We start from the raw sequence: 72089 nt of genomic DNA, 5'->3' as shown, positions 1-72089 counted from the left end.
GTCTCCATGAATAGGTTCAAATTTTTATAACAATCCACATATCTTCTAGCCAAGAAGTTGTTCACCAACAGTCGACATCAGAGTTCAAAGTAGCACGAAAATGTTCACAACTTCATTGAGCATCAATAAGTCTGAATACAGCAACCCGCATTCTGGAATATGGAACCTCATAATCGTAAATCAAACGAGTGAAGTAACTGATATCCAACTTCTGAAACCTGACTTGGCTCTAACTTGGCTCTACGGCACACGATGGAGAATATCAACAAAAAGATCTATTACGAAAGCTCTAGAAAGTCCTACCACATAAGCATTTGACGTCATAAGACATTAGGAGGAAACAACAAGGAGATATCTTCTACTACCCTACACAACAAACAAGAAAAAAACGCAATGGATGAAATCGGCGCTATTAAAATGTGAGAACATATTACTATACAGTTACCCAGAAAACTGCTACAATCTATTACAAATGTAGTTCTATGACTAATCCAAACTAAATGATACACCTACACTTTGTATAAGCTTTGTTTTGTGAAGATTTTTAAAAATTGTTTTCTTGTTTGTATAATTGTAATGTTAAGGCATTGACCGGTCACTTCATCCCTGGTCACTTCATCACCGGTCAGTTTATCCCTGGTCACTTCATCACCGGTCACTTCATCCCTGGTCACTTCATCACCGGTCATTTTATCCCTGGTCACTTCATCACCGGTCAGTTTATCCCTGGTCACTTCATAGCCGGTTATTTCCATCCCATTCATTTTATCCCATTTTAAATATATTTTCCTAGTCATTGTGCGTGTGGGAATATATCAATTTGTTTGTTTAGAATGCTTTATGATATGTTTGGCCTTTTAGTAGACTGTTTATAATTTTCACCATCCTTTCTGTAATATACTGTAATGAATCTCCCCATTCAGGCTCTCTACAACTGCACCACACGACAACATCAACTTGAAGAACTTGACAACTCTTAAATAACGTAATAGTTTAATGTGGAATAAATCACAGCCAATACTGTACAATTGGCAGCACGTAACACAAGACTGTACAAATATCTCTCCGTATCAACTCTTGCACTGGTCTCTACGTCTCGTCCCAGACTTGTACTGAGCCGTCGTACTGAACCGTAGATAGGGCAGTTGTGACAGACTCGACTCTGATACCTTCGCTCTTTATATAGGGTCCCTGCTGGTCTTCTAGAACAGGACGGAATATCGCTCGACCATTCTGGTGATCACATGACTACATCTCCCGTGATGCCTCTTCTACTCACAACACAGATCCTTCCAGAACAGTCTTGGCAAACCGTCGCAGTCACCGCTCGTCTAGCGCTGGGCTGGGGCGATTTGGGTCTTCTGACTACACACACCACTACCCCTACCTGTGCCACCACCAGATTTATTACAATACGTAAATAAGTAGATGTGGGGTTTGAACTTCGTAATATTGTGTCTATATGACATAAGATGTAAATATTATCATGAGCTAATTGCATGACGTAATGATTAAAGGCTATGGTAGTGTAGAAATAGTGGACATCTTTTGATAGATGAGAATGATTATAATACTTAGGATCATGTCACAAATAACGTATCTTTTGAAGGTCATCTTTCACTTTAATTTTATTTGATAATCTTTCTTTCTTGAATTTGGGAGCATCTTTTTAAATCTAATAAACGCTGACTTTAAACCTCTCCTGGAGCTTCATATCTAGTCATGTCAGTTCGAGTCAATAGTTGCCGTGTCGTGCCGATGGTTCCTAGTTAGAATCTAGCCAATTGCCATCTCTTGCCTCAGTGGCGTAGCTAGGGTGGGGGAGGCTGGGTGATAATTTAAACATCCTCTCGGGCCTCAACTTGAAGGGGATTTCAAATTAGTGATTTTTTTCATTTAATGTTAAATATTTTGCAAAATGAAGGGGCCCCCAAAGAGGTCAAGTTCCCAGGGCTCCCAAAATGATGGAAAATTTCTAGCTACGTCCCTGCTTGCCTTCCAGCTGGCGGTCTGAGATATGATGTAATAATCTTCAATATTGAAGGAAGATCCAAAACATGTCAAACAAACCAGCAAAATATTGCTTGACTTATAAGATATTATAACTGTCCTAAACATTAATTCTTAGTATTCTTACATATTGGGATGTGTGGCCGAGATGCTAAGCACCCTTGGGCTTGGCTACCTAGCGACACCTGACTCGAGCAGACTTGTGTTTACTGAGCGCATGAAGGTACAGAAGACCTTCTCTCAGACACGACTGGTCTAAAAATGAGATTGAACCATAGCGCTCTGAGAATGCTTTAAGCATGAAAGTTGCGCTATATAAAAGCTATTCCATAAACAAAACAAAAAAAAACAACACTTTCCTTTCATTTTATGAAAACTCAATAAAAATGGCTCTAAAAATCAAAGTAAACTTATGTAGCAATATAAAAAAAATATAAACAAAATGTACTTAACTCCATATCAAAAACATGGCGTCACTAGATATAGGTCATGTGGAACTCAACTAATAGTTCACATAAGAGATATTTCAAAAGGCTTATTTTATACAGATGCCATTTTATCAGACAAAGTAAATATGGATATGGACCAAACAAAAACAAAATTTAATAAAATACTCTGAAAGACACAAAGATAAAGGCACATTCCTCATCCCATATGCTAGGACTAATTTGTACACATACTCCTTTTTCCCTAGTGCTATTAGAACATGGAATGGGTTGACTCCTTATATAAATACTGGTACACATTTCCATTTACTTTATAATAGCTCAATAACATTTCTAACTGGCTGTTCTCTAACTATATCAGGTGACTCTATAAAGTGCTTAGTACCAACTCCCTGTATCAAGTAACTGTCTATAGTGACTATCACCAACTAAATGTCGTTAATTCTGGTTAACTCCAGGTTAAAATTGTTGACCTTATCGCAACTTAGGATGGCTGCCTGGTCGTGCGGTTTGTGCGCTGGACTGTCGTTCGGATTTATCGACCGTCGAGGGTTCAAACCCTGCCCGCTCCCATCCCCCGTCGTCCTGCGGGAGGTTTGGACTAGGAAGTAAACTATCTTCAACTCTGAAGGAACATCCGAAACATGTAAAACATTTTACTTAAACAAACTTGAGTTATGATTAGTACTCACAACATTAAAAATGGGTATCTGCACTATGCCACCAACTTTGAAGTGGTGACATAAGTGTATCCCTATTAAAGCAATAATTTTTACTCTACGACAATGCAAGGTCTGCCAACATAAGGCCCGCGGGGCACATGCGGCCCGCCGACACCTACAAAAATCAGGTGTGCCCACAGTATAAAGATATAAAAATGCAAATATTTTTTTTTTAATATCTATATAAAATATTGAAACTGTCTCATTATAAACAGTTTTGGCGAAACGAAGATTATGCTTATTGTCTATACATTAATGCACTCAATTAAAGACACAATGTCTGAGTTTTAGGTAGGCTTGAAACAAGATGGCAAGTGTAACAACTGATGGAGCTTGATCTTTGACTGAGAACCATAAATTTGAAGCTGGAAAGTTTGCACAAAGCTGCATACTATTTGAACATTAAATTAAGAGAGTATAATGATAATGAAACTCACTAGAGCTAGGATAGTTAACCACGGATAGTTATGATTTATGAATAAATAATTTAGAAATGCCTGTAATACATATCGGGAACCATACCCTCTTAGTGGTGCAGGAATCTACCTACTTGGGCTCAACAATTGTCAGTAACCTAAACTTAGACATTGTGCTGACAAAAAGAATATATATATATATTTATATGCCAAACAGAGTAGGTGCGAGCACACATCCCTGCTTGACACCACTTCTAACCTCATTTTTTCCTAATGAAAGCACTCAATAAACTTCAGTAGTTTGGGAGGGCAACCTATTTTCCTTAGGAATTTGAAAAGACCACTTCTGCAGACCATATTCTTACATCTGTTCATAAGTTCCCTTTTAACTAAACGTTGAATTTCAAAAGAGAAAAAATTTGTGGAGTTTACAATAGAAATGAATACATATATATCAGCCCTTCTTATAGATACAGTCTTCCTTTATCAATTCATTTTGTTGTATTACCTCCCTTTAAATAGTTGCACTACTAATGTCAATGTTTAAAGAAAGAGTGCGTTAACTCGCATTATATAAAGTGCCTCAAGAACGAAATGACTTTAGATTCACAGCTCAGCTTAAATAGCTCTCGAATGTCTCATCTGTATCTTGACTTTTGTCGAGTAACCTGATTCCAGCTGTCCATGAGTATATCAAGAGAGAGGTCGGTCCATGCTTAAATTTCCTATTGTCTGTCCTGCTTTTCTTTGGACGACCCTTTCTTCGTGCTCTCACTACTCTAATGACTACCAGAGGTCATTTTAATCACCAACATGTTCCCAGACGGAAAATGATGCAACAATAAGTTCTACTGACCATATGAGAAAAGAAAATTACCTACTCAGGTCTAATGGCCACCAAAGTAAAGTTTACCACCTTGATCTGATGTGTACCAAAGTAAAGTGTATTCATCACCCAGATTTGATAAGTTTGTAGAATGTTTGACATGTTTCGGATGTTCCTTGAGAGTTGAAGATCGTTTACTTCCTAGTCCAAACCTCCCGCAGGACGACCGGGGGGGGGGAACGGACAGAAAAGACGCAAAATAGAGCCGTGAGATTAATCTTAAATGAATATTCAAATATAACTAAAAACCAGAGTAACATTTTCGTTAAAGTTGTTAAAATTATATTAAGAAAAAATATAATAAATAATACATTATACGTGAAATTCTAATTTAATTTATATACAACAATTAACCTTAAAAAATTACTCAGAAAGAAAACGAAATAAAAGTAAATCACTTTTCCATATTCAAATGTAAATTATATTATACCAGAAGTGCTCTTATTAAAAAAAAAAGCCTATATTAACTCTGTCAGTGTCTGTCTGGTAACAATTTTAAACACGTTATTTCTACAACACCCATTCTCGGCTCAAGTTGAAACTTTACACAATTATAGAATTAGTTGGTTAAATATTGGTAAAAATAAAGTTCCCCTTTTAGATCTGTGATGCATAGGGCAGATTATGTAAAAGTCATCTGTTTATGTAGCTTACGGTTAACGAGGGTGTCATGTGGCCAGCACAACTACTCTTCGCCAACTAAAGTCAGGTACTCATTAGAGCTTGATGGACTCAAAGGCGCCTAAAGATCCCGAAATTTAAAAATTCCGGGACTCTCGGTTCGGAAGCCAAGCGCTTTACCGCTCAGCCACCGCAGATTTAATATTGGTATTTAACTAATTTGTGTGATATCTTATCTTATATAATACAGACGTTAATTTAAAAAAAAATGAAGATGATTACGTCCTACGCGTCATGCATTTAGTCATGCATTTTTACCAATAACCTAAACTCCACCAAGTCACTGGTTTTCCTGGCTAGCTCAGGCAACTCATTACATGCTTAAATAGCGCTAGGGAAGAAAGAGCTTTTGTATAAATTTGTCCTAGCATATGGATCGAGGAATGTGCCTTTATCTTTGTGTCTTTCTGAGTATTTCATTACATTTCGAACAATGGAAATAAAGTCTACGCTATTGAGAGTTATAGTTGTGATTGTGAAGCTCTTCCCTTTTGATAGCCATTTTTTTCATTATGTTTATTTTATTTTGCATGTTTTCCCAATGCTATTGGAGTATGGAACGAGTCGCCTGAAGTAGCTTATGAACTCCAATGACTTTGAAGAAGTTAAGTCTCTGATTCAAAAGTACGACTAGATGGACACAATAGACGAAACAAACTTAAGAATTATACTTGAAAGAAAAAGTTTTAGAGAGTTTGAGTTATTACAAAAACTCAGTCGCGGCCCCCATCGAATTCACCAATGGACCAGAAATATTTAAGCCATGTTTTTTTTGTTTCAGTCGCTTAAAGTACTACAATTTCAAAAATTATTTGGCGTTATTTTTTCACGTAAAAGAAAACAGGTCAACACTTCTAGGCATATTTGGGTATATATCTAGAAATTTTAATATAATTATCTTTTCCAATGTGTCTGCTTTTGCAAAGATATACTTTTCAAGACGTGAAGTGTGTACATAGCAACCTGTAAGTCACGCCATCTGGCGGAGAAGCAAAAGAAAACAGAAAAGAGGATACAAGAAAAAGAATAAGAAGACTTTGATAAATGGTAAAAGATTGGAATTTCCAAATTCTGCAATGGAAAAAAGTCATAAATTCAGAAAATGTAATGTTTCTAAAATGTTTTACATGTTCCTTCAGAGTTAAAGATAATTATATCCTAGTCCAAACCTCCCGCAGGATGACGGTGGATGGGAGCAGGCAGGGTTTGAACCCGGGACCACCGATAAATCTGAACGACAGTCCAGCGCTCAAACTACAAGACCAGGGAGCCATGCTATAATGAACGGTGTTTTAAAGAATAACATAGACCTAAATGCTAGGAATCCAAATAATTATCGTGCACTTTTCAACCATTTCACGAGAAATAGTTAGACCTTTCAGCAAATGAAAATGACAAACTGGTTTTCTCTTGCTCGCCTGGAGAAATGAGAAAGTTTTGTTTGAAAATATTTAGAATGCACATGTATTTCATGTACAAACAATCCACTGTAATAATGTTGAAGGAAAACATTAGAAATATTACTAACAAAGTAACAGGAACAAAACAATTTCTTCATTGAGATCTCAAGTTATTCTTATTATCTTAAACATGTTCAGTTATTCTCATTATCTTGAACATGTTCAGTTATTCTTATTATATTGGACATGTTAAGTTATTCTCATTATATTGGACATGTTCAGTTATTCTTATTATATTGGACATGTTAAGTTATTCTCATTATATTGGACACGTTAAGTTATTCTCATTATATTGGACATGTTAAGTTATTCTCATTATATTGGACATGTTCAGTTATTCTTATTATATTGGACATGTTAAGTTATTCTCATTATATTGGACATGTTAAGTTATTCTCATTATATTAGACATGTTCAGTTATTCTTATTATATTGGACATGTTAAGTTAATCTCATTATATTGGACATGTTAAGTTATTCTCATTATATTGGACATGTTAAGTTATTCTCATTATATTGGACATGTTCAGTTATTCTTATTATATTGGACATGTTAAGTTATTCTCATCATCTTGAACATGCTAAGCCAGCGGACAATGCTGTACTACTGAACATCGGAATGTTATGTTTCCACATTTCCAAATACATCTCGGTACTGCCGGTGGGTAAGACCCCTTGCTCTTCTCAGCTTGATCACTTATGTAATTGGGTCAATAAGATGTTTAATATTCAATGAACCTTTTTGTCAAACTTTCCCGTGCAGAGGTAAAAGTTAATGGTAGTGATAGTGCCTAGAAATCATTATAAAAAGAGCATCAAAAATCACACGCACAACATTACCAGAATTAAATTAACTTTATAAACAGAAAGACCTTAAAGAAAAACGCCAAATGCTTGGTAGGCAACAGCCACCCGCTCCATCAAAACTATGTCAAGTGGTCGCGAAGTGGGCGACTGCTGTCAATCAAGACAAGAACAGAGCGGTACAAAAAACTCCTTCCTACCTTATTCGGTCAGACTATATGAACCCCAGCCGTCGAAACATGAAAAGGACCAAGATACCTGTGTGTAATGGCTGCCTGATCGTGCGGTTTGCGCACTGGACTGTCTTTTAGATTTATGGATGGTCTAGGGTTCAAACCCTGCCCGCTCCTATCCCCCGTCGTTCTGCGGAAGGTTTTTACTAGGAGGTAATTATCCTCAACTCTGAAGGAACATCTGAAACATGTAAAACATTTTACAAAACATTTTACAAAACAATGAACTCTTTATGTTGTGTCTGTTCTATATATGTGTATGTTTCTGTTGATGCACAGCCCCAGCTTTGGAGACCTGGGTGGATTGATCCGTCTCCAACCACCCTAGCTACGTCACTGACATTTGTTAAACCCAGGACCATCTAGACCATCAAACGACAGTCCAGAGCGCATACTACACAACCAGACAGCCTACAATACTTGAAAATATTAATTTAAGTAAAGTTCAGACCTTGTGATCTACGAGCAGTAGAATTAAATGTCATCAGTTTCTGTGGCCCACGGTTAACGAGAGTGTCATTTGGCCAGCACAACAACCAATTGCCTTTATATTTACCCAACTAATGTCAGGTACCCATTAGAGCTGGGTGGACTCAGAAGCGCCCTTAATCTCCAAGCCCAGGTTCCCATATTTTCTTTGTTTTTCTATCTCAGTTTTTCTTAAATTATGAGACAGTGGTACGGCGATATCGATAATATTATTATTATAGCTTTTATATAGCACTACTTTCATGCTTATAGCGCTGTTGGTCCAATCTCATTTGTGAACCAATGGGGGGAGGGGGTATCTAGGAGTTGGTTTTCCGTGCTGCCTTAAGGCGCTCAGTAAACATAACTCTGCCCGAGTCGGGTGTCGAACCTCAAGCCCCATTCACTTGGCCTCTTGACCACGCTTCCCACATATAAGATAAGAAGATAGTTGTTAATACAGTTGTTACTTTAGTTGTTACTTCAATTAGTTTCGTTTATGTTATTTGTTCTTGTTTTTTAAAATAGCTAATGAATGTTAAATTTCTTTTACATCTTTGTATGTAGTGTTTGCTAATACACTGATACACAATTCTAAGTTGATTAAAATGTAATCGTCTCAAATTCAGTCCAAAGAAATAGAATACAACTCGATGAACTAAATCTTAATAATAAACACAGAAATAGAAACTGTAAGAAGTAGTAATGGGAGCAGACGACTCTGTCACAGCAAGAGATTTCACACTGGGCAAAAGATAGGAAGGAATGGATAAAGACGATCAACAGATCATATGTGGTGCCCCAGTGGTTCAAAAGACTACGGGATAGGTGAATGGGATAAGTCAGTGTAACTTTACAAACTTCGGGGCGTCAATTTTTCTATGACAAAATTTTAACAACATTAAACATGTGTACGTTCATTAAATGTAGAATCTAGCAGGAAACATGAAGAGATCTTTTTTTTTCTTCTGTGGAACATGATGATAAAGCAGTATATTTGATTTCTAAAGAAAGTGTGACTGTTTTAAAAACAAACAATATAAAAACGGCATTATAAAACAAATATGACGGCATTCCTGATTTGAGCCGCAAATAAAAGATTGTTAAACAACGTCTATAGATTGGAGGATTGATGGGAATATTCTCCTAAAAGAGACAAGAAAATGAGTCGGTGGTAAAGCTAGCTAGATACACTGGTTTCAAATTATAAGTAGAGAAAGAATATTTTTTCTGACGCTTACAAGAAGATTAGGTCAAAGTGACCCGTGACATTAATGTCGGAATTTAAAATGGCCAGCAGGTCGAATTAAGTTGAACATCACTGTCATAAGTCATGATCATCAATTCTCTTCATTCCTCGTGGAACATAGGGCCTCGAATGTGATAACTAGACTTAAGTATAAATGCAATGAAGAGATAATACAGTGCGGACTTAAAGTACAAACTGATCAACAATAACTAACAATGAACATTAAAACTCCAATATCTTGCTCTGTTTTTCTTATATACTTAAAAAAAAGAAAACTTTCCAACAACTGAAATAATTCTTGACCTTATTTCATTGAATTTTCTTTTTCATATTCTGTTCTGCTGGTCAGTAAATTTGTTTTCACTGCAACTGTTATAGGTCTCAACAAGTTTGTTTTTTTCTGACCTACTTTGTTAACTGGACTGAATGTTCAGTGAAGCGAGATCGGCAGAATTGTCATTGTGTCTTCCGTCTGTTCCAAACAGAGAGAAATGGAGAAAGACGGTCAACAGATCTTGTGTGGTGCCCCAAATCTCAAAGTAAACCATGAAACAGTCCTAACCAGATCTAGAGATTATCTCAATATATCAAGCCAGATAGCCCGTCATTTATTATTGTTATTATTATTTCTAATGTAATGTACCAGTTACATCCATATTACTTCTCTTGTGTCTTCAATTTGATTATTTTGTGTATGTTATTGTAGGGGTGCACCGGATAGTACTTTTTGATATCCGGCCGGGACCGGATATGACCGGATAGTAAAATTTGATATTCGGCCGGGGCCGGAGCCGGAGCCGGATACCTAAGTGTCTTGTTAATAGCTTGTGTTGCTGAACATTTTACGAAACTATTTATATTAAGTTATTAACACGCCTTGTCTTAATAATAAACGATGTTTGGTGCATATTCATAATGGCTCTATTTTTAAGCACATTATTTTGTTTTAATATAAACATTAATACATTCTACAACAGACATTAATGGAACGAGGTCCACTATGCATATTAAATAGGTGTATTTTTTACTATCCGGTTTACTATCCGGTAGTGATATCCAACCGGAGCCGAATAGCACCGGATAGTAAAAAATGCCGGATATTTGGCAGAAGCCGGAGCCGGAGGGACTATCCGGTGCACCCCTAGTTATTTGTATACTGTTAGTATGTGTAATGACTACATTTGTAGCATTTGTGTTCTGTGGCAAAACAAAAAAAAATTGTTAAAATTGTTTAATTGGCTATTGCTTTGAATGCTTTCACCTTTTCTGGACAGATAACTTCGGTAGCTTGAACGAAACACTCCTTCATAAAATCCCCTTCACTAAATGATTTTGCTATGGCTTGCAATTAAGTTTGACAAAATGTAACTGGCTTTCACTGCAGACTCAATCTCGGTGAAACAGAAACTATTTTTCAATTCAAGTAGCTTGTCATCTCTTATTTTCCAGCGTAATAGTTTAACATTATTTTGATAATGTTTGAGAGGGCCGCATGCAAAGCGAACGCGTGCCTCATATGACCCCCGAACGCTGTACAGTGTGCCATCTAGACATTAATATCAGCTTCATAAAGTAAAAAGTGATTTAAAAGAAAGTTAATCTAGAATTGAAATATTTTACATTTCCCTCTTGAACACGTTGATCTTCAAACGATGGAGATAAGTTAAACATGTGAAACCGACAGGGTAAATAATCCACCAATTAACCATTTCTATGGATTGATCCTAGTATCCTCCCTTCTTTTCTCTGTCTATTTTCTTTCTCTATTTCTCTCTTTCCCATTATCTCTCTTTTATTCCGTCGTTCTCTCTCTCCGTTGACATTGTGTTTATGTGTATGTGTTTGTTGCTATTCCACTTATTATGAAAGCTCATATAGTGTTGTGTGTAACCTGTGTTATGTGAGAGTGTATTATTAAAGAGTCTGATGTATCCAGCGTCTAGTGTTGGCGTCGCTTACAGAGTTTAGTGTTTCTTAAAGCAATATTAAGCTTATAAGTGTATTGTTTAAGCTGACACTCTCTCTTTGCCTCTATATTCCTCTTCCTCTCTCTCTTTCACTCTTTCTCTCTTTTTCTCTCTCCTCGTCTGTTATGCTTTGGTGCTGGTATCCTACTTTGGTTTTTACAATAAGATTTTTATTTAAAAAAAAATTGATTACTACAAGAACAAATAATCAATTTAATTGAACAATTTAATAATTGTAATTTTAATTGTATTTTATTTTACAAGAAAGAATAATCAATTTAATTAAAAAATGTATACATTTTATTTGCTTTGCCAAAAAGCGCAAGTGCTATTAAGGTAGTCTATTAAAATAAAACTTTAATATACACATTATCAAGATTAAAATAAGAGAGGATGAATAATGACATGACATGACAGACGAGCTACACAAAAGAGATATGATTAGAGAGGATGAATAATGACTTGACAGACGAGCTACACAAAAGAGATATGATTAGAGAGGATGAATAATGACTTGACAGACGAGCTACACAAAAGAGATATGATTAGAGAGGATGAATAATGACATGACAGACGAGCTACACAAAAGAGATATGATTAGAGAGGATGAATAATGACATGACATGACAGACGAGATACACAAAAGAGATATGATTAGAGAGGATGAATAATGACATGACAGGCGAGCTACACAAAAGAGATATGATTAGAGAGGATGAATAATGGCATGACAGACGAGCTACACAAAAGAGATATGATTAGAGAGGATGAATAATTACATGAGACAGACGAGATACACAAAAGAGATATGATTAGAGAGGATGAATAATGACATGACAGACGAGCTACACAAAATAGATATGATTAGAGAGGATGAATAATGACGTGACAGACGAGCTACACAAAAGAGATATGATTAGAGAGGATGAATAATTACATGAGACAGACGAGATACACAAAAGAGATATGATTAGAGAGGATGAATAATGACATGACAGACGAGCTACACAAAAGAGATATGATTAGAGAGGATGAAAAATGACTTGACAGACGAGCTACACAAAAGAGATATGATTAGAGAGGATGAATAAAGACATGACGTGACAGACGAGCTACACAAAAGAGATATGATTAGAGAGGATGAATAATGACATGACATGACAGACGAGATACACAAAAGAGATATGATTAGAGAGGATGAATAATGACATGACAGGAGAGCTACACAAAAGAGATATGATTAGAGAGGATGAATAATGGCATGACAGACGAGCTACACAAAAGAGATATGATTAGAGAGGATGAATAATTACATGAGACAGACGAGCTACACAAAAGAGATATGATTAGAGAGGATGAATAATGACATGACAGACGAGCTACACAAAAGAGATATGATTAGAGAGGATGAATAATGACATGACATGACAGACGAGATACACAAAAGAGATATGATTAGAGAGGATGAATAATGACATGACAGGCGAGCTACACAAAAGAGATATGATTAGAGAGGATGAATAATGGCATGACAGACGAGCTACACAAAAGAGATATGATTAGAGAGGATGAATAATTACATGAGACAGACGAGATACACAAAAGAGATATGATTAGAGAGGATGAATAATGACATGACAGACGAGCTACACAAAAGAGATATGATTAGAGAGGATGAATAATGACGTGACAGACGAGCTACACAAAAGAGATATGATTAGAGAGGATGAATAATTACATGAGACAGACGAGATACACAAAAGAGATATGATTAGAGAGGATGAATAATGACATGACAGACGAGCTACACAAAAGAGATATGATTAGAGAGGATGAATAATGACTTGACAGACGAGCTACACAAAAGAGATATGATTAGAGAGGATGAATAATGACATGACGTGACAGACGAGCTACACAAAAGAGATATGATTAGAGAGGATGAATAATGACATGACATGACAGACGAGATACACAAAAGAGATATGATTAGAGAGGATGAATAATGACATGACAGGCGAGCTACACAAAAGAGATAGGATTAGAGAGGATGAATAATGGCATGACAGACGAGCTACACAAAAGAGATATGATTAGAGAGGATGAATAATTACATGAGACAGACGAGCTACACAAAAGAGATATGATTAGAGAGGATGAATAATGACATGACAGACGAGCTACACAAAAGAGATATGATTAGAGAGGATGAATAATGACATGACATGACAGACGAGATACACAAAAGAGATATGATTAGAGAGGATGAATAATGACATGACAGGCGAGCTACACAAAAGAGATATGATTAGAGAGGATGAATAATGGCATGACAGACGAGCTACATAAAAGAGATATGATTAGAGAGGATGAATAATTACATGAGACAGACGAGCTACACAAAAGAGATATGATTAGAGAGGATGAATAATGACATGACAGACGAGCTACACAAAAGAGATATGCTTAGAAAGGATGAATAATGACATGACAATTTTTCCTGCGTTTTGAGCTTAAACAATTATTTCTCTGGCCTGTACAACACATTTTGCTTCCCGTAGAAAGAAATGCCCATGTCAATGTTAAAGTAGTGGCCCGTGAAGTAGTTTCTTGAAATCTAGACGCAATATATTCCTACCAGGTCGGTCCCATGAAAATAAAAGTCGCTAAAATTAAGTCTATTAAAGGAAGAGGGAGTATTGGCCAATACTATTATGTAATGGATGTTCAAGGTACGTACTTATGTCTTGAGATAAGTTAAGGTAAACTTCATGATATGTAAGAAGCCTTGCGAACTTTTTAGTTTTTGTCATACTCAAAGAAGATGATTTGAAGTCTTTAACTTTAAAACATTAATAATATTTTTATTTTAACTGGGTTAATATTTAAACTTTGCTTGAAAACATTAATAAAATGAACATTTTAATTAAACAACTTTGCTCCCATGTCAGGACGTCGTGCCTTCCATTAGATATCGTCGCACCACCTATGAGGCGCCGATAACGGCCTGAGAAAAGCTACAGTAGAGTATGAAACTTTGTCATGGCTTTTGGTCCTAAGATAGTCTTTGTGTTTAGCAAGGCGTCTTATGGCGGCCCTGTTCACGCAAAAGACTTTAATAGTAAATTTGTTCGTCAGTGAGAAGAAATTGGTCCGTACTGCTGTAAAGAGAGGAGGTAGATTATAGAGTCACCTTGGTGGAGAGGCAATCAAATGTTTTTAAAAGAAATTTTGGATCAATCCTGTTGCAAAAGTAGAAAGGTAGAAATTAATAATTTAATTTCTTAACATGCGGTGCTTGTGTCGTTTTTACCAGATTCATACTATATAGAAGGCAGGAGAGCCGCTGGTCATACTATATAGAAGGCAGGAGAGCCGCTGGTCATACTATATAGAAGGCAGGGGAGCCGCTGGTCATACTATTTAGAAGGCAGGAGAGCCGCTGGTCGCCCAATTTTACGTTAAACGGATGTATGCAAACGCGACACGAAGCTCTTCAAAATCGACACTGGCATCTGGTAAGAGGTGGCACTGGACAGATCCACATGGAGAGAGAGCATAAAGGAAGGGTCACAGATTGCAGATGTCATAGACAACAGAAGCAGAAAGAAGGGTGAAAATGCAACGGCGCCTGGTGATTTTATATGCCCAACCTGCGATCGATGCTGTGTATCAAAGATATATCAAAGATATATATATATATATATATATATATTAGTAAATATTTTAATTTGCTTTTTCTTCAAGAACAATTCTTGTGAATAGGTTATACTGCAACGACCGCTAGATACATTCTTGATCAATGATCAATAAAAAAAAATACTAAATTTTATTTTTCAGTTGTACTGTTACTTTATTTGAAGGCTTTTCACATCTAACAGGTGAAGGTGCTTTTCCAACTTATGAAACATAGGCGTATAGTGTAGAAAATTGCCATATTATTCAAAATAATGGGATAAAAATCTTTCTATGATAAAGAATTCTAAGGAAACCGTAATTGAACCATGGTTGTAGGATTCGACATATTTATGGAATATCATCATACATTTGAATAAAATGTATAAATGCGGACTAGAGAGATTGTTTTAAAACTAAATTGCAACTCAGCATTTAGAGGGAGAAAAAGGATGTACCTTGTTTACTCCTTGACCTGTACCCCTCTAGAACAAGATCAGTAGATAAATAAGCTTACGTCTTAATTTTGTGGACGATTGTTGACTTGTAGAACGACTCTGGTTCATCTCGAACACTTCCTCGTGTGGCTGTGGCTACCCACCTAGCAGAAGGAAAACTAAATTCAAATCTCTGCTGCCTTGGAGCTATACCCAAACATGGGAAAGTTTTGTTGGGTCAAGCTTTAAGGTGCTACACCTTGTCAGACCTGTGACATCCCAAACTGAAAATATGTCGTTTGCAAAGAATTACTTAAGAAGTGTTTAATTTTATAACTCATGCCACCGATGTGTCCTTGAACTGGTTGCTTAAAGAATTAAAGAAATTCCTTTATTATATATGGCTCCTTTTGTCTCGAAAGGCAATGGATGCGCCCAAGTGAGTCACTGGTTTTGGCTTAATCTTGAGACGGGGCAGAATCTGGTGTGGCTAATCAAGCCAATTCTAGAACGGCAGACTTTGCCACAATTCGTACATGTGTATGCCTCTGATTTAGGGCTAGCAGACAGGGCAGCTTTCTTTTTTTCCCTCTTGATTAAAGCCGCTTCAATTCTTTTGTTCTCAGCAAGGGTTGTCCCAGCACGCACAGTCTGTCTCCATGCACTCCGGTCTTTGGCTATGTTTTCCCACATACTTTCACTGATGCCTGAGGCTCTCATGTCTCTCTTGCAGACATCTCTATATGTTAGTCTTGGGCGGCCCTTGGGTCTGACTCCTTCCACAAGCTCAGCATATAAGATATCTTTCGGGATTCTACCATCTGGCATTCGGGTGACATGTCCGAGCCAGCGTAATCTTCTTTGTGTCAGGAGAGCATACATGCTGTTCATATTGGCCAATCTCAAAACTTCCTGATTGGAGACATGGTCCCTCCAAGAGATGCCCATTATGCGTCTCAGGCAGCGCAAGTGGCTCAATCATCAGCGATCGTGCGCTGCAAATGGAACGATGGGTAGAACACTATGCAGAACTCTACCAGATTGAAAACGCCATCTCACCAAATGCTGTTTCCAACTTCCCATCACTTCCAGTTTTGACGGAATTAGACGAAACGCCCTCAGTAAAGGAGCTGAGCATTGCCATTGACATGCTCGCACATGGGAAAACACCCGGAGGAGATGGCATTCCTGCTGAAGTAATTCAGGCTGGAAAACATGCCCTAATCAAACCACTCCATGAACTGCTAAGCTTGTGCTGGGAACAAGGAATGGTCCCCCAAGAATTGAAAGACTCCAACATTGTTACAATTTATAAAAATAAAGGCGACCGCTCTGATTGTAACAATTACAGAGGCATCTCACTGCTTAGCATAGTCGGAAAGGCTTTTGCTAGAGTATTACTAAAGCGATTACAGATCCTGGCAGATCGTGTTTATCCAGAGTCGCAGTGTGGCTTTAGGGCAGGTAGATCTACAACAGATATGATTTTCTCTCTGCGGCAGCTACAGGAGAAGAGCAGAGAACAAAAGCAGCCCCTCTTCATAGCTTTTATTGATTTGACCAAGGCCTTTGACCTTGTTAGCAGAAGCGGTCTGTTTGCTGTACTAGAGAAAATCGGCTGCCCAAATAAGTTAAGAAAACTAGTGTCAGCTTTTCACGAAAATATGCAGGGTACCGTTCAGTTTGAAAGTTCTTCCTCCAGGCCATTCCCCATTAAGAGCGGTGTAAAACAAGGATGTGTACTGGCCCCTACACTATTTGGCATCTTCTTCTCAGTCGTACTATCCAGTGCTTTTAAATCCCTGGAAGACGGAATATACATCCATAGCAGATCTGATGGAAGGCTCTTTAACCTGGCACGTCTTAAAGCCAAAACGAAAAGGCGTCGTATCTTGATAAGGGAGCTGCTGTTTGCAGATGACGCGGCACTCGTATCTCACTCACAAGGAGGTCTACAGAAGCTAGTGAACGCCTTAGCAGCTGCTTGTCAAGAGTTTAGCCTTACTATAAGTCTCTCCAAGACCGAAATCCTGGCACAAGACGTCGCAGAAATACCTATAATACAAATTGGGAACCACACCCTTTCAGTGGTGCAGGAATTTACCTACTTGGGTTCAACAATTGTCAGTAACCTAGACTTAGACATGGAGCTGACAAAAAGGATAGGAAAAGCTACCACAGCATTGGCAAAACTCTCCAAGCGCGTCTGGGAAAATGGTAAATTGACCACAGCGACCAAAATCCTAGTCTACAACGCCTGTGTTGTGAGCACTCTCCTTTATGGCAGTGAAAGCTGGTCAACATACATGTACCTTTATTATAACAGATGTAGGTTTGTGTAAAACAGCTAATAAAATCAATGTTTGATGTTTCCGCATTTTGCTATAAGTAAAGAGATTAAAGAATGGACGGGCCTGCCATTGAGGGAGGTTCTAAACAAGGCAAAAAAAAAAAAGGGAGGAATGGAGAAAGACGGTCAAAAAGTCTTGCCTGGTGCCCCAACGGTCCAACAGAAATTTATCTTTGAGTGTTAGAACGTATTATCAGGGTGGCTCAGACAAACCTTACAACGGAATTGGTTTTATATGGTCATAAAAAGGTCACCTAGGCAACCGTTTGTTTTACAAGAAAGGAAGTTATTCCAATTTTAAATAATCAACGCTGTACAGTCTACATTTCTTTTTGTTAAACATTAATTACACGTAGACAAAATTAAGCTATTTTAATTATTATTTTAATTGAATACAACCATTTTTCGTTTCAATAGCAAGATAAATATTGAATGATTAACGAGAGTACAAATCATATATTAGTGTAGGAAAGAGATACAGTAATTGAATATTACCTACGTAAGTGAAATCTATTATTGCAGACCCCCCGTGGACATCTAATAGACTCCCAATTTATTTGTATTCACTTTCGCAGACCCACTTGGAAGTCTGCTGTGTGAATGTCTTCAACGAGTGAAAGTGCAACTGACTTATGTGGGTGTGTGGCGTGTGTATTTCTGGCGTATGTTTGCATGCACAATTGAATCCATTAGTAAAGTACTCTTACAAGATCAATACCAAATGTATCAGAAGGCAAGAGAGAAGGAGGATCAGCGCTAAACCCAGATCTGTGTCTGAAGCAAAAAAAAATATAAATGGAAATAAAGAAACAAAAAGTATTAGGACTTCAGAAGAGTTAGATATTATTTTAAGAGACATGAAGAAAGAGAAGGAGTGAGAAAGAGATAAAGAAATAGAGAAAAAAGTGAAATACAAAGAGAGAAAAAAAGAGATAAAAAGAAAGACATAAAGAAAGAAGAGAGAAAATAGAGAGTGTATAAGAGAGAGAGAGAGAAAGGAAGAGAGGCAAAGAAAGAGAGAGAGAGAGAGAGAAAGATATAAAGAAAGAGAGAGAGAGAGAAAGAAAAAGAGAGAAAGAAAGAGGGTCGGCAATAAGAAGAAGAGAGAAATTGAGAAAGAGAGAATTTGAGGGAGCGAGAAAGAGAGAGAGAGAAAGAGATAGAGAAAGAGAGAAAGAGAAAAAAATAGAGAAAGTATAAGAGAGAGTGAGAGAAAATTGATGTCGATATGTGTAACTTTGAAATATTATAAAAACATCGGTCCATTTTTTGAGCTATTCAGATGAGTTATCATGGCCCATAGGTACGGCACACATCGAATGTCAACCCTACTCATGTCCCCTTCGAGACTTGTTCAAGATATACATTGATAGATCGACATAAACTCTCTATCAACAAATCTTAGTCCAGTTATGCTCTAAATACGGCCCGCGGGCCACCGAAACGTCGTCATTAAGTAGAAAAAACTATGTCTCAACAAAAAAAAAAAAGAAACAAATAGGATAAATACATAAACACCTATTTAAAAACCAGCATATTTCTTTTATAAAGAAAGAGTGACTCTTTTGAATGAATATAGGCAAGGGTACTCCCTAAAACCTAATACAAAAAAAAAATAATGCTGCATTCTTGGTTTGAGACGTGATAGTTTGATTAACTTGGAGTGGAATATTGATAGAATATAGACCAAAATAAAGGCAAGAACATTACTGGACTGTAAGGCTGGCTATCGTTGTTTGTCGCTGTTTAAGTACAGTAGTATGTGTGTGTGCCTTGTTGGATCTGCTTTAACTCAGTGTTTATTAATACACTTCATGTGAAAGGAATAGATGGTCGAGATATCACATGAAAATAAAAGCTGTAGTTGTTTGTGACTGGAATAGTGAGTTTCAATGATGTGACAGAAATATAGTTGACTGTCAGGTCGTACTCAATGCCCGTACCTACAAAAACAAAGATATTTCTTTAAATAAGTCTTTTGTATACAAATCTATATTTATATATACTAGAGGTGCACCGATAGTACTACTTGATATTCGGCCGTAGTAAGAGCCGAAGCTACCATCCGGTGCACCCCTAATAAATACTAGCATTGCAAACTGACTATGACTCTTGATTTACTTCAAGCGCTTTACATTGGTTATTACGGCCGGAACATCCCCTCCTTTTATTAACTTCCAAGAATCAGGTCACATTTTAACCATCTCCCTAACCTAATTCAACTCTGAGGGAATATCCGAAACATGTAAAACATTTTATAACAAATTTATATAGCACAGGATCTCATTTTTAATTAATTGTACGTAATATACATTATATAGTTAATGTGACATTGTTATCAGGAAGGGGGGAGATATAATGTTACAATGGAAACACAAACTCAAACTCGGTCCTTGAAGTGGTTTCAATATTTTTAGCAAGAATATTAGAAACTATATCAGAAACTAGAGACTATTCACAACAATAAGCTTATCTTGATACTGTTGTATTGTTAATCTGACGAACGAGATGATATTAGATGATACGATGATTTAGGCATTTCAATATTGTTATTCACATGATAGCTTTAAAGATAAAGCTCAATTTGAACCTGACCTAATTGATTACGTGGATGTATTAATATAGGTGTCCTCGGTGTCAATGTATACATTTTCGAGCATTGTATTAAAGTAAGTACTTAATACATTTACATAGTATTTATTGTAGTTTTATTTAAAGAACATTAAATATATATATATATATACATTATGGGCGTAGCCAGGATTTTGTTTCGGGAGGAGAACAGTGGTTCTCAACCTTTGAAGATCGTCGACCCCTTTTAACAATCCCCCACTCTTCTGCGACCCCCCGCACACACACAGAGCAATAGAGGAATAGACCGAAAAAATCCATTTTTTTGATGGTCTTTGGCGACCCCTGACAAATCGTCATTCGACCCCCATGGGGGTCGCGACCCACTGGTTGAGAACCCATGGTATAGAACTATCAACTCCTTCCACTGGTCCATAGAATTATATTTTAGACCAACAAGAAGAGACAGTTGATTCAGACCTAAGTGAATAGAGAAATAATTTTTTACTTCAATTATCGAAGAGTTTCGTCTTTTAAATTTTTTTACAATATGATGAGAAACATTGAAATGTCAGTTTTACGACATATAGAAGTATTGTATACCTCTTCAAACATATACCATTATATTTCAGATAGGCAAACACTACAACTAATAAGCTCATCTCTGCACATTGTGACCAACATGGTCCCACAACATCGGATGTTAGTCTCCAATGCTTCATTAGAATAAAAGTCTTAAATAAATGCTCACTTGTTCATTTCATTGCCAACATGGTCCCAAGTGCATTGTAACTCAGCCTCAGCGAACAAAGATTTGTTCTAGGACCAGTACGTCAGACCCGCTTTGTAGTCATCCGATGCAGACACCCCTCCTCCCCAGTGAGAACACTTGTAATATTTGTTAGTTATAAAACAAATAGTTATCAATTTAAATACAAGGGGGCGCTTCACTGTTAGGGAAACTTTTTGATTATAAAAAAAAAAATCGGAAATTCCTTGAATGACTTTTTATTCTATGTCCGTGTTTCCATAAATAGAATTTACGAAGTTGTCAGTACAAACACAGAGTCCTTAAAAAAAAACACGAGCTTCTGTTACTACGCTCTTGCGCACGCCCCATTGGCTTCCCGTGAAAACGAGAATCGATTAAAAGGTCTCCACACTTTGTCATCAGTGTATATATAACAACGAGATGCCCTTGTACCTTAGCGAACTGATTACTCCATATGTACCCCAGAGCCCTGCGCTCCATAACTCAACGCTTTTAGTGGTGCCACGTTTCTACATCAAAAGCTACGGTCTGCGGGTTTATTTTAGTGCAAGGCCCAAAAGTTTGGAACTCACTCCCCATAGAACCTCAGACAGACAGAATGCTACACCACTTTTAAGAAGAACATTAAGACCTGTTTTTCATTTTAACTGTCTTGTTTGTGTTTGCAATGTCATTAAAGCGCCTAGAGCCTACATTTTGTTTGTTAACAGCGCTTTATAAATAAAATTATTATTATTATATTTTTAAAGTCATTTCTTCAATGTATTATTTTATTTATATAAGGTTTCTCCTAATATAGAATAGTAGAATAGTGAACCGTAAAACAAATTTAAGTTTCTATGGATGTTGTATAAATTTAGATCTAAAACCGGGCAAATCATTATTTTGTACGATTAAAAAATCTAAAGTGCAGATGATGTTAAAAAGGCCATCTATTGTTTTTTTTTTGGCCAACAGATAACAAGCAGAGAGTCTTGTGGCCAGCATAACAACCCATACCCATCGGAGTTTTGAAATTCAAAATACCAGTCTTCATTGAGATTCGAACCCAGGACCCAAGGATCGGAAGCCAAGTACTTAACCGCTCAGCCGCCTTGACTTCTAACATGGACACGGTAAATAACTTTTGATTTACGAAGTGGCATGTGTGTGGTTATAATTGTACGTATATGTTTGTATCTGCATGTGTGTGTTTATAATTCGATGTATACCGCCAAGCCTGTGGTATAGGAAAAACTAAACATATCAGATAGAGATATTTAATAAAGACACATATTTTTTGTGACTCTATGTCAATCTAACTGTTTCAATATGACATGTGGACAACATAAATACACTAAATAGAGAAGCTTCAGTGAGAATGAGTAAACAAGCTGGCAACTTAACCGCTTCCGTGGTTGTAATTTTTAACTTTGGCTCGTTTGCCCGGGCATCTCTGACTTTTGCCTGGTTCCGGTCAAATGTTGATGGGGCGGGAAAGTTTGTCTGCAGAGTCTCTTGACATGTGACCTGTGTGGGAGCTATAAGACACTAAGCGTAACAGCAGAGTTTGACGCCCAGGCTCTACGGGAGGACTACAAATTGAAGTTCATCTCTCAGGCAAACAGTTAATATATTTAGTAATTTTTACAGAACAAGTAATGGCTATATGTTAACATATAGTTAACAACGAGAGTGTCAATAAGTAATGACTATGTTTGTTAACAACGAGAGTGTCAATAAGTAATGACGTATGTTAGTTAACAACGAGAGTGTCAATAAGAAATGACGTATATTAGTTAACAACGAGAGTGTTAATATGTAATGACATATATTAGTCAACAACGAGAGTGTCAATAAGTAATGACGTATATTAGTTAACAACGAGAGTGTCAATAAGTAATGATATATATTAGTCAACAACGAGAGTGTCAATAAGTAATGACGTATGTTAGTTAACAAAGAGAGTGTTAATATGTAATGACATATATTAGTCAACAACGAGAGTGTCAATAAGTAATGACATATATTAGTTAACAACGAGAGTGTCAATAAGTAATGACGTATGTTAGTTAACAACGACAGTGTCAATAAGTAATGACGTATGTTAGTTAACAACGAGAGTGTCAATAAGTAATGACATATATTAGTCAACAACGAGAGTGTCAATAAGTAATGACGTATGTTAGTCAACAACGAGAGTGTCAATAAGTAATGACGTATATTAGTTAACAACGAAAGTGTCAATAAGTAATGACGAATATTAGTTAACAACGAGAGTGTCAATAAGTAATGACGTATATTAGTTAACAACGAGAGTGTCAATAAGTAATGACATATATTAGTCAACAACGAGAGTGTCAATAAGTAATGACATATATTAGTCAACAACGAGAGTGTCAATAAGTAATGACATATATTAGTTAACAACGAGAGTGTCAATAAGTAATGACGTATATTATTTAACAACGAGAGTGTCAATAAGTAATGACGTATATTATTTAACAACGAGAGTGTCAATAAGTAATGACGTATATTATTTAACAACGAGAGTGTCAATAAGTAATGACGTATATTATTTAACAATGAGAGTGTAAATATCAAAGGTTTGATTATTCGATAATAAAATAGATAATAAATGATGATTATACATAATAATAAATACTAGAGAAGAGTGTCTAAGTTAGGTGAAATTATACAACATAGGTCTAGTTAACAGGCAAGCACACCTCACATGCAAACAGTCTAGTCCGGCCTCGCGGTGCCTGCAACCCAATACAAAGTATAATAGCCAAGTAGTGTCCATGCAACTACAGAGAGTTCCAGCCAAAAATCTGATACCCAAGCAAAACAGAAAGAAACAATGACGATAGCGCGTCCTTAGAAACAGCGCACCATTATATTGCCAAAAATAACAATACACACACACCTAGCAAAGAAGCAATCCATAAGTGAATGGCACCCGCTACCCTCTCCCCTCGTCCTGCGTGAGGTTTTAACTAGGAAGTAAAATATTGTTATAACCCTATTCGCGACGCAAAAGGGTTAACTGTGTGTAATCAGCTGACATATGTGACAAAGGCCAGTAAAACAGTTTGGCGTGCTATATTGAAAGGCAAGGGACAGTACTGGCATGAACTTTGCATACGAATAGCGCCCGTGTTATGGTCATCTGATCATAAGCCTGAGTAGACCAGAGACACAGTGTGTAGGAAAGTGGCAGTTCAAGAACAGAGCTTTGAGACCGGGACTGTTAGTTGGCCATGAAGTCTATCCTGGTGCAGTTCTCCAGTGAAACGTACGAGTCCAGGAAGAGACAGTAGAGTTTATGAGTTTAGTACAGTGATATACAGTCTAACATTGTAGTTGTTGATTGTATTGCCAATTGTGTTGTATTGGGTGTTTTATTTGACCCTTATTATTAAAGTACCAGATTATTTGGAGCCTTGTTGTCAAGTTGTTGATGTGTTGTGTTGTGTTTAGCAGTGTTTACAGAAGGCCTGATTAGGAGAGAATGGTAACAATATCAAACAAATACAATTATTAGAATCTAAAACTAGCAGTCTTAATAGATCTATTATATCTATACAATTTTAATGGTGTTTGTAAAACATAGTGTATCAGTAATACCTGATCATATATTTATATATTTTAAAATCTTAACGAAACCTAGATGTATACCCTTTGTCAAATGACTATTGTATTCGTCCATATTGTTATAGAGATTTTAATTGTAAGCGTAAATAAATGTTTCGATTACGAGTAACGAATACTGCAGCCGATAAATCCATTCTTCTTTCTTTTCTAGATTAGCTTGTGTAGAGTCTAGATCTAGAAATAGATTAGACTTAATTAACCTTTACGTTTTTAGATCTACAAATGACTAGATTTAGTAGTAAATATTGCAAACATATAAATTTAGATCTATATCTAAATTAAATTAGAATTCGATTTAAAATCTATCAAATACTAGTTCAAATATGCTATAATAGATCTAGATGTCTCCTATCTTATCAATTTATGGATGATCTTATGATAGATATAGGTTTAGATAATATTCTACTAGATCCATAATCAGTATAGGCCTATAAATAGATATATCTAGTGTTAAGAGACTTGTATATCTTGTAAAAAGTATTCCTTTCAGACCCTGCATTCAAGATATGTAGGGCAAAGTTAACGAGGGTATCTTGCGACCAGCACAACGACCGTCTACAAGTGCTCATACCCTAGTGTTAGTAAACAATGGAATGAGTTGCCTGACTTAGCCTGAAAAACTAAAGACTTATTAGAGTTTAAGTCAATGATTAATATGCATGTCTAGATTGACACTTTAAACGGATAGAACATAATTATCTTCTTTTTTAAATTAACATATGTACTACTTAAATAACTTAAGCTACAACGGTAAATTTAAATCTAAAAGTTAGACTCTGGTGTAGATCTATATAAACTACCATAACTAATTAGATCTTAGGTAATGTAGAAAAAAATATATCTACATCTAAATTCACATTAGCTTCTAGTTCTAGTCTAGATTCATAAACAATTTAATTCATACGCTTCTAGTCTAGAGCTGTTAAAAATTTAATTCATACTAGATTTAGTCTCTTGATCTATCCATCTTTAGACATAGGCCTACTTAGATTTATGCTTCTATATAAAATCCAAAATTCTAGATGTAATAGATAAACAAAAAGTAGTCCTACAAGATCTATAGACTAATTCTAAAATTGTAAATATCTTTGTTTAAGAAAATAATTGAAATCATCTAGATATGATATTTTAGATATGATCTAAAATGTACCTTTAAAATGTAAAGATAGTTACAGACTTATTTCCTAATTGTAAAAATTCAGGCAGGATGACTAGGGATGGAGCAGGCAGAATTCAAACCCAAGACTATGGAGAGACAACTATTATTGCATATCACACTACCAGATCTAGATAAAAAATACCGCATTTTTTGTAATAAGGATACTATTGTCTTATTCAAAATAATATACATAAGAAATCCTTGACTAATGTATTTTTTTTTTGTGATTTCTTTAATTTTTGTTATTTGACTGTTATTTTTTCTTTTATTACTAGTTCTCATTTTTATTATTTTGTTTTCTGTCTAAAAGTAGTTTTAAAGTCAATTGGAGCTCTAAATTGAAATTTAGACAACCAAAGCCTGATGAATTATTATTTTTTTTTACATTTTATTATAAAGCATTTCACACGTATTACATTCTGTCTAAGTGCAACAAAAAATGCAGTCAATCTTAGTCAAAACAATTTATAAAACAACAAAATAATTATTTAATTTTAATGTACAGGCAAAAATAAATTAAAATTAGATTTTTCTGAGAATATTTCATTGATGTAAATTTGTTTATATATATACAAAAAAAAAAAAACAAGATTACAAAGAGGCGGCCCCCATCGAAGTCGGATCCCTGTCGGATCTGCATATTCGCAAATAATATTCAAGAGGTGATTTAATTTTGATGGTCAAAAGTAATAATGTTTTAAAGATTCATTTGCCGTTAATTTAAATTTTATTAAATAAAAAATAGTACATTAGTTTTAGTATATTAAAACATTACAATATTGATCAAAACGTTTGGAAATGAAAATCTACACTTTTTTTTTTACACTTTAAGTTTAGAAATTGAAATTCTACATCTTTATCTAGTCTATTTTAGTCTAAACTAGATCTAGAAATTCTAGATCTAGACTCTAAAATAATTTTAATTAGAATATAAATCCAGATCTAGATATACTGTAATAAAAATCTAGATCTAGTTAAAAAAAATCTAGATTAGATCTAAATCAAGATATCATTCCTTTTTAAAACGCGAGTCACATAACGAGGCTTAATAAACATTACTATACCGAGTTCTTTTTTCATTTTATTTGAAGAATTAATGCCATATAACGTCAGAGGGAGAAAAAAAACACTACGTCACACGGCATAGCTAGACTAATAATCGCCTTCATCAATAAGAGCCATTTATCGAGTGTTCATAGACTTTGGTGCACCAAGTGCGTTCTTTAAGCATTTCATTTAAAGAATTCATTCCATATGACGTCAAAGGAAAAAAAACACTACGTCACACGGCTTAGTTAGACTAAAATATGTTTTTATTAACACGAGCAATTTTTCGAGGGTTAATAGACATTGGTGCACCGAGTGCGTTCTTTAATATTAGCCTACATTTAAAGAGTCCATTCATATAACGTCAAAGACAAAAAAATTCCATTACCTAACAATAGGCTAGTACCGGTACCATAAACAAAAATGTCTTTATTTACACGAGATATTTAACAAAGGTTCATAGACATTGGTGCACTGAGTTCTAATAGAATTTATTTAAAAAGGATCAAAGCCGCATTGTTTTTGCGTTTTGTCTGTCAGTCGGTGTGTCCGTCATCTTGATATAAAAAAGAACAACTAAAAGTTATTAAAAATTGATTAACCTTTATTTTACGTTTCAAAACATTGCAATCATTTTTAGGTATGAACACAATTGAAAAGTTTATATAATCGATTGTTCCGGATGTTTGTATAAATAGTAAAAGAAAAAGAGTTTCAGATAAATGTAATACCGTTAATTAAATAGTTGGATGGTCTCGTATAAAAATTAGATGTACTACAGCCATGTGGAGAGATTTTCATACCTTACTTTGGTGCTTGGATTCTGTTTTCCTTAAAAATCGGAACATAATATTAACGATAATTAGATTTTTACATGTTTTAGGTATAAAGTTAAATGTACTGTAAGAGAGAAGTGAATTAAAATATTTTTCATAAAAATCCGTAAAAACATTATTTCGTAAATGAGAAGATTATTTGTTTATTAATTAGAAGAGGGAGTTCAAACAATTATTTGGCGCTAGTAGATTTTTAAATAAATTCCGAAATTTCTGACGACGATTTGTAAGAAACAAAATCCGGAACTTTCTTTATCGATTACAAAACTTCTATGTTTTGTTTTAGCAAGAAAATTAAATGTCTAAAAAGTAATTTTCAGTAATCAATTCTAGTAAATTACTTTTTTTTAAAGCTCTGAACAACCTATTGTCGATATTTTTAAAATTTGTTAAAGATGAAAATACAGAACAATTTGATATTGATAACCAAATTATAGTGACGCATTGTCAAATAATATAAGTGTAATATTAGTAAATTATGCGATTTCAAACAATCATTAGGCATATTTCATGTTTTATAAAACAATATCCGGAACATTTTTACACTTAATGAAATATAAGTCAGTATAGAGATTTTGATTTAGCATTAATTTGCTATTTACATAAAAAACGGAACAACATGTTATTTATAATGTGTTTTTGCAACGTTTAAGCATGGAAATTGAATGTAATATAAATTAGAAGAGCAAACAAACATTTGTTGGGGTTGATTAGTTTTGCACAAAAAAATACGGAACAATCAATTTTTAGATACTTAAAACTATTGAGATGTTACGGGAGGAACATTAAAGTGTAAATCAAATTTTCAATAGCTTTTAGAGTTCTAGTTTTTTTAATCTAATCGTGACGGACAGACCGACCAACAGACAAAACGCACAAAAATAATCTTTTATACGGATGGGGGCACTAAACAAAAACTAAATAAAATCTGATTTTTTTTTTTAAAGTTTAAGGAATTGGTTTATTACCTGATCATGTAGCGACGTTACGCTACTGCATAAAAAGTCCATAAAAAATGTGTGTGATATTTACATACAAAATGCATTATTAGCCTTTATAAACAAACATAAATGTTTTCTTTTAATTTTAGCAGCAAGTTGACCAGAAAAAAAATTCTTTAACTATTATTTATATTTGTTGTAAACATTTCCTGTACATTTTAAAAATATATTTGACTTAGTGATACTGAAAATAAAAAAAAAAATGTTCATCTTTCTTAGCATATTGTAACATCGCCTCCCTTACATTTACGTAATTGTTTTAGAATTGGTGTATTTTTATGAAAAAATCGCTTGCATAAATAATTTTATAAATTAAACGGTTTGCTTTTAGAAAACCAAAAGTAGCCGTTGCACCTAAACTTTTGAAGCCGCATTTAATGATGAAATAATATTTTTCATATCTCTTCTAGTTTTCGAGATCTGAGTGTGACAGACGGACAGACGGAAAGACAGACAGACAGACGGACAGACGAACATTTTGCACAAACTTAATAGCGGCTTTTCCCCCTTACGGGGGCCGCTAAAAAGAAAGCAACTTTATATTCATATTTTGTTCTAATTTCCAGAAAAGTACAGACCTTTGTTTTCTTCAAGACACCTGTGGACTTAATGGTATGAATTCAGAGTGAAAAAATACCTAACTTTAAAACTAGTCTTATGATCATCATCATCACTCCTTTGAGTTCCTCATGGAACATAGGGCCTCGACAAAATCATGCCACTCTCCATGGACTATTGCTAGCTTTTTGATGGTGTCCCAGCTCTTCCCGGTCCTCTCTGCTTCTTCAAGTACACTGCGTCGCCATGTTCTTTTTGGTCTTCCTCTGCGTCTTGTTCCCTGGGGGTTCCACTCTAAGGCCTGCCTAGCTCTGTTGCTGGTATCTTTTATAATGGTGTGACCAATCCATCTCCACTTCCTCTCTAAGATCTGCACTTCCATATTTTTCTGTCCTCTCATCTCCCACAATTTGGTGTTTTCTAGTTAATAGTATAAAATCAGAGTGAAACAATACATAACTTTAAAAAGAGTCTTATGGCTTTATTTTATTATCAAATTTTATCTAGAATTCAGCACAATAATAAGTAGCATGTGAAATTCAAGTTGTTGCAATGTTAGGTCTATGCTTAGCTTCTAAAATTTAATTTTAAATATTTAGTTTTATCTCTATGTAAAAATTCAGTATTTTGAACAATAGTTTTTGTTGTTTCAAAAAAAAAAATGTAAAAAAAAAAATAGACTGTCTAACACATGTATTTAAACTATTTCAGTTTGTCTAAAGGATCAGACTGACCTAGCAGACTTCTCCAGTTATGGGGATGAGAATCAAGATACAGGTAAACTTTTGATTTGTAAATGTTTTGATAGAGAAAGGTTTTTGTATAAGTCTATTTTCTAATAATAATAAAAGAAAAGAAAATATAAAATAATTATTTGACTTTCATTCTTTCAGATCCTCATCATTTCACCAGTGACCAATCCAAAGTCCAGTCAGATGAGGTTGAAGGTCCACTAATTGGTAACTTTTGAGTTTCATTTTTAGTGTATAAACAGTAGAGATCAACACATGATTTAGACTTGATCTACTTATAGATATCTCTTGATTAACTCAATTTTGTACATGGTGTTGTAAACATTGGATCAAGTTTATTTCCTTGTTCTCCAGGTGATCATGAAACTCAGGAGTCAGAAGGTGGAGAAGCTGATCTACACAAACATCGAGGTGACTGTTAGAAGAATCCAGATCATAGCCAGTTTATAACTGTTGAGACATTCAACTTGAAACATTTACCTGAAGGTCTTCAAGACAGTGATTTGCATGAACTCATCAAAGTTATAGCTGACCTCACAGTTAGAGTTGATGTGAAAATAACAAGTCTAGACAGACCAGAGTTTTGGCCAGAGACAACTCAACCATATCCATTTTCTAACATGAGTGAGAGAAGAACCTTGAGGACAGGAAGTGGAAGAGTAAAGTATGTAAACAAGTTTCAAGATGGAGTCACACAAGATGGAGGTTATGGACGTACTGCCTACACAAAGTGTTGGTGTAGAAAATGTGAAGGTTCAAACTCACCCAGCAAAGTGTGGTGGGAGTTTGATGTGCACACAGCCACACAAGTGGTTTTTGATGACATTGAGGCCAACCACACGACCTTGAGATTGTTTTATGACAGAGATGACAGCCAAGTGGACAGTGTTGATAAGGTCAGTGTTGATTTTGTAAACATTAAGTATGACTTGTGTAGGTTGAAATGTGTGACATGTGATAAAACTTTAGGAAATAAACTGATGGAAATGTACAAACATTTTAAAAATGTCTGGGAGAAAGTCTATAAGAAATATTTTGACTCTAGATCCCCACACAAGTTGACCTTTATAGTGTCACATCCTCATGGATGTTCTAAACAGGTCAATGTTGGTCAATGGAAGGACAGACTAGAGGTGGGTGGTAGATCTAAGTTTACTTATACAACTTGTACATGTCCAGGAAGTAGTGGAGCACAAGTCTACTGTCTGGGGTATAGTGACTTGATTTGGTCTCATCTTGTGCACAGTGGAAGTCTCAAGTCTGGATTAAATTGCAGTGCAGTTGGTCCTGCCTAGTGAATTGTTTCCCTTGTGAGTTGTCCAGCTCCACCATGAAGATGTCTTTGAGAACCCTTGCAATTCTGAACCTCAAACTCAAATGTCTCTTTAGTCTTGAGTTATGTAAATAAATTGTGTATGCTATCTTTAAATTTACAATGTTTTGTTTCCTTTTTTTATCCATGTGTTTGTTTGTAATTTACATTTACAATAATTAAAACCATTTTAACTACAAACCAAATCTACCAGGTGTAGATCTAGAACTTGCTATCGACAATCAGGCATCAGGTTTGTGGAAAAAAATTATTAGATGTAGTTCGTGAGAAGTTCTTTTTATTTAAAATGCAATAATTAAAAGTTTCCAAACCTTTAAAATACAAAAACTTGTCAGCTATAAAAGAAATGCATAAAAAAATGCTAGTGTGGAGCTTGACATTCTTTTTAACAAGCAGCGATGTTTTATTTTTCAAGGGAGATAACTGATAAAATAAAAACTTACAGAATAAAATCCCAGTTGTCTTTTCATGTATCTACTAAAACTTACATTTAATTTCTGCATTATATTTTAACAGTGAAATAAAAAAAATATGTTTGCGACTATGCAATGTTTGTAACAAAACAAATAAATAAATGTGTGATAATTAGTTCATGGTATTAAAGAATCTATTACAACAAAACAATACCCACTATATTTCAATATCCGAAAACTCAAGATCAAGAATGTTGTATTGATCTTTATGTAACTATACCATCATCTGAATGTATTTCTATATTTAAAAAGACATTTACATAACTAGAAGAGTCATGGAGGGGCTACTGTAATGATATATGGGTGGATTAAAGCTCACGTATTTCTACAAGACTTTGATAAGAACCTTTGATGCTTGACTGTACTGCACGAATTTGGTCTATACATCAGAAGTATGTAAAAGTAAAGTTCCCTTTCAGACCTTATGATCTATGGGGCAGGTCATTTAAAGGTCATGTATTTCTGAGGTCAGGGTTAACGAGGGTATTAAGTGGCTAGCAAACAACCAATCACCTTTACTTTTCTAAACAAACATTAATTAGATCTATCCATTAGAGCTGGATGGACTTAGAGGCGGCTTTGCTCTAAGATCATAAAATTCAAAATTCCAGGATTCGAACCTGGGAAGCAAAGTAATGTATCACTTAGCCACCGCCCCTCCAAACACCATAAGATCAACAGACAAACGTTTTATAACTAAATACATTTTACAATAATTTCAGTCCCACTAACTCAGATAACTTATCGGATGACACCGACCCTAGGGATGTCGCTGCTTTATACAAAACATAGACATCTTTTTTTTTTTCACGTTCGCTAGTCAACTTGTAACGCTGATACAGTATGACCAGCTTTAGGCCGATTTAATCGATTTTTTAATTTGGGACCACTACCTGACAGGGGCCTATCTTGTCACATGCTTTGAAAAGTGTAGGACTTAAAGGGTTAACATATTTAGTGTATCCTACGATTGGCATAACTTAAATTACCCAATGACACCTATTACATTAAAGTTGCTTCCTCTACATAAATGTAGATAAAATGATGTTATTAATAGTTGTAAATAAATAAATGAATAAATGCTGTATTACTTTTACACACTGGACTGGTCACTACGAATAAGTCGCGAATGTCGAGGAATGCTGGGTTCGTGATTCTTGGAGTCACACTTGATAGGAGACGAACATAGAAATTACAGATTATAGATTAACATGAATCCACTCTGGCAGACAAATATAAAGTTTATTGATAATAATAACAATACAACTTCTTGGCAGTTGCACAATTAAGTTTAAAATACAATCACTTCTGCTTAACAACGGTAAATTAATCCAATACAGTGAATCTTGTCAAATCACGTCCGCATAACAGCGGTAAATAAATCCATTACAGTGAATCTTGTCAAATCACGTCCGCATAACAGCGGTAAATAAATCCAATACAGTGAATCTTGTCAAATCACGTCCGCATAACAGCAGTAAATAAATCCATTACAGTGAATCTTGTCAAATCACGTCCGCATAACAGCGGTAAATAAATCCAATACATTGAATCTTGTCAAATCACGTCCGCATAACAGCGGTAAATAAATCCAATACATTGAATCTTGTCAAATCACGTCCGCATAACAGCGGTAAATAAATCCAATACATTAAATCTTGTCAAATCACGTCCACATAACAGCGGTAAAGTAAATCCAAAAGTAAATCTTGTTCAATCACATCCACATCACAGCGGGTAATAATGAATTTCCAAAACACATAATCATCAGAATAATAACTACTATTAGAACATGTCTCATTTGAATACTGGCTTCGTCTGCCCAAAATACACTACATAGTTTAAAGTCACAACTCGACTCTTTAAGTCAGATATTGTCCGCACCGGACCAAAATACTACATGACTGCCTTATCCAAAGGATACCACTTGACTGCCTTGACTTGATTGAACTCCAAGTCAATTTTAGTCATTCTACCTCCTGTTTCAACATCAGGAGTTTCACGTGTCTTTTTCACCGCCTTAACCCGAGGTGAACATTTAACAGGCAATGTCAAACGAGACAGTGACAATAGTAAAATGTGTTATTGTATAAAATAGAATTTGGTCTCGTAAGCATCATTTAAATTGGAACCCGCAGTTTGTAGGGCCGGCCCTGCGAGTAAGAAACGAGATTTTTTACCGTTCGGATTAACAGAAGTCGTCCACTTAAAGAAGTTTTAATGGAGCTGGTGGTTGTCTTCTAAGATTTTCCAACTTTGCTAAGATATTTTGTCTTGTGACTAGTTGACCTTAAGGTTCAGACTGTCTCATTAAAAAAAAGATTATTGGCTATACATCAAAGTACAATTCAAGACACAATCTCTGAGTGTTGGGTATGCTTTAAACAAGATGACAAGTGTAACAACTGATGGAGCGCGAACTTTGCATAAAAATAGCTTGTTATTTTTGTTTGTTTATTGTTTTTTTTTAAATATCCCAACCATTAACATCATAATAATTAATCTTATTAGACTTAGGGGTGTTAACCACGGGTAGCTGCAATTTATGAAGAAAATAATCCAATGACTTCGGTAGCTTAGCATGGACAAGAATGTAACATCTCAAGGAAGAAATTGTTCTTTTACTTGAAGGGCATTAACTGTGACTTTATCACCAATATTTCTAATAAGGAGTGGAAGACAGATTTCATGTTGTTTTTTTTTATTGCAATTGGTTGTTTCCATATAAACTGTAAATGCATGTTAAATCTTTTCAAACAAGGCTTTCCCATTTCTACAGGCAAGTCAAGATTACATTTGGAAATAGACAGAATAAAACTTCATGTTTAGATACATTGGAGACAGTTATCTCTGTGTAATGGGCAGGACTAAATGATTTGTGTGTTCCTAAAGACGTATTGTTGGTTTACTAATAGTTTATGTCAAGTCTCAACGCATCACACGGAAAAGATTTGCAGTGTTATAAAGAATTTTGTGGCGTTCAATATTCTAGGTACCTAAGGCTATAACGTATGTTGCCTTTAAAAAAAATTAAGCAAAGGTCCAGGCATCCTGCTCTATGCTGGACCTTCCGATTGTTTATTTTATCTCGCCATATGTTTTCTATATGTACATCAAATCTTTACTTTGTAGTTTTACTTTTTCGATTCCTCTTGAAAGCGCTATATATATAAATGAAAGTATTATGTTACTACAATATATTAGAAAGAGGAGTGCTTCAACTTCAAGACTAGAGTTTGCGACAATGGAGCGCTTTGGGGGGGGGGAAGAGGAGGCGATGACGGCTTGGTGCAATGATATTGCTTCTTACAGTGTAATAGAGGTGTTCACACTAAAGCTGCATGAATCTGGATATAGCGAGCTGCATTAGCAAGTCTTTCAAAATATAAAATAGAGTCTTTATTGATTGCCAATAGAAATATCAATATGTAGAATGTATATTCATTTAAATAAGGTAATTACGAAAGAGTTTAAAACTGATTAAACAAAAATATTGTCAATACGTACTTGACATTAAAAGAAAACAACAATTGTGTGATATTAATATTAATTAAATTATAACAAAAAATATGTATTATGGGAACAGTTTGGCGATATAATGTTTAGGCTGTTTATTTTAGACAAGCGTAAGTCGAGAATACATCGGGAAAGTGTCGGACGGAATGAAACTTGATGTTTATATACATTGGAGACAGCTGTACATTTGTAATGGGCTGGACAGAACGATTTGGAAAAGACAAACATATATTGCATGCTAAAACAGAACTTTAAGACTTGCCTTGTTTCTAAACTTGTAATTTTGTTTCCTTTCTTTCCTTAAAGGGCTAACATCAAGAGTTCTTACAACGCTGTATTGATGGAATTATTATCATGGGAGGAGAATGGATAAGGGGAAGAGGCAGCGGGTGGGCAATGATGACGTGGGGCAAGGTTGAGGAGCAGATTGCCTAATGCGTTGCCTATTTGTGTTAATTGGGTCATTTTTGTTTTTATTGATGCATTTGTTTATTTAAAAGTTTTGAAAGTTTGTGTGTGTGTTTCAGTGTAAAGAGAGGGAGCCTGCATGTTTAACTACGATCAACATTAATTGAAACTAGACCTACTGACTAGGTCATCATAATATTTTCTACTGATCATCTAATTATGTACTGTTGATGCAACGGACACATTTTTATCATTATTTATCTACTTAATAAAAGTAACTATTTGATAATTTTCTATTATACAAAAAAGAAATACATGTCATACAGACTTCATGATTGCGAAGTCAAACTCTTCACTTGACAAAGCAGTAACAAAAAAAAAACAATTAGATCTAAATAATGAAATACTAATGTTATGCTAATTATGTCAATCTTTCGTGTTCTAAATAATATTCTTCTTTTCTTGTTTAAGAAGGAATATCTCCTTATTAGCACCGGGCTGTAACTGATATTTTATGGTCATTTTTTTTTTAAAGTTTTGAAGAAAAATCTAAAAAAAAACAACAATAAAAGCACATTTATGAGGTCACCATTACCACTATATTTAGTGTTCACCGTTGTAGGCAGTTAGGTTTTGTTTATGGTCGATGTGTTGATGAATGTAAATGTTAGATGCGAGTTTTTAAATACAACCAACAATAAAATAAACACGGAATAGTTTCAATATCACAGCTGGTAATTTTAAAAAATGTAATGAATAAAAAGGCACAGTCTACGTCGTCTCAATCTATCACATCAGTCTGTCGTTATTTGTCCTTGTAAGTTGAGTCTCTATTTCTGGTCTTATTTGTAATGATTCGTCACGTCACTACTGAAAATTCCAATTAAACCCAAACTTATGGGCCAATTTTTTTTTTAAGGGAACTAACTGATAAATACTAACTTTTAAAAATAAAAGCACGGTTGTCTTTTCATGTACCTCAAAAACGTACTCTTAATTTGTATTATAATTTGTCGATAGATTTACAGTAAACAACCTACTAGTCAGTCTTTTTAAATAAGTAGCATACTATTTTGTTTAATTCCATAATCTCCCTTGTCAATTAGCATTTAAAATTAATAGTCAACCCACTTGATCAAAATTGTTTTCAACACATAGACCTTTTGAAAGTCCACTAGCGCCATTTTTCCAAGCAGTACGGTAATGATACTTGAGAAAGCGCATTTAAATAAAATACTATTTTTTTATTTATGTATTTATTATCTTGTTATCTCTAACCGATCGGTAATTTCTAAACTTTCATTTAAAACAGTGTGTAAAATCCTAAAGAAAAGATAATAATGTGAAATGACAAAGAGTGTAGGAAACTATTTTGTAAGACTAAGTGTAGTGTAATCAAAATCTGAGACTCAGTGGCGTCACTTGTGAGGGGGAGAGGTCCGTACCGAGTGACCAAATAGCAGACCATTTGAAAAATAAAATGGCGTAAGTGGCTAGACACCAAACAATTAATATAAAGATTGATAGATAGAGTATATATTATTACAAAACGTGACACCAAATCACCAGTGTAACTTTAGCCCTTACTTTCGGCTATGTAGAAGCTACATCATCTTGAACAATGCCATCAAAGTTCTCACTAAAGCTATTAGTATAAGGAGGCCAAATTAAAGTCAATGTTTATCTATTGACCAACAGTCTTCAGATATTAACTCTTTTTTCAGAAATTATATTCCACGTTGAAGTGGAATTATAAATCACAATGTATTGATTAAAATGAAATTTCCTTGAGATGGTAGCAATGTTGTCTCTAAACATGAATCGTGTTGATAGAAAGTCTATAAAGTATAAAAGCTGCTTACCAGCGATACACAAAGGTTACGGTGAAACTCAAATGTTAACTATTAATAAAGTAGGGGTTGCAGAGGAGTTACGTCAAATGTCACTGAGACGACTCCCGTCAAATTATACAAAATACACGACGTTAAAAAAAAGAGAAAGAAAAAGAAAAAAAAAAGGTTTTCGACTGAGTGCAATGATTCTTTTTTCTGCTGAGCACTTTTTTTGTTCTTTTTTTTTTAATGATTTACTTTCATACTCTGAAAAAAAATGGTTAAAAAGAGAACCTCGAAATTGATAATACCTTATTACATATTCTTTACAAAACAAAATTAATTATTTACGACTAATTGATTAACTAAACTTTTTCTTTAATTGGTTCATATTTTGTTATCCGCAATGAATGATTGTGCAAAGTTTAGAATAGCAAGTTGCAAAGAGAACGCGTACAAGATTCCACCCTGACTGACAGACAGATAGAGTAGTCTGATATAGACTTTGTACATACAAACCTGTGTATTTGCAAGGGTGTGTGTTTGAGTGTGTTATACAATTCTTAAATCTTTATTCTAATATTCTAGACATTTTATCGAGCTACCTATTTCATGTTTTAAAAAATAGATTTATTTAGGCAAATTTTCAAACTGGTGCACACCCCCGTTTCTAAAATGTCGCAGCGTATTAACAAAAGGGGTGTGTGTGTTGGAGGACGATAAACTCTGTTGTATTTGCAAACACTTCGTGAAAAGCATCTTCATCAAGATCAATTTACAAAACTCCTTAAAAAAATTATTTAAATATGACTCGGTAAGTGTGATTCTATTATGTTCTTACGTCAGAATGGTCAAATTTATTCTAAGTTAGGACATCTGCAGTTGACGTCAGAATGGTCAAATTTATTCTAAGTGAGGACAATTGCAGTTTACGTCAGAATGATCAAATTTATTCTAAGTGAGGACATTTGCAGTTGACGTCAGATTGGTCAAATTTATTCTAAGTTAGGACATCTGCAGTTGACATCAGAATGGTGAAATTATTCTAAGTGAGGACATCTGCAGTTGACCCCTTTGAACGCCACAAGATGCCTTACAGAAAGCTATGATGACCTTAGAAAGATGACGCCTATCACACAAGTTTAAAAGTTTTTGCTCTACTGCGTCGAATTGTCAGTTAGATTCCAGTATCGGCGACCTAACGCTTTTGTTAAATGTGAATTTTCTTATCGACCACCCCCCCCATTCTTTGTAAAAGGTAAGTACGTTCATTCAGTCTAAACTGATCTATGTCTATAACAAAATTTCATTAATAGTACTAAAATTTTGATATGAAGTTTGAGATTAAAGAGAGATATAACTGTAGGTGATTTATATAATTCACTAGGAAATTGTTATACAGGTTTTTACAATCACTAAATTAAGTTTATTAAATACATTTAATGAATATCTAATCCCAATAAGAATGTCACGATCCTTAGTAGAATTGTTTGTTTTTTTTACAACTTTAAAAAGTGCGAAATTTATAAATATATATTTCTGTTTGTTTGTTTGTTTTTTACTTTCATTTCGTAGAATATTTGATATCAATTAGGATTCTTAATTTCTAGTAGTGAAATGTTGGCAAACAAGTAGTGGTTTTCTTTCGCCAAATAGTGAGCGGATACGTCATACAGGGGCGTTATCTACCACAGGTTTAAATTACAATTGAAGTTCGTAGATAGACCCTAGTTTACTATTTATCCGGATATTCGAACGTCCGGATAACTGAATGCGTTATATTATAAACATTCCATTTCACTACTAATGTAAAGAAAATTCTATCGCGTTGTGTTGAGCTGTTACTTTCGATATGTTATTATCGTTCAATAGTTTAATCTTATTTAGATGGTCCTGAACTTTTATCCTCCCTTCAATGTATATAACTCGTCGAATAAAATTCTTCTAAGTAGCATTATTCTGGAATGGGTGTGCGTGTTTCTGATGCAATGACGAAACCTGGAGTAACATTTTAGTAGATCAATTGTATTAGCTGAATAGTCTTTGATAGAACCACGAGTAACAACATCGTAGTCGAGCTTATAAAGAGAGGGGTGAATGTTGAATTAGGAAAGACAAGCGACAGACGGGTGACACAAGGACTTGTAGCTCTAAAATGAGTTGAATTTTTGTTTAAACGATATTATTTTACTCGTGCTTGTCCATGTATTGACACCAAAGTTAAATGTATATTAGTCAAGAAAAGTTACGTTCAGTTCTATTTTAAAAAAGTCTAAGTTTAAGTTTCAGTTTTAGTTAAGTCTTGAACGCTGACTGCAAAGCTAGAAAGGTGGATCATAGCAATGGAACTGAGACGCTATAGTAGGATCCTTGGCATCAGATTTAAAGACAGCGTCACAAACCCAGAGAGAGGCTTAATGCAGTTATTGGACCCAGGGCCGGTCCTACAGAATGCGGAGCCCTATGCGTTACGAATAGCGCGGGGCCTAGTCTAGGTAGGAAAAAGGATAATAAGTGAAAATTAAGAATTTTTGAAAATATATTCGGCATTGCATTTTATTCATATTTTACTCAGTGTAAAATCACGGTCAAATTAATTTACGAGCCATCTACAACAGAAGGTAGTTTTTCAACAAAAAGCCGATAAACATTCAGATTACTGTTTTGGGAGATCAAGACAGATTTAGATCTAGAATCTATATTTACATGCCAGACTATTATTATACATAGGAACTTCCTCTTTTGGTTTTAAATTCTCTTTATTATTTATATTAAATGAAAGTTGACAATGCCGTTTTTTTTTAAACGCGATTAGGATTAGCGTTTTCAACATTAAATGACATCCCAAAATGACAATAGTGTCTATTTTTAAAGACATTTGTATGAGTTTTCAGGATAATTCAATAATTTCAGGAGATTTTCATGACTTTCTTTCGTATACTTTGCAATTTTTTCTTCTTCGTATAAAATACAGACTTTATTTTTAGAAAGATGATTAGGTACTAGGCGTCATTCTAAGTCACTGTTTTTCTAGCTAGCTCAGGCAAGCCATTTCATCTTCTAATAGCACTAGTGAAATAGGAGCTTTTGTACACATTTGTCCTAGCATATGGAACGAGGAGACCATGAAACCCTGTTATATATTTTAATGGTTTAATTTAATAGTTTACAACTAGTGTTAGCGCGGGGCCTATGAAAGTGCGGGGCCCACTGCGGCCGCATAGGTTGCATTGCCATAAGACCGGCCTTGACTTTGGACCCCATGATGACCTGCTAACTATCGTAAAAAAACGCAAGCTAAAAATCTATGGCCATATTACAAGGTCTTCGTGACTCGTAAAGACATTTCTTCAAGGAACAGTACCAGGAAAAAGAATAAGAGGCAAACAGAGAAAGCGATGGGAAGACTTCATAAAAGAATAGATGGGCCTAACATTGAAAGAGGTTCTAAACAAGGTCAAATACAGAGAGAGGAAATGAGAAAGACGGTCGACAAATCTTGCATGGTCCCCCAACTGTCCAACAGACAAAGGGATAAATAAGATAGGGTAACGTTAAATTAAAGTTCGGCACAATGGTTTAGCTGGGCTAGCCTTTTGGGCCCTAAAACTCAACAACAGTGTATAAACAAGCATATGCGTAAATCGTTACTTAGTCTCTGGCCAATACCAATCTTTCAAGGTTGTAACCATTGATAACATTTTGTTCATTTTTGTAGCATCAAATCAAAGACTTAAATTATTCCAGAATTTTCCAAGGCCAGAGACAGACATTAAAAATGTGTATGTCAATGATCAAACAAAGTTTCCCCTCAGACCTTGCGATCTATAGGGAACATAATGTGAAGGCAATCAGTTTCAATGATCGACGATTAATGACGGGTCATAAGGTCACTACAACGACCAATTGTCTTTATTTTCCATAACTAATGCCAGGTGGACAACGGCGGGATACTAAGCCCAATATTCGAATTTCCAGTTTTGACTAAGATTGGAACCCAAGACCACTAGGCTTGGAAGTCAAGCTGTAATGGTTAGCCACCACGTCGAGGAAGTAGTACCGAGTTGAATGAAATGTAACCAAGCCATAAGGAGGAAAATATCAAAGGGTACCATTTTTACGCATTTATTGTCGCCCCTGTCGAGGTGTACTATGTCGCTGAACCAGAAGGCACTACTAATTTAAAGAGGCCCTTTGTTTTAAAATGTTTTAAAGAGGCCCTTTCCGAAGTCAGACGCAGATGACGAAAAGACAACTTAAATATAGCCCTCGTGAAACAAAGACTTTGTCAGCATTAGTTGTGACAAATTATGCAGGTTGCAACTAGGTTTGCGTAACATGTAAAATACTGTAGTCATTCTTAAACTTCAGAATTGAGAACGGCCAGAGTGTTTAAAAACAATAGATTTAGGCATATACCTTTATGTCCCTGCATTACAGTGGGTAGCTCGCTGGACGTTGTATTAAATGTCGTTTGGTTCGATCTCAAGACTGAACTTTTTTTTAATGTTGGCATATTAAAAATAATAAGACTTGTCTTCGAGTCCGAAGATCAGTGAGGAATGCAGTATTTCTCGTGGATTATCAGCCCCAGCTGTGACCAACATATTTTGCCACATCCAGGGCAAGCATAACCGTTGTCCTCAGGTGGTCGTTTGGATTTTCTTTTCGCGCCTGTACTCGGCAGCGGATTGTCTTTGGTCTCAAATGTGTATTTCGCGGCCTTTGTGAGTGACCTCCAGTTGTCTCGTTCTGAGGCCGCATGCAAGCAGGTGCTCTCTTCTATGTCATCTCAGGCAAGTTGGGGCCTAAGCTGGTCTTTGAAGCTTAGCCTGGTATATTATTTAAGTAGACACTGTTGTATACATCGCACGTATTTCACCATTGTATCATTTACTCCTGAGGAGTGATGCAGTGATGCAGGTCAAGGTGCGGGCAGTGGTGGAAAGCGGGTAGGCTGAGTTCGATTATAGACTGGTGTTTCATTCTCACGAGACCGGCTTTATTGTCTTTGACTCCTGTGCGAGGCCCCTATCAATCGGAGGCCCTAGAAGGCTGTCTATGCCGGAGCTGATTGTATAAGAATTTGTGCTATTGAACTTCAGTTCCCCATTTTAAAGCATGAGGTACCGAGATAATAACAACAATCCCTTATTATGCAAGCGTTTGTTAAAATTGCTTTTTTTTCACAGTTTATGGGCAGAGCTTAGCTTTCTCTCTACTGAGAGCACTGCTAGCTGCCCAGTTTATTGAGCGATTTTATAGATAAATACTTTGTACAGGCATTCAATGTTTTAGCTGAATAGATGACAAGTATGAAGAGTGCTTCATGTAGTGTGAGTGTTGCTTTGTTATTCCCTCTATGTCTCCCATGTCTCTCCCTAACTCTCTTTCTCTAGGGCACTCTCGTTCTATCGTATCTCCTGCTTCTGATCTACTCTGCTCTCATTTCTTCTTTCTCCCCCCTACCCCTCGCCTCTCTTCCCCCTACCCCTCACGTCTCTTGGTCTATTTCTTTCTCCGCCTCGCGCTCCATCTTTTCAACTCACCCCACACGATTTCTCCAGCTGTCTATAAAGATTGTATTCATCCGCTTTTCAACTGTAAGCGTGGTCGAGAGGCTAAATGCGCTTGAACTTGGCTTGGCTACCTATGTTAAAATTGCGTTCTAAGTAAGAATTAAAATCACCAAATGAACAAACATGTATAGAAAATTTTGGGTTATATATATTTATGATATAAGTACTTAAAATGGGTATTGCTAACTTAGATTATTTGTATTTATAAAATAAATAAATGCATAGCCGTCAAACAAAAAAAACACTATATTTTACGTTGTCTTATGATAAATGTAGAATAGGTTAAACTATACATTTGAGTTCATGGAAGCGTGGCTGCTGAACCGAATGTTCCCGGGTTTCATTCCTGATAGAGACTGATTTTTAATTTCAGGATCTTTAGGGCGCCTCTGAGTCCAACCTGCTCTAATGGGTACACGACGTTAGTCGGGGGAAAATTAAACGCTGTTGGTCGTTGTAGTGGCCACCTGACACCATTGTTAACCGTGGGCCACAGAAACAGAAAATTTTTAAATCATCTGCCCTATAGATCGTAAGGTCTGAAAAGTTAAAAATTCATCACATAGATATAGGGTACCTACAAAGCAAGGCAATTAGCGTCTCAAACATGTAGCCGACATTTACACCATTGTTATTTTTGTGACAGGCTTTTTGCCCCGAAATGTCTTAGACTTGTAAATGCACGTTTTGAGACGTTGGGTGGATATAGTGTGACATGTATTACTATTACACACATGAGGGACTGGTCACTACTACTGTGTCGCGAATGTGTAGAATGCTGGGTTCGTGCTTCCTGGAGTTCTCTTGGTTCGTGACAAACATAGACACTACAAATTGACTTACGTCCGTTTCAGCAGACTAAATATAAAGTTTATTTGACAATAATAATAATACTGCACTCCTTGTCAGTTACACAAGTCAAGAACAATCCTATCCGCATAACAGCGGTATCAAATATATCCAATATGTTAAACTCTCCAAAGTAGATTACAAATCACGTCCGCATCTCAGCGGGTAACACTGTACAGAATAATCCAGAATAACTACTACAAATGCCTCAAAAAGACCACTGGCATCAACTGCCTAAAAGTTACTACCTAACTGTAAATACAGCTCAACTTTTCTAAGTCGCTACTGTCCGTCCCGGACCAAAATATACTATATGACCGCCCGGTCTAAAGGATACCACTTGACTGACTTCATTCATTCTACTTCCTGTTTTCTACATCAGGAATTCCACGTGTCTTTTAACCTCTTAACATGGCATGAACATTAAATCAGGCAATCTCAACTGAGACTGTGATAAAACTTATCAAAGATTTTCTCTAAATTATTTCAAAAGGTTGTTCATTTTGTATACATCTTCGCCAAAGGATTGAAGAAAAGTCACATCGCTTAAGTCAGAAAGCTAGGCTTCTTTTTAGTGTCGATTTACCATCAGTCTTGTTGTTGTTGTTTACAATGTATAACCTAGTGAGGTGAGGTTGTTTACAATGTATAACCTAGTGAGGTGAAGTTGTTTACAATGTATAACCTAGTGAGGTGAAGTTGTTTACAATGTATAACCTAGTGAGATGAAGTTGTTTACAATGTATAACCTAGTGAGGTGAAGTTGTTTACAATATATAACCTAGTGAGGTGATATTGAAGAAGTAATAAAAACAAGATGAAAGTCAATCTCATAAAATTCATGAAACACTTCTGTGAAATAGGCAGTGTTCGATTTCCTCTTTATTAAATTTAGTTTAAAATAGAATCTAGGAATTCCGATACAGTATGGAGGAACAACTAATGAGAGATCTTATTTTCTCGACACATTTAAGTCGAGTATTTAACGTATGGCTTGGGATTCAGTTAACTGCCGTAATAAAAAAAAAACTCAGTTTGAAGACATTCATGCAATCTTCCAGTCAGCTTTTAAACAACAAAATTCTGTCGATAGATAAGTCTGTGTTGAACTAACACTCTAGGTGCAGGAAGAATAGGAAGACACAACCATGAGAGACACTTCATCCGTTGCTACTGATACTATATCTGATAAAGAGGTTGTTAATTTCTTTCCGGTATTCCTATTAAAACAAACAACGAGTTGCCTTTATTATCAATTATCAGCTTTTCGTAGATGTCTTGATCCATATCAAAACAATAATACACCAATAATAATGCTTCATTACCAGGTGAAGTTGACCCGCCCAGCTTTATATAGAAATATGTCAATTTGCAAATAATTACATAAGAAGCTTTCAATGTGACAACTTATTGTCCCCCCCCCCCCACTAGTCCATAAAAGAGATTGGACCATAGCGCACTGAGCATACTATAAGCATGAAAGTTAAGCTATATAAAAGCTATTCCGGAGAAAATAATCATTCTAATTACATTTCAGCTTGATAACTTTGTGGTTTTTCTGTACCAACTGTTAAGTGATGTGAGTTTGATGTCTCTGCGGTTTCTGTACCAACTGTTAAGTGATGTGAGTTTGACCTGGAAGAAGTCGGTCTTCTTCGACGCTGAGGATACTGGAATGACATGGAAGCATATAAAGAAAGCTGCTCAGAACCGAATTCGATGAAGAGGTGGGGCTCTGCGCAGTTCATCTCATATATTGGTTTTGTCATCTGAACACTCCAGCATAAAAATGAGAACGAAGAAAAATAAGAAGTAGGCTCCACTGGGGGCTCACAGACAGAAATCATTCCAATAAGTCAAAGTTAAATTTTAGATAAAATTTGATCTTATGAAAACTTTTATAACATAATTTCAGGATTCATATCCAAACAACAAAATTAGGTCATCGCCTGGACAAATGATTCAAATATAAATAGTAAATAATCTTATCTGCTATATTTTCGCAAGATGATATTTCGCCAAAAGAGATGTTCTAATGTTAATAAAGACAAAACTGTTCCAAATATTGTCCTTGCTTCCAATTCGCTAACCTTGAAAAACATTTTTTTTTGCGGTTGGCGTTCTTAAATTAAAGAAATTTGGTTTTCTAATTTTTGCTATAATATATATTGTAATATAATACAATTGCTAAAAGATTTTCTACATTAATGTTATAATGAGCATGTGTTTTATAAATATCTCAATTATTAGGATTATCGATCCATTGACAATATTTCTTTAGAAACCTATGAATTATTTCTCTCCTATCACTGTGTATTGCCTAATCTATCTAACAGCTTATAGTTCTACTTTTCATTACAGGAATCGGGGAAGAAACGGGCATTGTTATAATCTAAATAAACAGAGAACGTCGTACTTAGACTCTAGGACTAGAATTCAATAGATGTTAAAGAATGGAAGTGCTATAGTAAAAAACGTATTTATCACAAGCATAAAATGAGATCAAGAGTGGATATGTGTGAAGTTTAAAGAGAGAAAGAGAGAAAGAGAGAAAGCAATGGAGAGACAGTGCGAGAAAAAAAAAGAGAGAAAGACACAGAGGTGCAGAAAAGAAAAATTCATGAAAGTGTGCTCTGGATTGTGGTGTTGTCTTTGTTGTATTGATACAGTAATCAGTTCTGGAGAACCCATTATAAGGGCGCTTTGAATCTCTCCAAGCTTACAGGAGCCGACGTCTAATGCAGCACGATTGAGAAGGAGAGCAACCAGCATCATCGTGTGAGTGTGTGTTTGTATGTGTGCGTGTGTCATGTGTATATGTGTGCGTTTCTCAATATGTGTGCGTGTGTGTTTGTATGTGTGCGTGTGTCATGTGTATATGTGTGGGTTTCTCAGTGTGTGTGTGCGTGTTTGTCATGTGTGTGTGTGTACATGTGTGTTTGAGTGCCTGCGTTCGTATATTTTTAGTGATTTTAAGACTGTTTAAGAAACATTTGATCAGTGATGCCCAATATCGGGACCGCCGGAACGTTGGTACAATGTATCCGAAATCCCGCCTTCAAAAAACAAAAGAGGCTCAAAGATGTATCTATACGTACGTTAGGGAACACATATTTTTGGATTGGTACAAGGACCTTTTAACGTGTGTGTTTATCAGTTTATGAAATAGAACTCTGAGTGTAGAGTCTACCAGTGAACGGATCTTTCATTTGTGTGGAATATGATAATAAGCCAACATATTTGTGTTGTGAAAAAAAATCTTGGCTGTTTAAAAAAAAACATGTAAACGGCAGATCTACAAGGGCTCGGAGTTCGGGCGCGGAGACGAAAAGTCCAGGAGAGATTTGATTGGAAAGATGTGTTAAGCAGACAAGAGATAACTATGGGCTGTATTGCCACTGGGATAAAACATATATGACATCATTCGTTGTTAAACTACGCCTAGAGATAAGATGATTTATGAGAATATTGAACATATAGATACATGAAAATTAGTCTGTGGTAAATTTAGCTACAATGTTGCTTATATTTTAAGTAGAGAAATGAAGACATTTTTCGTCGCGTAAATAAAGATAAAACTTCAAATATCCCATTAAGTAAGTACTAGATCCACGGGTTAATACAAAAATAATTTCAGGTGAATTTAATTAATTTATTTATTTCATTTAATTGCACCCCCTGTTGACATTGTGTTTTATGTGTATGTGTTTGTTATTGGTATGTAGAGTTATTCCTCTTGGTAAGAAAGTTCATATCATAGTGTTGTGTGTAACCTCGTACTGTGATGGTGTGTAAATAAATAGACTGATGAATCTGGCGTAATAGTGTTGGCGTTGATTATAGTTATTAAGTGTAGCGTTTCTAGCTTAACACCCCCTACCACGCCGGGACATGAATGCGGTAATTAAAATTGCCCGCAGGTCAAACTTGTTTGGGCATCACTGAATTAGACAATCTAAAAAAAAAAATTAGAAGAAAAATAGAAGAAAAAAATATGTAGAAAAATGTAGCATTCAAACTAGATCTATTGATATTTAGTTAGTAGAACATGTGATTAAATTAGGGACTTTTAATGTCTAAAAATACTTATAGACTTGATTTAGATCCAATCTAGATTAAGAATAATTAAATATATAGAAGATGGCATAGTAGTCAATAGTAGATCTAGATTTACATTATTTCATTTTTTATAAGGTGGGCTACTTAATTATATATACATCATAATGCATGTAATATGTTATAAACGTTTACATTTAGATCTATGGATATATTTCGATTATTGTAGAATTAGCGCCAAATCTAGATATATAGATTATAGATATAGATTCAAGATAGGTTCTAGATCCAGAAAATGTCGCGACATTTCCTTTACCTGAAATGCTATCGAATCCAATGTTTTTTCTTCTATTTTTGCTTCTAAGAAAAAAAGCCTTACCTGAGAGTAATAAATTATCCAAACTGTTCAGATCATCCGTGTTATTATAATCCAAGATACTTGAAGAATACAATATCCAAACACATTAAATTATCCGAAATGTAAATGTTTGAAAAAGAAATCCATCTGTACACATGTGACATGAGCAGCAATAATCTTACGTCTGCTTCTACTGAAAGTAGGTCAAACGTTTTTATGGACAATAAATAAAATGCTCTTCATCTCTTGCGTGTTTTGCCTTGTGTAAGAATTAGTGTATTTAATGTAGCCTACATGTCAATCATCCCGTATGTAGATCTACTCTATACTGTCTGGGTACATAAGGTGGATTTAGTGTACAGGCTACCTTACAGTGTGTCCAGGAGCGGACTGGGTGTCAAAATCGGTCCGGGTATTGGTATACAATCCGACCCACAAATTATATTACACGTTCAATTATACTGTCGTCAAGAGGCTGTATAAAATTACTAAATGACTAAAGTACAACACTTAGACTAAGGAATTTCTTAATTTAAACTATTCCTGCTACCATATACATTAAAATATGCATGCAAATAAAGATCCTCCATCAACAAACTTATTGCTTGCAATTCACTTATATTCCTTGCCGTTTTCTCAGACATATGGACTTCAATTTAGAAATACCATTCTTATCAAACATATTGTGAATATACATGTATTACGCCATTAAAATGAGTAATTATAAAATTAAACTTTTAAAAAATCTAGTTTGAAGTGATAAAACTGAATTCGTCCTCACTATTATATGAATCTGATCGTTACTAATCTATAGTGTACATCCCACAGGAGATCACATCACCGTAGAAATAATAACTTCTTCAAATAAGCCTTTAGAGTCAATCTTACTACATGTCCTGAGATGAACTCCTAATGAAAAATCAGAGCAGGTAGGACTCAATCCTCCCGTAGTGCTCTGGCAAGAAACTGGGCTGTCCGGCTTAGTGCCTCATGGCTACCATACAAGTCGAGTGACTACCTAGACACGTCTCACCTTAACTCTCGGAGCTGGGGACACTCGTACAAGATATGGGACAACTGTTTCGACGCTCTCTCCACAGTGACGGCTTCGGTAGTCACAGTTTTGGCGGAACCGGGCAAAGTAAGCCCTACTACATACCCCAGATCATATATTCCGTGAAAGAAAATATAAACCTTTGTGTCTCTCTTGTTAACATGTCACGAGCTACAAGATTTAGAGAGAGGGGGTTGAGTGAACATCCTTCAAAAAAAAAAGTATTAGAATTATTTAAAAAAAACAAAAAGGTTTTTATTAAGTAATCGAACTAAATCAATGAATGTCGTTCGGTTATACAATTATATACTGTACAATAGTCGTATAAATAGAATCTCAAGAATAGTTCAAATTAAAGCTGTTCTTCAACGAATTGAGATGGAACTATTTCACACATGCAAGTAAAACACAAAGACTTGCCTTTGCTTTTATACATTTCCTTTTGTTTCTTTTCTCTTCATTCAGTTTGTTCACAGCGCTATAGAGATGAATTCATTATCACAAGATGAGAATGGAGAAAAGAAAGGGACCAAGGCGAGAGAGGGGTCAAGAAGGTGGGCATGATGTCGTGGGGCAAAGTCCCATAGGACGACGGGGGATGACAGCGGGCAGGATTTGAACCAAGGCTCGCTTTAATGGACCTCCTTCACCAATCGTAAACAAACAACATTTAGCCACGTGGCGCTCTATATCTTCTATATAATTTACGATCTCATGTTTAATTCATGATGGTTGTCACGTGACAGTTTTTTCCATTGTTTAATCAATAAGATTACGTGACTAAATGTTGTTTGTTTACGATTGGTGAATGAGGTCCATTGAGGAGTTACATATTTGCAATGAAATGATAACAACTAGAATACCAATACCATGACTTTATTCGACACAATTAGACTCTACAGTAAACAGTGACCCAGGAAACTACAGACCAGTATCACTTACCAGCATAACATGTAAAATCCTAGAACACATAATATGTAGCAACATCATAAACCACTTAGACAAACATAGTGTCCTCACACCATACCAACATGGCTTTAGGAGATATAGATCATGTGAAACACAACTAATAGGCCTAATTGATGATTTTTTAAAAGGTTTAGATAATAGTGAACAAATAGATGCTATCTTACTAGATTTTTCTAAGGCTTTTGACAAAGTTCACCACCATAGTTTGCTTAAAAAATTAAAATATTTCGGCATTAATGGTCCACTGCATCAGTGGATTAAAGACTTTCTGATAGGGAGAGAACAAACTGTAATAATAAATGGCTCTAAATCAACACCGATAACAGTAAACTTAGGTGTACCTCAAGGAACAGTCTTGGGTCCACTACTATTTTTAATTTACATAAATGATTTACCAAATTGCATTACTTCAGGAACAAAAGTCAGATTATTAGCAGACGATTGCATAATATATAGAACAATAAAAACAACACAAGACACAGATATTTTACAAAGAGAATTAGATGAATTACAGAAATGGGAATCAAATTGGAGCATGTCTTTCCACCCAGAAAAATGTCAGTTGTTAAGAGTAACAAAAAAACTAAAACAAATTAATTCCACTTATCTTATTCATGGCAAACCAGTAACACAGACTAAAAACGCAAAATACCTAGGTGTTATAATAAATGAAAAACTGTCATGGAATCCACATATTGATGAAACTACAAAAAAATCAAACAAAGCATTAGGATTTCTTAAAAGAAATTTCTATAAATCAAATAAGAAAATAAAACTAAAATGTTATTTAACCTTTGTTAGGCCAATAATAGAATATGCATCCACTGTTTGGGACCCCTCAACTCAAGAAAACATTAAGAAACTAGAACATACACAAAATAGAGCAGTGCGATTCATAACAAACGAATATTCACATTTGACTAGAGTAACACCTTTAGTAAAATCACTAAATTTAGAAAGCCTTCAGGACAGAAGGCTCAAAAGTAAAGTAGCAATAATACATAAAACACTGAACCATAATCTTCAAATACAAAAACAAAATTTAATAAAATACTCTGAAAGACACAAAGATAAAGGCACATTCCTCGTCCCATATGCTAGGACAAATTTGTACAAATACTCCTTCTTCCCTAGTGCTATTAGAGCATGGAATGGGTTGCCTGAGCTAGCCAGGAAAACCAGTGACTAGGCAGAATTTAAGTCATTGGTTAATATGCATGACTAAATGCATGACGCATAGGACGTAATCATCTTCTTTTTTGAAGTAACGTCTGTATTATATAAGATAAGATAAGAAGATAATGAAGCCAGCACGTCTCGCATAACACTGATGCAGTACTATACACACACACACACTGGACATGAAACACACCCACTGGACATGGCCTTCTGACACGCTGGACGCACGCAGAAAATCAACTCAGTTACACTACACTTAGATAATTGGGGTCTCTAGGCTAAGTGAAATATGTGAAATAGAAAAAAAAAGTAAACAGGTAATAATAAAAGTAAGCAATCTATTTAAACTCTAGTCTACTCCAATACTAGCATTGTGCACATTTCTCGCTATTTAGTCCCTAACAAAAATTGTTTTGGGGTCCTTGGCGATGCCCCTATCAATTGGATGTCCTAGGTTGCCTACTTTACTTATGCCTAAGGCCGACCCTTCCACAAAACAGTCGGTAAAAAAAAATAATTTTGTTTTTAAACTATTCAGAATCAACCTCGCAACCAACTCCTGGTTCTAATGCAAGCATGTATCACAGAACGGGTCAACTGTTTAAAACTCCTCTGTGTATGGAACAAGCAGAAATCAAGACCAGTCACTAGTGTTTGGACCAGACTGCCTCCCATTTATCAAGCGACCCTCGTATCTTACCATGAACAAAACTTTTTCTCCCATTGCCCATTCTCGGATCAAGTTCAAATTTGACATTTTTATTCATAGTCGATGACAATACACAACAGACTAAGGTGAAGGCTGAAAACATAATGACTCTTTTCTAACTCAGGGGCGTAGCTAGGAATTTTCCATCGTTTGGGGGCCCGGGGGCTTGACCTCTTGGGGACCCTGCATTTTGCGTAATATTTAGTTTTTAATGTAAAAAAAACACTCCTTTTGGAGGCCCCCCTCAATAGTGGGCCGGGGGGATTTTCAAATTCTCCCCCCCCCCTAATCCCCCCAACCTAGCTACACCACTGTTCAAACTGCAGATTTTTTTTCAATCTTAAATCTAACTAGGTGGTGAGGTTTTATTTTATTTATATTTTAAGTCGCTGTTGCCCAAAAGAGCAGTTTCAAACTTGAGTCTTGGTGGATAGGAAGACTTTTAGTCTAATTTAATTCTTTTTAGTCCAAATGTTTTGTTAGTAAAATGTTTTCAATCTTTCGGATATTCCTTCTGAGTTGACTTGAAGACAATCTACATCCTAGTCCAAACTTCCAAAAGGACGACTCGATATTGCAGCGGGCAGGCTTTGAACCCGGGGGCATCGAGTCAACTGTACGACAGTCCAGTGCGCATACCTCACGACCTGGCAGCCATGTCTAATATGGAGATGACAATCAACTGACGGTTGCCGTATTGTTATGAATGTGTGTGTGTGTTAGGATCTTTCTCTCTAGTTCTGTAGTCAGAGTCCATCCAACTCTAGTGACTTTAGTTGGGGGGGGGGGGTAAAGATTGTTGGTCGTTGTGCAGGCCACGTGACTCTCTCGTAAATCGTTGGTCAAAGTAACAGATGACCTAAACATCATCTGACCTATAGTCCGCATGGTCTGAAAGAGTAACTTTACATTTTACCTTTTAGTAGTATCGCTGGTTAACTAAGTTATAACAGTGTCATGCTATAGCGCGTGAGTATGGCTGATTAACTAAGTTATAATAGTGTCATGCTATAGCGCGTGAGTATGGCTGGTTAACTAAGTTATTATAGTGTCATGCTATAGCTCGTGGGTTCGATCCTCGTACTGTCTACTTCTTTTTCTTCTATTTTTTTTTAATTTTACGAAAAGAACAAATTCAAAATGCCTGACATCATTTATTAAAATTTCAGAGAAATTTTATTATTTTGTAAATTAAAACAATAATTATTAACAGCTACTGTACAGTGTGTCATCTAGACATCAATATCAGCTTCATAAAGTAAAAAGTGATTTGAAGCAAAGTTATTCTAAAATTGCGATATTTTACATTTCCCTTGTTAGATAAGGGGAAAGGCCTCTCTTGAACACATTGATCTTCAAACGATGGAGATTAGTTAAACACGGTAAACCGGCAGGGTAAATAATCCACGAATTAACCATTTCTATGGATTGATCCTAATAGCCTCCCTTTTCATCTACCACACTTTAAAAAAAAAATTAAAAAAAAGAACCAAAAAAAAAATAAATCTATGTATGTCTCTCTTTTGTTTTTCTTTATCTCTCAGTCTATTTTCTTTCTCCATTTCTCTCATTATCTCTCTTTTATTCCGTCGTACTCTCTCTCTCTCTCTCTCCGTTGACACTGTGTTTATGTGTATGTGTTTGTTGCTATTCCACTTAGTATGAAAGCTCATATAGTGTTGTGTGTAGCCTGTGTTATGTGAGAGTATTTTATTAATGAGTCTGATGGATCCATCGTCTAGTGTTGGCATCGCTTATTGAGTTCAGTGTTCCTTAGTGCAATATTTAGCTTCTAAGTGTATTGTTTAAGCGAACTCTCTCGCTTTCTCTTTCTCTTTCTTTCTTTTCCACTTCCTCTCTCTCTCTCTTTCTCTCCTTCTCTTTCCCACTTACTCTCTCTCTCACGATAGATTCTCTTTGTGGCGGGGCTCCAGTCTCTCTTTCTCTGTTATTCTCTCTCTATTTTTCTCTTTTTCTCTCGTCTTAGCTTAAATAATAATAATTATAAGGCTTGTGTTCGAGTTCGAAGATGAATGAGGAATGCAATATTTCTCGTGGATACACAGTCCCAGCTGTGACCTACATATTTTGCCACATCAAGGACAAGCAGAACCTTGGTCCGGCTGTGGTCGATCAAGATTTTCTACATGCGAGGCTAGGCTAACACTAGACGTTGGATACATCAAACTCTTTAATAACACACTCTTACATAACACACGGGACACTCACAATAAAAAAAAGCTTGCTTACAAACACATACACATAAACACAATGTCAACATTTCTATATTTTTCTTTTTCTTATTCTCTCTTTTACTCTCTCTTTGTCTCTCTCTCTCTCTCTCTCTCTCTCGTTATTTGGTATGCTTTGATTCTAGTCTCCTCCCTTTTTTTCTACAAAACTTTATTTTTTTTTTAAATGAAGATAGCGTTACTACAAAAGTAAATAATCAATGGCGGTCTGAGCATTGCACGGGACCCTGGGCGAGTACCATTAGGGACACGAATATTTGTACGATGGACTGAAGGTGACTATATATTCTCTTTGTGGCGGGGCTCCAACCTCTCTCTCTTTCATCTTCCATATAAGTCTTTATCTCTCTCTTATTTTCTCTCTCTCTGTTTTCCCTTTTTCATTTCTCCCCTTTTTCCTCCCTGTTACACGTTCTCTCTTTCCAACTCTTTCTTTTTCTCGTTCTCTATCTCTCTCTCTCTTTCTCTCGTTCTCCATCTCTCACTCTCTTTTTCTCTCGTTCTCCATCTCTCTCTCTCGTTCTCCATCTCTCTCTCTCTTTCTCCATCTCTCTCTCTCGTTCTCCATCTCTCTCTCTCTCTTTTTCCTTTTCCATCTCTCTCTCTCTCTCGTTCTCTATCTCTCTCTCTTTCTCTCGTTCTCCATCTCTCTCTCGTTCTCCATCTCTCTCTCGTTCTCCATCTCTCTCTCTCGTTCTCCATTTCTCTCTATCTCTCTCTCTCTCTCTCATTCTCCATCTCTCTCTCTCGTTCTCCATCTCTCTCTCGTTCTCCATCTCTCTCACTCTCATTGACTCTCTCTCTCTCTCTTTCTCACGTCGCAGTCATGACCTGTTGTGCTTTTCGTGTATTTTCCTTGAGAGCTATTAGTTGATAAACTCTTTGTCCGGTGAACTTATTATTGTTTTGAACGAATGTTCATTGAATCTTCGTCACTTTTCAGCAGCACAGAAACACATTTTTACTTCTCTTAATCTTGTAACATGAATTCAGTTTTTCTAATGGTATTTAGTTGGCTAGCGATATCTCAATATTGTATGCTTGACATTGTTATTGATGTTGTCTATATTTGATTTTTATTTATATAATCTCGCTGAATCTGAGTAGCTTTACATTTAAGATCTAAATTTAGGGGAAAAAATGAAATAAAAGTTTCGCGCAAAAATTAAACTAATAAGTGCTTGGCAATAAAATATAATTTTGGCCTTTAGACATTTAAATGTTGGCTCAAAAAACAAACAAACATTTGGGTTAAAATTGCGAAAAACAATCACTAAGTTTTAAGTTTTTTTCTTGAAAATGACAAAGTTGTTATCAGCTTTTTGCAGTCGAAGAGAATTGGGAGACTTATTGATAATCAATAATAGCATATGCATCCTCTGTTTGGGACCCCTCAACTCAAGAAAACATTAAGAAACTAGAACAGACACAAAATAGAGCAGTGCGATTCATAACAAACGAATATTCACATTTGACTAGAGTAACACCTTTAGTAAAATCACTAAATTTAGAAAGCCTTCAGGACAGAAGGCTCAAAAGTAAAGTAGCAATAATACATAAACCACTGAACCATAATCTTCAAATACAAAAACAAAATTTAATAAAATACTCTGAAAGACACAAAGATAAAGGCACATTCCTCGTCCCATATGCTAGGACAAATTTGTACAAATACTCCCTCTTCCCTAGTGCTATTAGAGCATGGAATGGGTTGCCTGAGCTAGCCAGGAAAACCAGTGACTTGGCAGAATTTAAGTCATTGGTTAATATGCATGACTAAATGCATGACGCGTAGGACGTAATCATCTTCTTTTTTGAAGTAACGTCTGTATTATATAAGATAAGTTAAGAGAATCCTCAGGGCCAAGAATTATATATTGTACATTGACAATAAAATATGAATTTATAACTTCTAATACAGCTCTACGTTGCTACATGACGCGATTTCCTAGAAGGCGCTCCACATATTATAATCATGTTTGTCTATTTATGGTGACGAGATCGGGAATTCGCTTTTTAGATACTTAATGCCAAAATAAATTTTACGGTAACGAAACATATTTAAACCAATAGAACAGTCGACAGTCGAGTTCTCGCGATGTGGCCAATAAGTTGACAATTTTTCTCACTTCTTTTTGCATACCTTGAAAGTTCAAAGAAAATCACCAAAGCCGTTTTTTTAAAATAAAAATTACAAATACGAACATTTAAGCATTGCTCTATTAATTGTATATGACATTATTAGGAATATCCTCAAGTATAAGTTTTCAATGTCCTATGACGTGGATGGGAGAGTCTCCAAAAATAGCGTTCCACAGTCACATGACAAAGTTTTCTACGAGAGTAACCATAGCGACAGTCGTTACGACAGAAGGAAGCCAACAACATGTAAGTATATGTTGAAATAGTTTAGGAAGTTGTTGAGACTGTAGGGATGTGAAAAAAAAATTAAGTCACGTAAGTTTAATGATTATTTATGTTAGTTTTGTGTGTAACTATATTCTAATGTATAATTATGTAAACGATTTATAAGAAAGTGGCACCTAATGTAGATATCCAAGACTTCATCTAGATTCCAATCAATTTAGTTTTTTTGTTCAATGTAACTTAGTGTTATATTTTTTATAAGGTTGGGATTGGTGTGTGTTTATAATAAGGGTAACAAGCGGCAAGTGTCACATAAAGAAATTCACAAACCTGTTCAATAGTAACATCAAATAATGTGTCTACTCGTATTTCAACAAGATCTTTTTCAACCAAGTCCAGACAAAGTCGCTCAATCTTTCTGTAAGGATTCATTCTCATACAGTTTATTTATTCCGCTTTGCATTCTGGGATTACGTTTAAACTTTCCACGTGTATTTATTGTCAAACAAGACATAAATGTTACTTATTCGTAGCTTTATTTTTGTTAGCAATTGACTAGCTCAGTGGTACATGTTCAATTTAAAGGATGAAGAGAAAATTTCGATTTTTTTTATATGATATTGTATTTAAATGTCAGTATAGAATAGTGGTTCTCAACCTTTGAAGCTCGGCGACCCCTTTTTACAATCCCCCACTCTGCTTTGACCCCCCGCAGAGAGCAATAGAAGAGTAGACCAAAAAAATATTTTTTGATGGTCTTTGGCGACCCCTGACAAATCTTCATTCGACATCCATGAGGGTCGCGACCCACTGGTTGAGTACCCATTTTATAGAACCTTCAACTCCTTCCTTTATATTTTAGACCAACAAGAAGAGACAGTTGATTCAGATCTAAGTGAATAGAGAAACATTTTTTTACTTTCAATTATCGAAGAGTTTCGTCTTGTTGATTTTTTTACAATATGATGAGTGTGACGAACACACTTGCCGGGGATTCTATGATCAAACTTGACAATTCAATAAAATGAAGAAAGAAACATGTCTTTGTATTTTCTTTCAAACTTCTTTAGTGATACTTCTTCAACTTTCACATCAAATTAACTTCTCAATTCAATAACAACTTGACTTAATACTTCATAAATAAAACTTAGATACATAAAACTTCACTTAGTATTACTTCAAATTCAACTAATAAAACTTTAATTAATGGACCCGCTAATATCACAAAACGTATAACCATTACTAATCGAGGACTAAGCGAGGACCCCCTTCTAATTGACTTTCCCTTAATTTATACCTTTCTTAATCGTACATTCCAAAATCATGGAAACTTCTCCCCTAATTATTTTAGTAACTTTGACCTTCTAAAAGCTGATGTGTGCTATTTTTTTCTATTAACCTCTTTCTTTGTTTGGATACCTAAAATTAACTTGTTTACGCTGAACACTTGCACTGGTTTGACCTCAAGCTTCCAGAAACTGATCAAAATAGGTCACAGACTCGACTCGTGACAATGAGAAACAAAAATAGTGTATACATCTTAAAAACATATACCATAATATTTCAGATAGGCAAACACTACTGCAAATAAACGCATCTCTGCACATTGTGATCAACATGGTCCCACAACATCGGATGTTAGTCTCCAATGCTTAATTAGAATAAAAGTCTTAAATAAATGCTCAATTATTCATGTCATTGCCAAAAGGCCCCATCGAAATGTAAGTCAGCCCCAGCGAACAAAGATTTGCTCTAGACCCAGTACGTCAGAAACGCTTTGTAGTGATCCAATGCGGCCACCCCCTCCTCCCCAGTGAGATCACTTTAATATTTGTTAGTAGTTATAAGACAAATAGATATCAATTTAAATACAAGGGGGCGCTTCACTGTTAGGGAAACTTTTTGATTATAAAGAAATAATCGGAATTTCCTTAAATGACTTTTTAGTCTATGTCTGTGTTTCCATAAATATAATTCACGAAGTTGTCAGTACAAACACAGAGTCATTAGAAGAAAAAAAAAGACGATTTTCTGCTACTGCTCTCTTGCGCACGCTCCATTGGCTCCCCGTGAAAGCGAGAATCGATTAAAAGGTCGCCACACTTTGTCATCAGTGTATATATAACAATGAGATGCCCTTGTACCTTAGAGAACTGATTACTCCATATGTCCCCCAGAGAGCCCTGCGCTCAATGGACTCAACGCTTTTACTGGTGCAACGTTTCTCCCTCAAAAGCTACGGTCTGCGGGCTTTTTCTGTGCACGGACCAAAGGTTTGGAACTCACTCCCCATTGATTCTCAGACAGGCCACATGCTACACCATGTTTAAGAAGAACATTAAGAACTGTCCATTTGTCATTTGAATTGTGGTGTTTGTGTTTGACATGTCATTAAAGCGCCTAGAGCCTACATTTTTTTTGTTAACAGCGCTTTATAAATAAAATAATTATTATTATTATATTTCAAAGTTATTTCTTCAATGTATTTTTTTTTATTTATCTAATTTTTTTTCTAATATAGAATTGTATAATAGTGATCCGTAGAAAAAAATTAGGTTTCTATTGATGTTGTATAAATTTAGATCTAAAACTGGGCTAATCATTTTTTTTTAACATAACAAAATCTAAAGTGCAGATGATGTTTAAATGGCCATCTGTTTCTTTGGTCAACAGTTAACAAGCAGGGAGTCTTGTGGCCAGCATAACGACCCGTACCCATCGGAGTTTTGAAATTCAAAATACCAGTCTTCATTGAGATTCGAACCCAGGACCCAAGGTTCGGAAGCCAAGTACTTAACCGCTCAACCACCTTGCCTTCTGACATGGACACGGTAGATAACTTTTGATTTACGAAGTGGCATGTGTGTGGTAATAATTGCACGTATATGTTTGTATCTGAATGTGTGAGTTTATAATTCAATGTATAGCATGTGGTAAAGAAAAAAATAAACGTATCAGATAGTGACATTTAATATAGACACATATTTTTTGTGACTCTATGTCAATCTAACTGTTTCAATATGACATGTGGACAACATAAATACACTAAATAGAGAAGCTTCTGTGAGTATGAGCAAACAAGCTGGCAACGTAAATATCAAAGCTGCCAGCTTCCGTGGTTGTAATTTTTAGCCTTGGTTCGTCTGACCAGGCATCTCAGACATTTGCGTGGTTCCGGTCAAATGTTGATGGGGCGGGAAAGTTTGTCTGCAGAGTCTTTTGACATGTGAGTTGTGTGGGAGCCATAAGACACTACGCGTAACAGCAGAGTTTGACGCCAAGGCTCTACGGGAGGACTACAAATTGAAGTTCATCTCTCAGGCACCCCTGACATTCAAACAGTTAATATATTAATTAATTTTTACAAAACAAGTAATGGCAATATATTAACGTAAATTAGTTAACAACGAGAGTGTAAATAAGTAATGACACATATTAGTTAACAACGAGAGTGTCAATAAGTAATGATGTATATAAGTTAACAACGAGAGTGTCAATAAGTAATGACATATATTAGTTAACAACGAGAGTGTAAATAAGTAATGACGTTTATTAGTTAACAACGAGAATGTAAATAAGTAATGACGTTTATTAGTTAACAACGAGAATGTAAATAAGTAATGACGTTTATTAGTTAACAACGAGAGTTTAAATAAGTAATGACGTTTATTAGTTAACAACGAGAGTGTAAATAAGTAATGACATATATTAGTAAACAATGAAAGTCTCGATAAGTAATGACGTATATTAGTTAACAACGAGAGTGTAAATAAGTAATGACATATATTAGTAAACAATGAAAGTCTCGATAAGTAATGACATATATTAGTTAACAACGAGAGTGTCAATAAGTAATGACATATACTAGTTATAAACGAGAGTGTAAATATCAAAGGTTTTGATTATTCGATAATAAAATATAACATAAAGGATGATTATGCATAATAATAAAAACTAGATTAGAAGGCCTAAATTATGTGAAATTATACAACGTAGATCTAGTTAACAGGCATGCACACCTCACATGCAAACAGTTCAGTCCGCCTCGCGATGCCTGCAACCTAATATAAAGTATAATAGCCAAGTAGTGTCCATGCAACTACAGAGAGCTCCAGCCAAAAATCTGTACCCAAACAAAACAGAAAGAAACAATGACGATATTGCGTCCTTAGAAACAGCGCACCATTATATTGCCAAAAATAACAATACACACACACCTAGCAAAGAAGCAATCCATAAGTGAATGACACCTGCTACCCTCTCCCGTCGTCCTGCGTGAGGTTTTAACTAGGAAGTAAAATATTATTATAACCCTATTCGAGACGCAAAAGGGTTAGCAGCTGACATATGTGACACAGGCCAGAGACACATTGTGTATGATAGATATAGGTTCAGATAATATTTTACTAGATCCATAATCAGTGTAGGCGTATAAATAGATCTATCTAGTGTTAAGAGACTTGTATATCTTGTAAAAAGTATTCCTGTCAGACCCTGCATTTAAGATATGTAGTGCAGACTCTGTTATTAAGATCATCTTTTCATGTGGCCTACAGTTAACGAGGGTGTCTTGCGACCATACAACGACCATCTACAAGTGCTCATTTCCTAGTGTCAGTAAAGAATGGAATGGGTTGCCTGAATTAGCCTGAAAAACTAAAGACTTATCAGGAGTTTAAGTTAATGATTAACATGCATGTCTAGATTGACACTTGAAATGCATAGAACATAATTATCTTCTTTTTTAAATTAACATCTGTACTATTTAAATCACTTAAGCTACAACGGTAAATTTAAGTTAGACTCTGGTGTTGATCTATTGCTGTGGGTTGTTTAGAAAACATATACCAACTTGTGTAAAATACTTAAGAAAAACTATAGATACTTAACAACTGTTTAATCCAGAAAATAAAGGGGCACAGTCCAAATGTCGACAGTTACTAAAGATAATGTCTTGCCACTAAGAGGAGTGAGTCGTTCTTTCATGTCGTCTCTAACCGTTACAATCTATTGCATATATTCTATTCAATTAATATCCCAAAATTCCTATGTCCGTCTAAAAATAGTCTATTTATAGTCTCGTCAAATTCCCAATAAAGAAAACCTCTGTGGCATTTTACGTCTCGAGAGACGATCGTTTCCTTTTGCTTGACAGTAATATGTTGTCCCAGACTCTTTTCTGCAAGCGTGACATGGTGGCCATTGCTTTGGCTATCCTGTTGTTTATGTCTTTATCCAGTAGAGTGTTGTTGGATATGATGGAGCCAAGGTAACAAAAGTGATCAACATTTTCTAGTGGTTGGCCATTAATGCTTACTTGAGGTGCAGTGTTTGTGTTTTGGACAAGTATCTTAGTCTTGCTTTGACTGATGTTTAAGCCGAACTTCTGGCAAGCAGCAGATAGTTTGTCAACCAGGGACTGTAGCTGAATATCAGAATCAGCCACAATAGCAGCATCATCAGCATACAGGAGTTCCTTGACGAGTAGCTTCCTAACCTCGGTTTTGCCCGCAGCCTTGATACATTAAACCTATAACACTATATAAACTACCATAACTAATTAGATCTTAGGTAATGTAGAAAATATATATCTACATCTAAATTCACATTAGCTTCTAGTCTAGATTTATAAACAAGTTAATTAATACTACATTTAGTCTATTGATATGTAAATCTTTAGAGTTTAGATATAGACCTACTTAGATTTAAATAAAAGTTATTGCATCTAGATAAAATCTAAAATATAAAGAAAAAGTAGTCCTACAAGATCTATAGACTAATTCTAAAACTGTAAATATCTTTGTTTAAAAAAAAAATAATAGAAATCAACTAGACAGGATCTAGAATGTACTCTTTAAAATGTAGATATAGTTACAGACTTTTTTTTCTAATTGCAAAAAATTCAGACAGGATGACTAGGGATAGAGCAGGCAGAATTCATACCCAAGACTATGGAGAGACAACTATTATTGCATATCCCACTACCAGGCTGCTAGATCTTGATAAAAAAAATACTCCATTTTTGTAATAAGGATACTATTATTATTATTCAAAATAATATACATAAGAAATTCTAGACTATTGTATTTTTTTTATTTGTGGTTTCTTTATAATTGTGTTATTCGACTTATAATTTTTAATTCTTTTATTACTTATTTTCATTTATATCATTTTGTTTTCTATCATAAGGAAATTGTCATTTAGATTTATAATCTAGATCTAGTACTCAAAAAGTAGTTTTAAAGTTAATTGGAGCTCTGAATTGAAATCCAGACTACCAAAGCCTGATGAATTATTATTTTTTACATTTCATTTTAAAGCATTTCGCATGGGTCTAAGTGAAAAAAAAATGCGATTAATCTTAGTTGAAGCAATTTATTAAACAACAAAATATTAATTTAATTTTACTACACAAGCAAAAAGATATAAAAATATTTTTTTTCTGAGAATATTTCATTGATGTAAATTTGTTTATATATAAAGAAAAAAATTAAAGCAACTTTATGTACATATTTTGTTCTAATTTCCAGAACCTTGAAGACCCAAGTTTTCTTCAAGACACCTGTGGACTTAATGGTATTAAATCAGCGTGAAAGAAAACCTAAAATTAAAAAGTTTTATGGTTTTATTTTATTATCAAATTTTTCACTAGAATTTAGCACAATAATAGTCAACATGTCAGATTCAGTTGTTGCAAAGTTAGGTCTATGTTCAACTTCTAAAACTATATATAAAATCTTTAGTAAAATCTTTAGTATCTTTTCTATGAAAAAAATGCAGTATTTTGAAAAAAATATTCTTTTTTTTTTCTTTTAAAAGAAAAAATCTGTAAAAAATTAGATTAACTGACACATGTATTTAAACTATTTCAGTTTGTCTAAAGGATCAGACTGACCTAGCAGACTCCTCCAGTCTTGGGGGTGAGAATCAAGATACAGGTAAACATTTGTAAATGTTTAGATAGAGAAAGATTTTTGTATAAGTCTATTTTCTAATAATAATAAAAGAAAAGAATATATAAAATAGTTATTTGACTTTCATCCTTTAAGGTCTTCATCATTTGACCAATGACCAGTTTAAAGTCCAGTCAGATGAGGTTAAAGGTCCACTAATTGGTAACTTTTGAGTTTAATGTTTATTGTATAAACTGTAGAGATCAACACATGACTTAGACTTGATCTATTTATAGATATCTTTTGATTGACTCAATACTGTACATTGTGATGTAAACATTTTAACAAGTTTATTTCCTTGTTCTCCAGGTGATCATGAAACTCAGGAGTCAGAAGGTGGAGAAGCTGATCTACACAAATATCTTGTAGGCTGTAAGAAGAATCCAGGTCATATACAGTTTATACCTGTTGATACATTCAACTTAAAACATTTACCTGAAGGTTTTCAAGACAATGATTTGTATGAACTCATTAAAGTTAAAGCTGACCTCACAGTTAGAGTTAGTGTGGAAATGTCAAGTCCACACAGACCAAAGTTTTATCCAAAGACAACTGAACCATATCCATTTTCTAACATGATTGAGAGAAGAATCTTGAGGACAGGAAGTGGAAGTGTGTGGTATGTAAACAAGTTTCAAGATGGAGTCTCACAAGATGGACGTTATAGACTTACTGCTTACACAAAATGTTGGTGTAGAAAATGTAAAGGTTCAAATTCAGCCAGCAATGTGTGGTGGGAGTTTGATGTGACCACAGCCACACATTTGGTTTTTGATGTTATTGAGGCCAACCACACGACCCTGAGATTGTTTTATGATAGAGATGACAGTCCAGAGGTCAGTGTTGATAAGGTCAGTGTTCTAGATTTAAACATTGATTATGACTTGTGTAGGTTGAACTGTGTGACATGTGATAAAACTTTAGGAAATAAACTGATGGGAATGTGGGAACATTTTAAAAATATCAGGGAGAAAGTCTTGAACAAATACAAAGAGTCTAGATCTCAACATAAGTTGACCTTTATAGTGTCACATCCTCATGGATGTTCTAAACAGGTCAGTGTTGGTCAATGGAAAGAAAGACTAGAGGTGGGTGATTATAGATCTAAGTTAACTTATACAACTTGTACATGTCCAGGAAGTAGTGGAGCACATGTCTACTGTCTGGGGTATGGAGACTTGACTTGGCCTGAACTTGTCCACAGTGGAAGTTTCAAGTCTGGATTAAATTACAGCGGGGTTGGTCTTGTCTAGTGAGTTGTTTTCCTTGTGAGTTGTCCAGCTCCACCATGAAGATGTCTTTGAGAACCTTTGACATTCTGAACGTTAAACTCAAATGTCTCTTTAGTCTTGAGTTATGTAAATAAATTGTGTATGTTATCTTTAAATTTACAATGTTTTGTTTCCTTTAATTTATCTATGTTGTACTTTGTAATTTACATTTACAATAATTAAAACATGTTTAAATGCAAACAAAATCTACCAAGTGTAGATCTTGAACTTGATTTTAACATTAGGTTTGTGGAAATAATTATTAGATGTGATATATATATATTCTTTCATTTAAAATGTAATTTAAAAGTTTACAAATATTTCAAAAACAAAAATGTTTTCAAGGAAAAAAAAATGAATTGAAAAAAAAATATAGTGCGTTGTTTGATATTCATTTTTTAAAGTTCTTTTTGTTCAAGCAGCCATGTTTGTTTTTCAAGGAAAATAACTGATAAATATTAACTTTTTAAAATCAAAACACTGTTGTCTTTTGATGCACCTTTAAAAAATTACATTTAATATTCTGCGTCTTATTTTAACAGTGTTATTTAAAATATGTCGACGAGGAGGCTGTGCTGGTAACGAAACAAATAAATAATTTGTGATAATTAGTTCATGGTATTAAATAATTTATTAAAACAAAACAACACCCACTAAATTTTAATATCCGAATCCTGAAGACCAAGAATGTTGTATTTAACTTTATAGGACTATATTACTATATGAACGTATTTTTACATTGAAAACATTTACATAACTAGAAGATTCATGGAGTGCCTACTGTAATAGTGTATGGATTGATAGAAGCTCGCGTATTTCTACAAGATTTTGATAAGAACCTTGATGCTTTACTGTATTGCCAGAACTTGGTAAGTACATTAGAAGTATATAAAAGTAAAATACCCTTTTAGACCTTATGATCTATGGGGTAGGTCATGTAAAGGTCGTCTGTTTCTGCGGTCAGGGTTAACGAGGGTGTCAAGTGCCTAGCACAACGACCAACTGCCTTTGCTTTTCTCAACAATCATTAAGTAGGCCTATCCATTAGAGCTGGGTGGACTTAGAGGGGAAGCAAAGAAATGTATCACTTAGCCACCGCCCCTCCAAACACAATAAGATCGACAGAGAAACATTTTAAAACTAAATACATTTCACAATAATTTCAGACCTACTAAGATAACTTATCGGAAAACATCGACCCTAGTGACGCCACTGCTTAAAAAAACACATAGACATCTCTTTTATTTTCACGTTAGCTAGTCAACTAGTAACGCTGATACAAATAAGAAGTACCGGCCTTAGGCCGATTTAATCGATTTCTTAAATTGGGACCAGCACCTGACAAGGGCCTATCACAATCAGCCATGGCTCTTGTCACATGCTTTGAAAGAAGTAGGACTTCAAGGGTTAACATATTAAGTGTATCGTACGATTGGCATAACTTAAATTACCCACTGGCACATTTTATATTTAAGTTGCTTCCTCTACATAAATGTTGATGCAATGATGTAATTAATAGTTGTAAATGAATAAATGCTGTATTACTGTTACACACTTGACTGGTCACTACTAATAAGTCGCGAATGTCGTAGATAGCTGGATTCGTGCTTCGTGGAGTCAGACATGATAGGAGACGAACATAGATGTTCCAGATTAACACAAAATAGAGCAGTGCGATTCATAACAAACGAATATTCACATTTGACTAGAGTAACACCTTTAGTAAAATCACTAAATTTAGAAAGCCTTCAGGACAGAAGGCTCAAAAGTAAAGTAGCAATAATACATAAACCACTGAACCATAATCTTCAAATACAAAAACAAAATTTAATAAAATACTCTGAAAGACACAAAGATAAAGGCACATTCCTCGTCCCATATGCTAGGACAAATTTGTACAAATACTCCTTCTTCCCTAGTGCTATTAGAGCATGGAATGGGTTGCCTGAGCTAGCCAAGAAAACCAGTGACTTGGCAGAATTTAATTCATTGGTTAATATGCATGACTAAATGCATGACGCGTAGGACGTAATCATCTTCTTTTTTGAAGTAACGTCTGTATTATATAAGATAAGATAAGATAAGATAAGGCTGCCTATGCCGGCGCTGATTGTTTGAGAATTGTGCTATTGAACTTCAGTTCCCCATTTTAAACCATGAGGTACTGAGATAATAACAAGAATCCCTTATTATGCAAGCGTTTGTTAAAATTGCGTTCTAAGTAAGAATTAAACTAATTGATATAGAATACATGTATAGAAAACTTTGGGTTATATATATATTTATGATATAAGTACTTTAAATGGGTATTGCTAACTTTATCCGTTGCTACTGGTAATATATCTGATAAAGAGGTTGTTATTTTCTTTCAAGTAATCCTATTAAAACAAACAATGATTTGCCTTTATTATCAATTATCCGTTTTTACCAAGAGCAGCTTTTTGTGGATGTCTTGATCCATATTAAAACGATAATACACCAATAAAAATGCTTCATTATCAGGTAAAGTTGACTCGCTCAGCTTTATATAGAAATATGTCAATTTGCAAATAATTACATAAGAAGCTTTCAATGTGACAACTTATTTCAATAATGGGCTTTCAATGTGTTTCGTTGCTTAAATGTATTTTATAGTGCCCGATGCCAGTTTGTGTACAACGAAGTTGTAAAATTTAACGGGCTGATTAAAACATATTTTTCGCGCTAATTAAAAGACACTTCAAGTCGCTTGCAAACATCTTTTCTTTGTGATGTCGATGCAAGTATTGTGTCCACTGTAAATATTTTCTCAACGTTATCATATTTGGCAGACTAAATATTTCAGATCCATTTTCTCAGGGTGGGGTCGTTATGGCGTTACATGAAACTTTGATCGCCTAATCATCACTCTTCATCTTTTTCCCAGGCTTGGGACCGACAGGAAAAAAAAACACAGGCAGAGAAAATATATCTACTGTCAACTTCTGTGGGAGAACCAAACAAAGAACTATTGCAAAGAAATAGACAATTGAATAAAACCAACTACCAATTTAGCATGTCAACCACCAGAGTGGAATCCGCAAGGAAAGTGGGCAGGCCTAAAACAAACCTGAAAGAAGTCGGTCTTCTTCCACGCTGAGGATACTGGAATGACATGGAAGCATAAAAAGAAAGCTGCTCAGAACCGAATTCGATGGAGTGGTGGGGCTCTGCGCAGTTCATCTCATATGTTGGTCTTGTCATCTGAACACCCCAGCATAAAAATGAGAACGAAGACAAATAAGAAGTAGGCTCCTCTGTGGGCTCACAGAAAGAAGTCATTCCAACAAGTCGAAGTTTAATTATAGATAAAATTTGATATTATGAAAACTTTTATGACATAATTTCAGGATTCATATCCAAGCAACAAAATTAGGTCATCGCCTGGACAAATGATTCAAATATAAATCGTTTATAATCTTATCTGCTATATTTTCGCAAGATTATATTTCGCCAATAGAGATGTTCTAATGCTGATAAAGACAAAGCTGTTCCAAATATTATTTTTGCTTCCGATTCGCTAAGCTTAAAAAAACATTTTTTTTGCGGTTGACTTTCTTAATTAAAAGAAATTTGGTTTTCTAATTTTTGTTATAATATATATTTTAATATAATACAATTGCTAAGAGATTTATTAAATCAATGTTTTAATGAGCATGTGTTTTATAAATATCTCAATTATTTGGATTATCGATCCGTAGAAAATATTTTTTAGAAACCTATAAATTATTTCTCTTCTATCACTGTGTATTGCCTAATCTATCTAACAGCTTATAGTTTTACGTTTCATTACAGGAATAGGAAAAGAAACGGGCATTGTTATAATCTAAATAAACAGAGAACGTCGTACTTAGACTCTGGGAATAGAATTCAATAGATGTTAAAGAATGGAAATGCTTTAGTAAAAACTTTACTTATTACAAGCATAAAACGAGATCAAGAGTGAATATGAGTGAATTTCAAAGAGAGAGAGAGAGAAATAGAGAGAAAGCAATGGAGAGACAGCGCGAGAAAAAAAAGAGAGAAAGACACAGAGGTGCAGAAAAGAAAAATTCAGGAAAGGGTAATAATGCCATATTTATATTTTGAATATTTCAAGTGTTCTCTGGATTGTGGTGATGTCTTTGTTGTATTGATACAGTAATCAGTTCTGGAGAACCCATTATAGGCGAGGATTGAACTTACCTTACAGTTCTGGAGCTAGATAGGTGAGACTTAACTTACCTTAAGGGCGCTTTGAATCTCTCCAAGCTAACAGGAGCCGACGTTTAATGCAGCACGATTGAGAAGGACAGCAACTGGCATCAGAGTGTGCGTGTGTGTTTGTATGTGTGCCTGTGTTATGTGTATTTGTGTGTTTGTCAATGTGTGTGTGTGTTTGTCAATGTGTGTGTGTGTTTGTCAATGTGTGTGTGTGTGTTTGTCAATGTGTGTATGTGTGTTTTTTTTCATGCGTGTGTGCACATGTGTGTGTGAGTGCGTGCGTTCGTATATTTTTAGTGATTTTAAGACTGTTTAAGAAACATTTGATCAGTGATGCCCAATATCCGGACTGCCTAAACGTTGGTACAATGTATCCGAAATCCCGCCTTCGAAAACAAAGAAGCTCAAAGAGGTATCTACACGTACGTTAGGGCACACACATTTTTGTTTATGGATTGGTACAAGGACCTTTTAAAGTGTGCGTTTATCTGTTTATAAAATGGAACTCTGAGTGTAGAATCTACCAGTGAACGGATCTTTCATTTGTGTGGAATATGATAATAAGCCAACATATTTGTGTTGTGAAAATAAAAGCTTGGCATGTAAACGGCAGATCTACAAGAGCTTGGGGTTCGGGCGCGGAGACGAAAGTCAAGGAGAGATCTGATTGGAAAGATGTGTTAATCAGACAAGAGACTACTATGGGCTGTAGCGCCACTGGGATAAAACATATATGACATCATTCGTTGTTAAACTACGCCTAGATATAAGATGATTTATGAGAATATTGAACATAAAGAGACATGAAATTAGTCGGTGATAAATTTAGCTACAATGTTGTTTATATTTTAAGTAGAAAAATGAAGACATTTCTCGACGCGTCAATAAAAATTAAACTTCAAAGATCCCATCAATTAAAATTAGTACTAGATCCACGGGTTTATATAAAAATAGTTTCAGGTGAATTTCTGTTCTTTTTTATTTCATTTAATTGCACCCCCCACGCCGGGACATGAATGCGGTAATTAAAATGGCCCACAGGTCAAACTTGTTTGGGCATCAGTGAATTAGACAATTAAAAAAAAATTAAAAAAAAATAAAAGAAAAAAATCTGTAAAAAAAAATTTAGCATTCAAACTAGATCAATTGATATCTAGTTAGTAGAACATGTGATTAAACTAGGGACTTTTAATGTCTAAAAATACTTATAGACTTGATTTAGATCCAATCTAGATTAAGAATAATTAAATATAGAGAAGATGGCATATTAGTCAATAGTTGATCTAGATCTACATTATTTCATTATTTATAAGGTGGGCTACTTAATTATATATACATCATAATACATGGAATATGTTATAAACGTTTACATTTAGATTTATGGATTGATTTAGATTATTGTAGAGTTAGCTCCAAATCTAGATATATAGATTATAGAACTAGATTCAAGACAGGTTCTAGGTCCAGAAAATGTCGCGACATTTCAGTTACCTGAACTGCTATCGAATCGACGAATCCAATGTTTTTTCTTCTATTTTTGCTTCTAAGAAAAAAAAGTCTTACCTGAGCGTAATAAATTATCCAAACTGTTCAGATCATCCGTGTTATTATAATCCAAGATACTTGAAGAATACAATATCCAAACACATTAAATTATCCGAAATGTAAATGTTTGAAAAAGATATCCATCTGTGCACATGTGACATGAGCAGCAATAATCACACGTCTGCTTCTACTGAAAGTAGGTCAAACGTTTTTATGTCTCCAAGAATTCACGTGAAGTTCAAAGTTACACAAGAAGAAACTTCCGGAAAATAATAAAATGCTCTTCATCTCTTGCGTGTTTTGTCTTGTGTGTAGAATTAGTGTATTCAATGTAGCCTACATGTCAATCATGCCCTATGTAGATCTAGTCTATACTGTCTGGGTACATAAGGTGGATTTATTGTGATGGCTACCTTACAATGTGTCCAAGGGCGAACTGGGTGTCAAAATCGGTCCGGGTATTGGTATACAATCGTACCCACAAATTATATTACACGTTCAATTATAATGTCGTCAAGAGATTGTATAAAATTACTAAATGAATAAATTACAACACTTAGACTATGGAATTTCTTAATTTAAACTATTCCTGCTACCATATACATTAAAATATGCATGCAAATAAAGATCCTCCATCAACAAACATATTGCTTGCAATTCACTTTTATTCCTTGCCATTTTCTCAGACGTATGGACTTCAATTTAGAAATACCATTCTTATCAAACCTATTGTGAATATACACGTCCTACGCCCTCAAATGGAGTAATTATAAAAAAAACTTTAAAAAAATATAGAAGATTAGATTGAAGAAATAAAATTGAAACGGCCTCACTATTATATGAATCTGATTGTTACTAATCTATAGTGTACATCTCACAGGAGATCACATCAGCGTAGAAATAATAACTTCTTCAAATAAGCCTTTAGTGTCAATGTTACTACATGCCCTGAGATGAACTCCTAGAAAATGGGCTGTCCGGCTTAGTGCCTCATGGCTACCATACAAGTCGAGTGACTGCCTAGACACG

At 35.1% G+C, this 72089-nt stretch overlaps 2 protein-coding genes across 4 annotated transcripts; both read left to right on the top strand.

Annotated features, from left to right (window-relative positions):
* The first annotated feature begins 20389 nt into the window (after positions 1–20389).
* On the top strand, positions 20390–65559 carry LOC106064225 (uncharacterized). 3 transcript variants are annotated; one of them, XM_056010402.1, is made up of 6 exons: positions 20390–20473; positions 59752–59901; positions 63601–63646; positions 63943–64008; positions 64120–64185; positions 64333–65559. In XM_056010402.1, exons 2-6 carry the CDS (start codon positions 59893–59895, stop codon positions 65274–65276), a joined length of 1131 nt encoding a protein of 376 aa, XP_055866377.1. In that variant the 5' UTR covers positions 20390–20473; positions 59752–59892; the 3' UTR covers positions 65277–65559. The 3 variants fall into 3 exon arrangements, with proteins under 3 accessions (XP_055866377.1, XP_055866375.1, XP_055866376.1); XM_056010400.1 differs by lacking the exon at positions 20390–20473 and adding an exon at positions 56953–57091 and having other exon boundaries at positions 59744–59901; XM_056010401.1 differs by lacking the exon at positions 20390–20473 and adding an exon at positions 57067–57160 and having other exon boundaries at positions 59744–59901.
* On the top strand, positions 30563–31565 carry LOC106076052 (uncharacterized). Its single transcript, XM_056010420.1, has one exon. It carries the CDS (start codon positions 30757–30759, stop codon positions 31429–31431), a length of 675 nt encoding a protein of 224 aa, XP_055866395.1. The 5' UTR covers positions 30563–30756; the 3' UTR covers positions 31432–31565.
* Positions 65560–72089: the final 6530 nt, after the last annotated feature.

This window comes from Biomphalaria glabrata, chromosome 14, assembly GCF_947242115.1.
Source record: "Biomphalaria glabrata chromosome 14, xgBioGlab47.1, whole genome shotgun sequence".
NCBI classification, from domain to species: Eukaryota; Metazoa; Mollusca; class Gastropoda; family Planorbidae; genus Biomphalaria; species Biomphalaria glabrata.
The sequence above is the reverse complement of the archived record's forward strand: the minus strand, read 5'-3'. Positions and strand labels throughout refer to the sequence as shown.

Coding starts and splice junctions, on each gene's coding strand:
- LOC106064225 (XM_056010402.1), top strand. Junction 63,647..63,942: donor AGACACCTGTGGACTTAATG/GTATTAAATCAG, acceptor AAACTATTTCAG/TTTGTCTAAAGGATCAGACT. Junction 64,186..64,332: donor GGTTAAAGGTCCACTAATTG/GTAACTTTTGAG, acceptor CTTGTTCTCCAG/GTGATCATGAAACTCAGGAG.
- LOC106076052 (XM_056010420.1), top strand. CDS start 30,757: ATGAGTGAGAGAAGAACCTTGAGGACAGGAAGTGGAAGAGTAAAGTAT.